At 38.1% G+C, this 72,089-nt stretch overlaps 1 protein-coding gene across 2 annotated transcripts; it reads right to left on the bottom strand.

The window, feature by feature from the left end:
- Nucleotides 1-23,633: 23,633 nt before the first annotated feature.
- ngfrb (nerve growth factor receptor b) lies at nucleotides 23,634-69,674 on the bottom strand. 2 transcript variants are annotated; one of them, XM_079852283.1, is made up of 6 exons: nucleotides 69,293-69,674; nucleotides 56,940-57,081; nucleotides 47,100-47,459; nucleotides 30,296-30,566; nucleotides 28,998-29,158; nucleotides 23,634-28,008 (listed from the first exon to the last, which is right to left on the bottom strand). In XM_079852283.1, exons 1-6 carry the CDS (start codon nucleotides 69,323-69,325, stop codon nucleotides 27,680-27,682), a joined length of 1,296 nt encoding a protein of 431 aa, XP_079708409.1. In that variant the 5' UTR covers nucleotides 69,326-69,674; the 3' UTR covers nucleotides 23,634-27,679. The 2 variants fall into 2 exon arrangements, with proteins under 2 accessions (XP_079708409.1, XP_079708410.1); XM_079852284.1 differs by having other exon boundaries at nucleotides 23,646-28,008; nucleotides 30,296-30,464.
- Between the last annotated feature and the right edge of the window lie 2,415 nt (nucleotides 69,675-72,089).

Below are 72,089 nucleotides of genomic sequence, written 5' to 3'. Positions count from 1 at the left end.
TATATATATATATATATATATATATACACACTATACACACAACAACAAAAAAAAAAAAAAAAAAAAAAAAAAACAGCCAAATGATATGTAGACAAAATATATAAAAGTTGAAATTTGGTGTAAGCTACCAGTACCTACTGTTTTCGACTAGTGTGAATGTTTGTTATGTCATGGTAGAATGAGCTGTTGTATAAAGTATAATGTATGATATCTATGAAGTGTGTTAATTATCTTTAGGTATCATTATGCACATTTTCACAATTCTGCAAATTTATAAACAGAATACTCCATGAACCAGAGTGTGTTCCATGAACACACACACACACACAATGCACCCAAGATCAGCAGTAACAATTTATCACAAATTTACACCTTTGAAAAAGCAACAGTCTCCAAACATTGGACAATGGCAGGCATTCATCTTAGAAACCCACAGGCATGAAACACAAAAATGACAGAGAATAAGATTTATGCACCTTTAAGGGTGATCAGTTCCAAAGCCAGCTGGATTATTTTAAATAGAACATTGTGACTGCCTGAAGACTTGAGATGAGCCGTATTATTTAAAGGCGCAGTATGTGATTTCTGTGCCACTAGCAGCATTTACTGTATGTCCCTTCCCAAACTCGCGTCATTGGCACTTTTTTTTTTTTTAAATAGAAAGAACATAATATGAACATAATAGTCGTATGCTCTCCCACTGACATCCACATGGTCCATTTTTAACAGTAAACTAAAATTGCTGTCGCCTGAGCTTGTATTGAACACATGAATATTCTTTTTAATGCAGTCTAGTAAAAAAGACTTGCGTCAGCTAGTTAAATGCTGTGTGACTTCTCAAGACAACTATTTAATGCAGAAAAACCATCGTTGTTGTTGATTTTTCATGTACTCAGCAATATTTAGTTTTCTGACCCTCCATTAAACCTTGCAACCAAAAATAAAAAAGTATCAATGTACTTACATAGAGCGCTCGTGTCTCTTCCGAAGACAGAATTAAACCACTCGATTCATATGGAGTATGGAATATTAAAAATATCTTAATTTGTGTTTTTCGAAGATTAACAAAAGTCTTATGGTTTGGAACAATATGAGTGTGAGTAATTAAATACAGGATTATCCCTTTAAGTGTACAAATAGTTTTTGGGGTCACTGTAGTGTTTCTCTTAAGGAAATACTGTATGAGTTTCTTGTCATATGGATTCACTCTGCCCCTTGCTGTTTCCCTATCTATATAGTCACAGAGAAAGTAAAGTATTCAAAGGAAAAAGTAGAACATGAAGAGGTCACCTGATGAACTAGGAGACATGAAAAGAATAATGCACAGTACACACACGCTTTACATGCACTTACTGTCTGACCCCTGATTTGTTCTGCCTTCCTGAAGAAATACTATAATAAATCACACAGTGTGCACACTCCTAAACTTTCTCTTAACCACTTACACATGCACACACTCACACCATGAAAACTGGCAAATAATTACAGAATTATCACTCAAGAGGTTCAAAAGCACCTCAGATTCCAAAAGACCTCATACCTAGGGACTTTTTGTCCTGACTTATGCCCTTTCTTTAAAGAATATCTTTAGATAACTACCATTTAGGAAAAATAATTTCATTAGCCCTACGCAGTTACGGGATATCGTCAGGGGTGGACCCCTCATCGCTGTCAATACTTTTTAATCGGTCGGCCTGGTATGCCTGCATAACCGCCATAGTATGCAGGCAAGCACCATAGACAGTAAAATAAATGGACACAGCGACCCCATAGACTTCGACGGAGACCAGTGAAGACAATTAGAAGCACTCTCTTCCTGATGGCTGAGCGTACTGCGCAGCCTCAAACTGAGCTTGACGACGTAGATGTGACGTGAGCAACCCGTCTGTCTTCTAGTAGCTGTGCCAAGAGAAATCTGAATCATTCCCTTCCGAAACTTGCAGAGACGGAGAGTGTGAGTAGGAGCTGTCCATGAGCTAGGAGCAGGAGAAACTTTTGGTAAGTATTCTGATTAATTATTTTGTCATTTTGCCTTCACGTCCCCCCGATTGCCTGCGAGCTTCTCTTCCTGTCTATACGGTAATCTCTTTACTGTGCGACAGAGAGTCGCGTGGTTATGACGCAATCGTTAGCATATTTTTACAAAAACGGCTTCTACAGGGCCATAACGTAAGATACAAGGTAATGGAGCCTTTTATACATTGTCGTGTTTCTTTAGAAATAAACAATGGACAAATAGAGTCTTTAAATGCCTCAGATGTAAAGTTATTCGTTGTCAAAGTGACGCCAAAATGAATGGGAGTCAATGGAATGCTAACAGCAGGTGATGGCTTGTTAGCCAATGGATGCCCCCATAGAAGGTATGCTTTCCGGATGCTGGATTACCCCCTTGGCAAGCACCAGCCCGACCCACCTCCATATAAGCCCTGCCCACCAAAGAAGTAGTAGTTCGGCAGGGTTTGGTGGACAGTGCCGGGGCTTTCAGGGATGACGCAGTGTCAGGGGAGAGGTAGCTGCCTCTTCCACCCAATATATTGTAGTGATCTAATACTGGGGGGGTTGGACATCCAAAGGGAATAAGGTCTGTTCCATGACTTACACAACTCATTGTGTAAGTCAGGAAAAAACGGCAAACCCCGGTGTTGAGGCTGTGACCTGTGCTGAAGAAAGCGCTCGTCCAACTTGCTTTTCTCGTGGCCAGCTGATGTTAAGTTTGGCCACAGCACGAGTCACAACCTCTACAAACTCCTTGAATGCGGGGGCATGAAGTGGCGAGCTTTCTTCAACCTCCCCCACGCCGATGCTGAGAACATCCACATCCTCAGAAGCAGACAGCTCAAGCAACGGGCTCTCACCCCGAGCGGAAGAAGCCGCTGGGTGGGCATCTGCACAGGGAGTGAGAGCATCAGAGCTGCGATTGAAGACTGAGAAGATGCCGAAGCAGTCTCATGTCCCACCACCAGCTCCATCTGCGAGCCCCACGATCTGAGTCGCTGCGCCACCTCAGCGGACGCGGGACCCGAGCTGCGGGGAACGCGAGCCTGACAGGCCTCATTGTACACGGCCAGGCGGGAGCACAGCACTCTGCACTCCCAAGCAGTACACACAAAGCTCATGTGTGTCCCCACCCGTGATGAATCTCGGTTCCCCAAAGCGTTGTTACAGATGCAGCCTCAAAAGAAGGTTGAAAAGTTAAAAAAAATGTAAAATCTACATAACCCATTTCAAAAATAGAATTGAATGTAGGAGAGACCGTTGTTCATTTATGTATTTACTTCTGCATCGTTTAATTTTCGTTAAAGTCCTCTAGTGTCAATTTTAGACTGCTATAACAAATCAACTTAAGCATGCTGGACTGGATAAATGTATTTTTACCCATTCTTACTGACCTACAAAAACACAATATTCATAAGTGACACCACAAACTTTCACTGGAGATATTCCATGGAGGTTGTCTTGTACCTTTTCTTTTTCTGATTAATTGTTGAACCTTATACTCCTGAGAAAGGCCTGATGACAGACACCTAATTCTTTAACTCTAAATAGGAGCAAAGGAAATTACCATGCCACTGAACAAAGACTGGCTTGTATTTGACATACAAGTATCATCTAAATAGAAGCAGCATCCTCTTTTATTAAAAATGTATTCTGTCATTAGATACTAATGGACTACAGTGGGTGTTTGTGCTTCATTTGATAAGGGGAAAGAGCATATCAGTTAAGACCTCAGAGACAAATTGAGTTCCGCATGTATCTATTTCCAGACTGCACACTGTCAAAATGAATTTTATGAGTCTGACTATGGCTTTAATATATCTTATATAGTTTGTCTTTTTTGAAAACAAAAGACAATGAATATTACGTAGGTGGTACATTTCTTCCTATTGTAATAGGGTCAAATAAAGTTCCCTAGCAGCTCTCTGGCCTCCACCCTCCTTCCCTCTTTCTGAATAAGGATTGAAATTAGATCTGATTCGCAGAGATTTATGGAGGAAAAGATCAGCTACTCGTTACTAATCTGATTTTGTTTCTCAGTCAGAATTACTCTTGAAAGCAACATTCTCATTTCTGAGACAGTCATAATGCTCTTTTAATACTCGCTTACATCACTAATAGAGTGCAACTGTGCCCGCCTACTTTTTCAGTGGCTTTGGTTCCTGTGTTGTGCCGAATTTCGACTCTTTTTTTACTCTTTTCTCTTTTCTGGCACAAATTTCTGCCAAATTATTACCCCCCCTCGTTGAAGTCAGTACCCGATTGCCTAATCCTTCCCCCATTAGGGCAATCCTAACCCCTCCCCCACAGCTAATCCTAAAGGGGTGTCAATAATGGTGTTAATGCAGGCAGATCAATAATATTGTTAAATATTAAGTGTCCCCAACTAAGCAAGCCAAAAGCCAAAAAGACGACAAAGAAGACATCAGGTGACAAAAGGGAGAAAAAAAAACCTTGAGAGAAACCAGGCTCAGTCGGTGCCAGTTCTCCTCTGGCCAATGAACGAACAGTGTATGATTATGATTCAGGCAGCATTACAGGTCAGAAGTCAGATTGGATCTGAACATTCAGAATACACGATCATGCGCATAAAACATACAATCATTACGATCACCCTTTCTTCTCTATTGTGACGTAACGTATCCGAGTGACATGGCTTCGGATTGTTGGATGGTTATGGTTTGCTAGTGGTCAATGTGAGTGGCAGATTGTCCCAAAACTTTCTCACGAAAGTTTGCATTTACTTTGGAAAGTTAATGTAAACTTTCCCAAAATAGCATATTAAAGTAAATAAGAAAGCTCATCATCTCCAGCCTCTCTTCCATGAATATGTCATGTCCCTTACTGCACTGTGATTGAGAATGGGAGTGGATGGAGGCAAGTTCTTCTTTTCCACTCTTGATTTCAGCTCTGTCTTTTAACAGCACGGCTTTGATGTCGCTCCATCCCTGATAACCGATACCGCCGCTAAACCCGACACCATTGCAGTGCTCCAGTGGGATTCAGCCACAGAGAGGAGAGAGATATAAAGGATAGCGGAGTACAGTAAGGGAAGACTGTAGCCTGTTGGTCTTGTTTTGGCGTGAAGATATTTGTACCATGTTAATAATATTAGAGGAGGGTGGGTGAAATCATTGTGCTCAGTTTTTCTGTTATGTGCCCCATGAGCGGATGTCAGATACGTGATACCCTTCAATGTGTGCGACTTTTGTAGTATCTTGTGAGATGTACTGTATATCATGTCTGGTGTCTGGTGAGACTGGTGATCTTGTTTAAGCAATTACAAAAGGATAGATGCCAGTGTGGATGAGAGTAAGCTTTTGCTTTATGTCCATATACTTAATTTTATTTTCTAACTGAATGACTTTTTTTGAATGTATGACTGGGTGCATCCGATTAACTGTAACAGCAGGTGGAAAGACAGAGAAATGTATAAGGACAAGCTAAGGAATGAAGAGGAGATGTTCAGGATTTAAACAAGATACAACCAAATTGCTTAACTCTTTACAACTTAGATGCATATTAAAATAATCGTTTGAATCTGGGTTCAATTCAAGTTAAGTGTAATCAACAGCATAGAAAAAGAAGCAAACATTTAAATTACATTTAAAGTTAAAATTCAAGATGCAGGATTTAAAATTTGGAGCTTATAATTTATAAAAGCACTTACATTATTTGAGCAGTAAAATTTGATGATTTTAGTGTTTTAGGCATTACGTTGTCATGGCAAAAAATGTTGTTAAATTTGAAAACTTCATACAGGTTAATGAGCACTGAGTATTGTTTATGGCTGTTGAAACTGAGTATTTTAAAGAAAATTACTTTTTGTGGTAATCAACATTATATGAAATGCTGTTGATTGAGCCTACCTTGTACTAAACTCTGAATACTAATGAGAAGTATAAATTTTCTTGCGCAATGATTCTTTATTTGACGCCCTCAACTTAAGTCATGACTTAAAGAGTTTCCCGCTGGCAATTATGATATTATGGTGCCATTCACATGCACTCATTTCGTAAATATGATAATTCCTTCATGACTTGAAGGCAGCTTAAAAACCTGTAAAACTACCAAGTCATGTGATTTTAGACTAATATACCTGTCTATGAGCGTTTCTATTCATCTATATGGCAGTTATAGCCCTGGAAGCATGAAAACTGGATGCTACTTTCTTTGACACTCACTCAGAAACAATCTTCTTCCTCATTCTTCTATCTTTTCAGCTCAGAAAATGATGTCTGACATGACATTGACTGAAAAAAAGAACACTTTAAAATACTTTATTTTTTTTACTTATTACGGATATAATCTCCTTTAAATGATATACTAAGTAATACTGTATAACAAACTCCTTTTTTACCTTCTTAAGTATAGTAGGACTTAAGTACATCTTTACATGTATATGCAGTTTTTTATAATTACTTCTAACTTTGAAATATGGTACTGCTGAATGTATTGACTAGCATTTTTGGTATACTAAAATACACTTTGATGTAATTGCTATTGATACTTTATGTCATGTATTTAAATTTATTTGTAATTACACATTTGTAATGATGAAATTGCAATTTTAGTACATTTGAAATGTATTAAAGGGTAACTCTCGCCAAAATGCAACCTAGGCTCTTTTTATTAATCTACCCGAGGCAAACTTTCGTTTAAAAGCATAATTAGAATGGAAACACCACTTAAGTTTGACTGTATTTTCGTTTTAGGTTAAAATGCCTTGTGAATAGGAGTAAATGGGGCACTTTTATGATAGCACCAAAAATCACTATTTTTAAAACACTAAGGAGGCTCGACACAACATGAAACTTTGCTCAAAGTATCACCAGGGGCTCTACACATGAACTCCAGCATTGAGAACATTGTTTGTGTATACAGAGTTTACTAAAAAGAAAGATTTTGAACAACTCACTGTAGCTGTGTCTGCCGGCATTTTGACAGTCAAAAATAGTCGGTCAATAATATAATTTCAAATAACATGGTAGAAAATGTAGCCTACTCTAAAATGTGTGAATGTACTTTTTAAAATGTACTCTAAAGTATTGTCTTTTTAATTGCATGAGTCATTCTCAGCTTCAAGAAAGTCATTAGAAAATCACATTTGTAAGCGTGCGTGTACATGGCCTCATATATTGCTGTTTGGTGGTCTGTTCGGAAATGAAAGCTATGTTTTAAAAGGAAAATGTATGAAATATGAGCTTATAGATCTTTTAGCTGGAGGAAAATTATTGAGTCATTATCTTGAGTGTGATTGGTTTGACATCTATCTGTAGGTGGTTAGCAGCCTTGTGTCCTGTGATTATGAGCTTTATAATGGATTCATAGGAGCCTAAGGGGAGGCCAGGCCTTACATGTGACAGGTGTGCAGATTGGCTGAATGGCTTATGAATCATATTTAACTGTATGGGCTTTGCTTATGTTCTGGTGTGAACTGAGGCTCACACTCCACAAACAAGTGTTTGTTTACTATGTTTTTACATGTTTCAAAGCATGAGGTCAAACTAAACATTAATATTTGTATTTTAGTAGTTTATTGCAATTTTTGTTATTTTTTATTTGCTAGTAAATAAACATCAAAATTAAATTCAATAAAAAAAAAAAACAGCTGGGCAACAACCATGGTTGCAGATTTAGCCTAAATGTATTACTAAATGAGGGCAAGATAGTTTGGGACAAAATATTATTAATAACTGATGAACTTATATTTGAAAAAATATACTGTACATATAATATATTTTGTTTTATATTTTTTATATACTGCTATTTCATGCGAGGAACTTTAGTAACAGAGTTAAATGGTTGATATTGATACACTACTGGAGGAAACTGCAATGGGCTGAATTGGAACATCCTAAGCCCTTGATCACTTGGAATCAGCTATGGAGTTGATTTATTATTTAAAGAAAATAATTTCCCTTTAAGAATTTGTTTAATGCAGCATCCAAATGTATATAAGTGCATTTGGGTTGTTTTCAATTAAAAAAATTATAATTAATATATCATAGAGTTGTGGTGGCGATTAGATCTGTGGTGACAATCGTACTGCATTGTGGGACATATAGGTGCCTGAAGTGTACATATGAAGTAGACTCGCTCCCTCGGTCAAAATCGAGGGAACGAGGGTCTGTCCATATAATCTTCCCTTGTCCACTTCACAAAGTGGAACGCACTTCAAAATGGCAGCAGGGATTCCCACGAGGGGAAGTGCTTAGGGAAGTTCACATGTTCGTGTCTAAAAGTGGGCTGGAATGCAGCCCTAGTCTGTTAATTAGTTCAGTTCTCCTCTGTTCTCTCCCTGTTTGTTTCTGTGGTTACAGATTGATTTGAGTCCTCAGTTCAGGTGCGTTTCTTTAATTATCTTGTCAGCTCCTATATTTTCCCTCCTACTTAAACCCTCGCTTTCTGTTACTGTAAGTTCACACCGCCGCTGACTTGAGCTGCAAAGAAGCTCTGGCCGCCCTGTCAAGGACGCTTGTCAAAAAGTACGGGGAAGCTTGTTGACGCTTTGGCCGCTCTGACGTAGCAGCATTCTATGTTCGATCATGGGAGAAGAGAAGTGTCACACCATGAAATGTAAACAGAAAAAAAAGCAATACATTGACACTAGAAACTTTTTATAAACGTTTTACTTTTTATAACTTATAAATAGAAGAATTTATAATGACACCATTTTTATAACCATTTTGGTCACATTTGGTCGGGAATAAAATAATAATTAGCTATTATTATTATTATTATTATTATTATTATTATTAAGAGTGAGTGAGTGAGTGAGTGAGTGAGTGAGTGAGTGAGTGAGTGCGTGCGTGGCCGGGGCGCTCTCTCTCTCTCTGCTCGTTCTTATTATGCCCTGTCGAGTGTACCCTGTTAAACTGACAGGACTTTAAAACACATGCAAATGATAAACTTTCACTCTATGATGGTTAAACTGTGCAATTAATCCGATAATGATAGGAAACCCAGCAACGGCGATGATCAGCTTCTCCTCCATTTTCTCGGAACTAATGTTTTGGTAGGAACGAAAGTTTACATCGTATGTTTCTCCGGAATCAGCCAGCGTGAAGGACGTCTATATTCAGTCTATATTCCGATCGTTTTGCCACTGCTTGCCGCTGAACCGCGTCATAGCTCATTACCATAACGTTGAGCTACTTTCAACTTTCTGATTGACGCTCTGGTCGCTTAAAATGCGACGCCGATGGATTTGACGCTCCTTGCAGCTGAGAGAAGCCAGCTTCCATTGAAAATGAATGACTTCCGGTAACTTTGGAAGCTCAAGTCGGCAGCGGTGTGAACGTACAGTCAGTCCCTTGTCTTGCATTGATTAACGTCAGGTTCCTTTGAGTTAATCTCCTTGTTTATTGTTTTCATTATTAGATTAAAGATCTGTTTGTGTACCTCCTGAGTCTTGCGCTTCTTCTACAGCAGCCCGTGACCCAAGCAAGTTTTTACATTATGTTGTCACTACAGTGTCAAAAATCAGAGCTGTTTGATCAACAGGGTATATGTTAATTGAGTCAAAATATTTGAGTGAAGACCTTCAGGAATGCCATTAACCCTACACCACACTGGCTATAACCATTAAAACAATGGTTACGGATCTAACCCTCGTTCCCTGAAGGAGGGAACAGAGACGTAGTCGATGTGTTGACTGATTGGGATCACACTAGGGAGCCTGTCATCTTCAAGTATTGTAAAAATGAGCCAATGGACATTGGCATGCGCAGCATCCGCAAGGAGGGGATGGGACAGAGAAAAACCAGGGCTGGGTCTGCCTCCACCTGGTCCCGAAAGGGAGAGGTAGGAACCTTGGGCACATATCCAGGCCGGGGTCTCAGGATAACGTGAGTTAGCCAGCCCGAATTCCAGGCACGATTCGTCAACCGAAAATGCATGCAGGTCCCCTACCCTCTTGATGGAGGCCAATGCAAGCAGGAGAACTGTCTTTAATGACAGAATTTCTAACTCGACTGACTGCAGAGGCTCAAAGGGAGGTCTCTGAAGTGCGGTCAACACCAGAGATAAGTCCCAAGAGGGTATGGAGGGGACGCGAAGCGTATTTAATCTTCTCGCTCTCCTAAGGAATTGTGCTTTCCCACGGATTTCCCATCCACTGCATCAAGATGTGCGGCAATAGAGGCAACAAACACTTTGAGGGTGGAGGGAGACAGCCTTCGCTCCAACCCCTCTTGCAGGAAAGAAAGCACGGTCCTGATCAAGCATCTTCGGGGGTCTTCTCTGCGAGAAGAACACCAATCAACGAACAGGTTCCACTTCAAAGCACAAGCATCCCTTGTAGAGGGTGCACTCGCAGAAGTGATGGTGTTTACGGCTGACTGTGGTAGATCACCTAGAACCTCCGCGTCCCTTCCAGGGACCAGACATGAAGTTTCCAGAGGTCTGGGTGCGGGTGCCATATGGTGCCCCGTCCCTAAGAGAGAAGGTCTTCTCTCAGAGGAATGGGCCAGGGAGGGGCTGAAGAGAGGAGCATGAGTTCGGGGAACCAGGTCCGGTTGGGCCAATGAGGGGCAACTAGCAAGACCTGCTCCTCTTCCTCCCTGACCTTGCACAGTGTCTGTGCAAAAAGGCTCACTGGGGAAACGCATATTTGCGAAGGCCCCGGGGCCAGTTGTGTGCCAGTGCATCCGTGCCGAGAGTGCCCTTGGTCAGGGAGTAAAACAACTGGCAATGGGAGAGGCAAACAGATCGATCTGTGCGGCTCCGAAGTGGACCCAGATCAGCTGAACCACCTGGGGATGAAGTCTCCACTCTCCGGGGGCCACATGCTGTCGTGAGAGCTCGTCGGCAGCATGATTGAGCAGGCCGGGGATATGAGTGGCACGAAGTGACCTCAGATGCTTCTGACTCCATAAAAGGAGGTGGCGGGCGAGTTGTGACATGCGACAGGAGTGTAGACCACCTTGATGATTGATGCACGCAACGGTCGCAATGTTGTCCGTACGGACTTGATGATTGATGCTTGATTAATGCTTGCCGAGCAGCGGTGTTTTGAGGCGTCTCAAAGCAAGGTGTACTGCCAACAACTCGAGGCAATTGATATGCCAATGCAGATGGTGGTCTGTCCAGAACCCTTCTACTTCGTCCCGTTGTATGTGGCACCCCAGCCAGTGTTGGAGGCATCTGTGAAGACCACAGCATACCTGGACACTTGTTCTAGGGGCACTTTCCGGCCCGGAGAAACGAAGGGTCTCTGAAGGGTGAGTTCCTCTGGAACAGAAAGATCCTCTGGGGGTGAGTTTGCTCTTTTCCCAGTTGACCCGAAGACCCAACTGACTGATATGTTGGAGCAACAGTCCCTGTGTTCGCACAACTGTTCCAGAGACTGAGCTAGTATCAGCCAGTCATCGAGATGATTGAGGACACGAACACCATGCTCTCTCATGGGAGCAATTGCCGTCTCCGCGATCTTTGTAAAGATGCAGGGCGACAGGGCCAGCCCGAAGGGTAGGAATTTTTACTGATACACTCGACCCTCGAACGCAAAACGCAGGAAGGGCCTGTGTCGCGGCAGGATGGAGACATGAAAGAAAAACAGTTAAATCACCATTTCCCATTAGCACTAGGACAGCACGACAATCCTATCCTCCTGGGGAACCTCAAATGGACCCTCTGGCCCATCCATTACAGACAGGCCAACAAAGGAATCCATCGGTATCGATGTGATGGAATCGTGAAGAGTCCACGGGGAATGGTTACCAGGCGGAAACTCCATCACTATCCTACGATCACCCAACTCACACGGCACCCGAGGGTGGGGTGTGGAAATGGGGACTCCACCTTCGTGGATGAAGGAGAGTCTTGATCTCGACACCGAGACAGTCATGTTCCCGCAATGAGAACACAAACTACACTAACACTAACACAAAAGCTGCTTCAGCGTGCTGTGAGCCCAAACACGTGATGCAACAATTGTGACCGTCACAGGGGGACAGGGAACGACCGCATAAAGAAATGCACGGGCGGAATGACATCTTAAAAAAGACGCAAACGCACCCGTGTTGCTCTTTCAGGAAATAAACGTTCTCACCAGTGCCAGAGCACACAGGGGAATGATCGCGGCAACACTGACAGGGATAGTGCAGCCTGTACCAATGAAGCACTCACTCTCTTCGCCCTCAACCACCCATCAGACAAACAAACAGAAATTTGTTTTGCTGTTAAAACAGCAGTTGAGAGCTTAGAAAGCTCACGACCACCACTGACACGCGCTGTAAACCACCAGCACCGGGAGAGACTTCCTGAAGAAGCACAGATACACTCGCTCGTTGTAATACAACACACTCTTCAGAGACATCAACATGAAAACCGATCGGCTCCGAAACGAAAGACAACTGGTGCGTGGGGGCGGGGTGTGTGATGCAATTCATGCACGCCAATGTCCATTGGCTCGTTCTTACAATACTTGAAGATGACAGGTCAGTCAACACAATCAGACAATCAGTCGACTATGTTGAACGTGCCCGACTGAAAGGGAACAGATTGTAACCTCCTCCACTCTATATGTAAAGGGCTACACAAAAGAAAGGGGTTCTACCTATTGAAAATTGTCAGTTACAAATCACACCAGAATCTTCAGTATGAGGGAACCATCTGACTTATTTTATAGTGCTTAATTACACAGTGAAAATGAAAAACCCCATCAAAAATAGTCATATGAATTAACAAAACGTTGAAAACCAAAAGTACAAAATAAACAAAAACTATACTTTGACAATCATAAGCAGCTTGTTTCAATCTCAGATGGACACAATAGCAGTATTAAAATATTACCCATTCGTTTAAATACCACTTAATTCCATAGACAACATTCCTTAGACAAACACATTAAAGTATGACTTATCTGAGTCCAAATGTGCATGAAAGACATAGACCAAGTCTCTGATGGAAATCGTGAGAGAAGTCTGAGTCCAAGCAACAGCACCAGGATAAATCCAATCCAAAATGGTGCATGGAAAAAAAAAATCATCCATAGACCTTTCAGTCATTTTTCATGTATCCACCTTTCTCATTCCTGCAAGCGTTTTCTACAGATTGCAAACAATATATTAACACTCATTCAATGTTTAGCAATATGTCAAAACACCACAAGTCAACCATAAAATAAATTCACTTAACATTGTATACAGGTCAGCAGTGGAGGCCCAAAAACAGTTAAATCACCATTTCCCATTAGCACCTGCCAATGGTGCTTACAATTTACCTCAACAAGGCGACATAATGAACAACACTTGTCTTATTCGTGGAGGTGGAAAAACAAGTTCTTTGTGACATGCAAGATTTATTGTATTAAAATTTAAATGCAAAAGAAAAGGCATGAGAGTCGGCTGTTTTTGTCAATTTTAAGTTTTAATTTAAAATGTGATTTTAATATAAGTACATGGTTAGATATTTTACCACTTGCTTCAGCAACTTAAAATATAAATCTATATATAAGTAATCCATTGAATAATACATTGTTTAAATTGTGTTTAAACGTGAATACGTCTATTAAAGAGTATATATGTGTACAAAGAGAATCGCAATGCTGACAAAACTTTTTTTTTTTTTTATAAAAGTTGCTGATAACTTCTGGATTTGAAATAAAAATGCTGAGTATGTGCTTGTGGTACAGCCGCGGATCAGTTACGCACTGCAAATGCAGCATATGTGAAAGCACTATAGCGTGTGCTGCTCCTGCACCGCACTGCACACGGAGTAGGCCTATGTGTGAAACAGGCGTTAACCTCTGCTTTCTCATCTTACACATCACACTCCACTGTTATGGTGGCCATTTCAGTAGATTTACTCACTAACATTGTTGTGGAAACACAATAAGCATGGAAACTAAAATATGGTAGTATCGTGCTACGGCGCACAATACCGTAAAACTCGACGTACATTCACATCACATGTTAATGCAGCGGTAGAGTTACACTCATCACTTATTCGAAATCACAAAAGTTGCATTATTTGCTCGTGCTTTAAAGCTTTGCCGGATAAACATTTCATTTGGCATTCTGTTCTGACATGATGCACTTTTTCTGAGCGCATACGCCCGAAGCTCGCGCGCACTGTCAAACAGCGCCAAACTGGATTTTTGTTGGGTCAGACCCATCTGCTAGCGATGGAAAAATATGCACAAAACAAGCCACTTTGAAATTTTGCTGTTTTCATGAATACAAAAGTTGGGTGACCCTCCCCCTAGTCTAAAAAAAGTTGGATGACTTTCCCCTCAACAAAAAATAAAAAGACATGACCCTCCCCATTTTCCTCCGGTGGTCCATTCCATAAATATCAAACGGTCCCTTATGAACCTTGATCTGAAGGAGAACACAAGACATCACCTTAGGTCAGAATTAGCTAAAAAATAGCGAACATTTTTCTTTTCTAATTTATCATCAGATCATTTCTCGGGGAGGCAGGGCTTATCCTAGGGTAGGCACTACCTCCCCCAGCCTCCCCTAGACACGCCCCTGCATCAGTGGTGGATCAGTCACACTGGAAATCAGTCTTGAATGCCTTGGGCCTGCCATTGTAGCTTCGGGGAAGGGATGTGATCACTAGAAACTCAGGTGTGGCGGCCATGTTGGCTGAGGACACTAGCGTGGCAACTATGACAGCTGGGGTCCGCAGTGGGCCAAACTCCGTGGCTGTCGGAGCTTGAGTTGAATAGCCCCCCTAAAAAATGTTAGGTGACGGCTTCTCTTCCACTTCACCCACAGTGAGCATAGTCCAAAAACTCACAAAAGTTACCTCAAGGACCATCACTGAGAAGTTGAGATTTTAATGGTTCATTGAGTCCCGTACAGAAAAATTAAATGAGTAAACTGTCAGGAAAATGAGTCAGGTAAGCCAAGTTCAAAAACTCATGGTCCTCAAGTAGCACTCACCCTGGCAAAGAAGAAGAAGCCGTACTCCTGCTAGATCCATAAATGGTCAGTCGATCTGTAATGTTGGGTCCAAAGAATGCAGGAGATGAGGCAGATCTAAGTGCAACAGTTTAATAAAAAGGCAAACATAACAACAACCAGGAAACAAAGGGATCATAGAAAACGTACACGTAGGCAGGGGTTAAAGTGGGCCACAACAGTCCGGTACAGTTTTGGACTTCCCATTTTTATGTTTAAATTTACATTGTGAAAAACAAGGTTGTGTTCCATATTGTGGTGTTCAGCAATTTTAACATAGTATCGTCATCATATCAGTGTAGATGTAGATGGGCTAAAATAAAACCATTAAAATATCAAGTAAATAAGTATTGTGATACTTGGTGCCACAGTGACACTCTTAAAAAAAGTATTGCTATACCACAATACTCAAAATGTCCCACGGTGAGTCATTTTTCCCTGTTGCACCTACACAAAATTTGAGGGTTCCCCCACCCGCCAAATCCCACTTTAACCACTGCACGTAGGGAACATTAAACATTGGCCGTATCTCAAAATGCGTTCTTGTCTGTACTTGTCTTCTTCTAGACTTGCAAAACATCATCAGTTGCTGCCCAAGTACTGTTCCAATTCAAAGTTCACATCTAGCCAAGTACAGTTAAAATCCCCAGATGTGTTCTTAATCCGCCCCTTTTATTGAGGATGCATCAAGAGGTGACTTGTGCGGACTTGAGACAGCCAGGTATCCCAGAATGCATCTCGCACCAACCAGCAAGCGTCAATAGCGGAAGAGAAAAAAATACTACTGTTATTGTATCACGAAATGTAGTTTTAAGAGTTTTTCAGGTGATAATGTAGTTGTTTATAGCTCAAATTTGTGGTTTCTTTATAAAGTTAGCTCCTATATGATCTGACGTTTTCGGAGTTGTGAAATCCAGACAATCAGTGGGCGCTCAGCGCTTATGTACCCTGCCGAGAACAGCCTTACCTCAGCTAGTCCTTATGACGTTCGCCGCTGGCTCTGATGTCCCTGTAGTGGTTAAACATGAGATATAATTTGTCTTGTGTATATCTAATGGGAGGTCTTTGGTCTCATGAATCTATCATTTGTTCCCTGGCTAATCATTTTGGCTGAGGGCAAAGTGAAGTTTCTTTATAGCCTATATTTAGACTATTTAACTTTACCGTTGTAGAGCATTGACTTTGTATGTTTGACTGAATTGTTTGCTTTATTTCCTATTGTATAGCTTCATATACCTTTCACTTATACTTTTATAATGGCTATTATTGATCATTAAACTGAAAATTAATTTAACAAAAAGAGACAGGGTTGTTTTTTATGTCATATTTAATTTTATTACAGTGAAGATAATCAGAGTACATAATATTGCCTGAACCACATATTAATATGTTTATTTTTTAAATGTAAATGAAAAGAGGTAGGGTTGTGTTTTATGTTTTGTTTTGCTATAAATACATGCTGTGAACATAAACAATGTACAAGTTTTTGCCTGAACCACATTTGGGTGTCTATTATGCTCAAGAATGTAATTTTTATTTTAAGACTTGGTATTGAGAAACGCCTATTGACTGACAAAGCACAAGAGAAACACTATATATACACAGTGGCAAACAAGCTTAAGATAACAAATTAACAAGACACACCTGGGGAGACTAATCAATAGGGAACCACTACAAAGGACTACAACATGGCACACAGAACAGGAAGTAACATAAAAGTCCAACCAAGACTAAGGGAACATAATGGCATTCAGACAGCCCACACAACGCCTCTACACCTTACTTCTGATTTCTCTCAACATGGGGACAGGAGTACTGTCAATAAATGGGAAAACAAATTAACTTGTGTTACTTATGTGAAAAATAACTCAGATTTGTTATTTTTTGTACATTTAAAAGAAATGGACTACATTAGTTACTTAGTAGAAAAGGTAATCTGATGTAACTAACACTAATACTGTAGATGGCATGGACATTATGTTTTGTACATGGATTTATTTTGTTACCCAAATTTACTGAAATGTTCTGACTCCCTATAACATGGATTGAAAAAAATGTGAGATAATGTGAAGATTATATTTGAGTTCACTCACAAAAACACTGAAATATATATTTTTTCTCTCACCTCATATTATTTCCAACACAAATTTTTGGCAAACAAACAGAAAGTTTCTAGAGGGAACGTAAAAGTTTTGTAATAGCCCATATATTTTACTCCCATCTCATCTCATCTCATCTCATCTTTTTCATTTTTTTACCATCAATATGTCCCTTTAAGGGGCTCCTGAGTATGGTATGATTCCCAACAACACCTGACCCCATCCCAACTGCATTTTTATGCATTTAGGCAAAGGCACTTATATAACGACTCCAACAAAAGCCTTCTGAATTTCACTGACTAAACAAAAATATTTCATTAGGTTCCTATCAAATGTGCCCTGATGCTGATTATATCTAACAAAGTCTTTTTTTAAAGATTTTTATTTGTTTTTACAAACTGATGCGAGAGGCAGGTGTTCAAAAACAGGACGTTCACTCCTCACAAACGCTGATAAAAGTGCACAGGTCCAGTCCTGCACGCTCTTTCTCTATCCTGCCTCTGTTCTGAGCTCATGTGAAGCAGAGAGCTGTCACAGAGACACACATAGCCAGAGACTTCTTCTAATTCAGTTATCTAAAACGCAACTTGAATGAGTGTTTGTGAATGCTTTCTGCTGTTGTCAGGAGTGGCATGACAGGACAAGCAAACTGAATGTTTCTATGACTAATTCCTGACAGCTTCAGTGCCTCAGTACATAAGAGTGAAAATAAACTAAAACAGACTGAGCAACAATATGAAAGTGCAGCATTCCATTGAACTATATAACTTCCATCAAACTGTACAAACTATAATTGACTAATTCTATTAAAGTGCCTTTGATAATACTAATGATAGTGATGCCAAAAGAAAAGAGCTATTTAAGCCCTGTCACACTTTTCTGTTGTTGTTGAAAGGTTATGGGTGTCAATCAACTGGTTGAGTGAGTTTCTTGTGAGGGTGGAGTATAGTGAATACCAGAGGAAGGGGTTATGACAGATGTTTTAGGCCTGCTAAACGAAAGAGTTTTCACATCTTTCCATAGGGATCTAGGGATAACTCTATTACATTCATAAACTCTAGAAATAACTATGGGGTATTTAGAAGTTTATTACTGTTGAGTAGAATTCTTTGACTCAAATGTAATTTTGGCCTGTTGATATGTTACATTACTGAAATACTATGTGATATGATGTGATATGATATATCTCACAATTCTTACTTTTCTTGCAATTGTGAGTTATAAACTCGGAACTGCAAGAAATAAAGTCAGAATTGTGAGATAAAAATTCTCAGTTAGCTTTTTTATATTTTTATTTTTTGTTGCAGAAACTATTTTCTATAGATGTGATAAACATGATATTGAATTTCAGTCATTTTGTTGAGTAATTGTGTAATGAAAAATACATTTTTAATTTTTTTGATCTTTTTAAATGGTATCAGTCAAACTCCAATCAAACTCCATGTCCCCAAAATTATCCACAATTATTAGCACATTTGCTTTTATTGAAAAATATCATGTTTTCACATCCTAAAGGTTTTTTTTTTTTTTCTAAAATGGTTTAAGCAGTTTCTGAGAAATTGCAGCATTTTATATTGTTCCTGCAGTTACCAAAAACCATGCTGAAAATCAAATGACCATGAATCACATTTAAGGGATTGACATCATTTTCTACATGATTCAAACAGAAGTACTCTTAAAATCTTCACAAGAGAAGAAAAAAAAAACTTTTTCATAGGAAAATATCAATATGAATTTTTTTTTTTTTTTTACAGAATAGATAGTTCTTTATACAAAGCACAGGCATAATGTTGTGGTACAGTGGTATCTGCTGGTTGCCGAATGTTGCACTGACCTTCAACCCCAAAACAGTTTTTGAAAGGTATGGAGAAATGTGACTTAAATAAATAAAAAGATGGTAACACTATTCTGCAGTGTTTTTTTTTTTACACATTAAATAAAATAATTAAATTAAATCATTTTGAAAATAAACACACACGCACACACGCACACACACACACACACACACACACACACACACACACACACACACACACACACACACACACACACACACACACACTCACAAACAAAACCTCACTGTCTCTTTAGACCTTAACTCTTTTGAGGATCAGAAATCGAAGAAAAATGTAATCTTTAAATCAGGAAGGCTATAAAAAGAAATCTAAGTGCTTCCTGCACGCAGTTTCCAGACTAAAATTACATTTTGAAATGGAAGTCAAATGGAACTTAAAGTGAAAGACTATAAAAATTATATTAAACGCTTCCTGATTGCAGCTTCCATTTTCTGAAATGTCACTGGTGCCAGAATATATGAAACACACATTTGACAAAGATTTCTGCACACACATCTATATTATTTCCATTACAGCATTATTTTAAATGACAGACAAGAAAAGTTCAGCATGATTAGAATATTCCTCCCACTTATTATTGAATCAAGAAACATTTATGAGGCCAGAATTGTAGCAAACACTGGTTGGAAGAGCAGGAAATCCAGAGGATTAATGCACAATTAACCATTTTATTGTTTGGTCTGTAACCACATTCATTTAATTGCACTTCAGAAAGATTTGACAGTGCACATGCTGCGTCAGGAGCCAAGAGATCCTGATTATTTTGCTCTGCAAAGAGAAGTATGAGCAGAAACACACACCAAGATAAACATACACTCCTCTCCCATAAATGCAATTAACCATAAACCAAACCCTAATCTTAAACATATAGTACATGCACAGCAGTTCATTAATATTACTTAGTCCTTAAATGTATAATTACAATGTAATAAGGACATCTTAAAATAAACACCTTAATGTAACCAAACACACACACACACACACACACAAACAAAACCTCACTGTCTCATTAGACCTTAACTCTTTTGAGGATCAGAAATTGAAGAAAAATGTAATCTTTAAATCAGGAAGGATATAAAAAGAATTCTAAGTGCTTCCTGCACGCATTTTCCAGACTAAAATTAAATTTTGAAATGGAAGTCAAATGGAACTTAAAGTGAAAGACTATAAAAAATATGTTAAACACTTCCTGATTGCAGCTTCCATTTTCAGAAATGTCATTAAGAACTGTAAGACAAGAGGAACTTGAAGATGAGAAAAATCTCCAGCAGCTGCTAGTAAACAGGTCATAGATGCGATTTATAATCAATGTAGTCGGCACTGGTGCCAGAATATATGAAACACACAAACTATCATTTGCCAAAGATTTCTGCTCACATCTATATTGTTTCCATTACAGCTTTAAAGGGATACTTCACCTCTGGGAAGATGAATGTGTATTTAAAATAGGTCATTTAAGTAGAAGAAATGTGAAGAAATTTTTGAATTTGGAGCTTTCTAGACCTACCGGTAAAAGTGAGCAGTTGAAAACAACAAGGCTAGCCTACGTGATGAGTTTGCCAGGGATTTACAGATCGCCCAAAATGTGCGGGATTCGGCTTTTGCATTCTACAGTCGCCATTCATTCATCATGTTTACTGTGGCGAGCAGGACGAGGCTGACGGCCGCGGGAGAACGGCGCGAGGCCGGTGGCGTCATTACTGAGACGCGCCGGTCTCGCATCTCTCACGGAGGAGCGGGAATTTTCTTAGCAATAGTAAAACGCACATCAACCGATCACTTGTTTAGCGTTGTAAACACTACATTCAGATTCACCAATCGGAATGAATTCAGTCAGTTAGATTGAAACAAAAGGTGTGCATGTAAACAATGAATGGCGACCGCAAAAAGCAAAAGCCGAATCCCGGACATTTTGAACGATCTCGCCCGCTGGACAAGTCCGGGAAAAGGAGGATGTAACCCCTACTTACTCAGCTTTCTCCTACTATTCAGCTTTCTCCACAGAACAAGAGCCTGCTAGCTTAGCTTCCAAAGAAAGACGGCTGACACTGTGTACATTCTGTGAGTGAGATCCAACCCTCTATGGGCGGGCTGAAAACATGCGGAACAACGCCATCTACTGACTGTAGTCTTTAGCCTCTGGCCAGAAAATCCTCCGATGACTCAAAATGACGATTTTTGCGTCATCGGAGGATTTTTTCCAGACAAAAAATACATAAATCTCTTGTCTCAGGGGGATGTGAGGGTGGAAAGCATGGTAATTCGAAAATACTACAGGTTTTCTACTAATACAAAGCTTAATGCTAAATCCTGAAGTATCCCTTTAATTGAAATGACAGACAAGAAAAGTTGAGAATGAAGAAACATTTTATGAGGCCAGAATTGTAGTAAACACTGTTTGAAAGAGCAGGAAATCCAGAGGGTTAATGCACAATTAACCATTTTATTGTTTGGTCTGTAACCACATTCATTTAATTGCACTTTAGAAAGATTTGACTGTGCAGATGCTGCGTGAGGAGCCAAGAGATCCTGATTATTTTGCTCAGCAAAGAGAAGTATGAGCAGAAACACACAAAAAAATACAAACACACATTCCTCTCCCATTCAGTAAATGCCTTCCAGAGCACTTCATGGCATGGGCACCACATGTTTATTTGTCTGTTTTTGTCTACGCAGGAAAAAATAAGAAAGTGATATGGAGCTTGGAAATTGTCTCACGTATCCAGGCTTTTGACTATCAGCATAGAGTCTGGTCCACACTGGAGGTCATTCTAGCCTGCACAATACATTTAAACTAAATTACTAATAGTAATTTGTTTTTATTAACATGTTTAGATTTGATAAAATTACTGTGCAGATTTTTTCAAGAATTACTTTTTGCTGCTGATTTATACACTCACTAAGTTTAATAAAAATACATAATAATACATTTATGTAATATTTAAAGGTGTTAACTATAATCTTACACTGCAAAACGATCACTTACAAAGGATTAAATTCATCACAATTATGTAAGTATCTGGATATTTGCCGCGGGGCGAGGGCTTCGATAACCTCTCTCTTTTTTGACCATACTTGTGTTTGCATCCCTGCATTAAAAAATAGGTTTCTGTATTAGGATATAGCACAATAACAGCACAGTATTATTATAAACCGTTGTTTGCAATATCTTTCTGTTCAAAATTTTTGAATTGTACTGATTATTTTATTTTAAATTTAGAAAACAGCACAGAAAAGTGGAATAGATCCACATAAAAAAAAAATAAGAAAAAAAAAGAAAGAAATGCAAGTAAGCTTTCAATCTCTTACAATGGCCCATTTATAGTTTTTTGAGAGTGACCATTGTATGTGGTCATTTGGAGCTGTGTGAAGTTTCTTCAGTAATTCTACTTAATTAGTCATTTTACTTCTACTTCCACTAAAAAACAACATAGGTTTGGAGTAACACTTGTGAAAAAGAAGTGTGCTTAATTGTATTGAATGTGCACTTGTGGTGGTCTTCAAATCTTAAAAGTATATGTTTTTAAAAATGCATTTGCAGACAATATAATACTATTTGAGTATGTCAAATTACATTTTAAAGTACATTTTAAATATGTTTTAATTATCCTTTCCTTTATCATGCTTTAAAGAAGACACTTATTTATATGTGTTGACTAACATTCTAGAGCACATGTAAAGTACAGTACTTGATTATAATTTTAACTGTATGGGTGTTATTCGATATTACATTTAAAGTATATATATCTTAAATGTACTCAATTTACATAATTTACAATTACAAATATATTTAAATGACATACAAGTTTCATTAAAAAATTATATTAATGCTTGTCAGTGCACTTTAGAACACTTTAACCATATTTCAAAGACAATAGAAGTAACTAAGAAATTACATATAAAGATCAAGTCCTACTTAAGCGAGTCAATTTAAAAAAGCTTAACAACTTGCATTTAATGTAATTTAAACTATAAAACATTTTCATGTAATTGCAAATAACGGAATTAGTCCAAAACATAACATTCAGTTCATACTTCAGCATATTCGTTTGAAGTATATATTTCTGTAATAAGTACATATCTTAAAGTAGGCTAAAGTATATTTCTTTTTCACAAGGGGTGGGTGAGTAAACAATGACAGAATTTGCATTTTTTTTTGGTGAAACACACACATGTCTGGTTCGTTATCTTTGTGGGAACTCTCCATAGACGTAATGGTTTTTATACAGTACAAACTGTATATTCTATCCCTTTACACTAACCCTACCCCTGACCCTACCCATCACAGAAAACATTCAGAATTTTTACATTTTCAAAAAAACTGAAATGAAAACTTATATGATTTATAAGCTTGTTTCCTCACTGAGACCTCAATTCCTCAATCCCCACGGTGTCACACACACACACACACACACACACACACACACACACACACACAGAGGAATGCTTGCTCCAATGACAGTCTGTTTATTGGCCCAGAACTGAACATCACAGGGGGGATAAGACATCTGTTGTGTCAACAGTTTCCCTAATACCCAAAATCCTCAGAGACATTTGTGCAGATGTGAGAACTCAATAGTGTATGGAGACCTGAAACCCCAGTGAAATCAGAATAAATCAGAATAAATCCCTGTGATCCAGTGACCTGATATGTGAAAACTTACAGCATGATCAGGTAATTTAAACACTTTTAACATTTTAAGAAAACGTGTATTTAAATTGGTAGCATATTTGTGTTTTTTTGTGGGGGGAAAAATCAGACAAATGTACAGTTGCAATCTTATTTAGTTTATTATTTCTTGTTTGTAATAGTAACTGCATTAAACCTACTTTATGAATTCTAGTAAATTCACATTTATATGATACAGTATACATAACAGTAAATACAAGTAACATTCAATATGGTTTCTTCTTACAGAACCTGTGTCCAAATAAGCCCAACAAAACCTCTGCTCACCCTCTCATGCTCCTCACACTCATCTCACAAAGCTCCTCCACCAAGTGCAAGATTCAGTCTCTGGGTATTAATGGTTTCTGATCAACTCCATATTCCAGCAACTATACAAGTATGTTTTTAGTTGATTGTCAGAGAGCAATGTGCCACATTAGAACATCCATCTCAGAGATACAGTATGCACTCTGATATTGTGTCAAAAATAATCTGCAAATCAATTTAAACCAAAACTTTTTGGTTTTGTTTGTCAAATAATAAAGATGATGTTGTACAAGACAAAATGGGCAAAACAGTATAAAGGAAAATGTTCAGTAAGTAAACCATGGCAAATCGTGTAACTTTCTTTGAGCTTGTTGGGTTTGTGGTTTCAGGATTGGCTTATATTTAACATAAAAAATAACCAATAACAAGCCTCTGAGGCTATGGATAAAGACAAAAATAAAGCAGTTATCATACACAAAGCAAAATTATGTACATACTAAACAGAACAAAAACAACACTGACCTGATATTAATCTCAGGTATTTGTTATACAAAATGTATATTATACTTTGTAAGTGCTACAAAAAAAGAGAGATTTAAAATGAATTAAAAAGAGAAAAAATTCACATCCAGAAATGGAGAATGCCTTCATTTTAAGATACAAATTACAATATGTTTGAAGTTTTCCAAAAATGTATAGAAAACAAAACCTGTTAATCAGTATTTAATATTCAAAAATATTAATAATGTACAGTACGCAGCTGCATTGCTTTTCAAACTGAATGGACATCACAAGAATCTATGAATACTGACAATCATGCAGCTACAGAATTTTAATGTTTCATATATTCTGCATAACAAATCCAACACTTCTCCCCTCTCAAACTGACCTTCTTCCATACTTGTAAAAAAGCTCTTTGAGTCCAAATGTCTGTGCTGAAGTTAACTTCAGCTAGTGCTTCCATAACACTCCATCATAAGGCCACTGATACTGACGACATAACAACATGGAACATTGACAGATGGGCAAATCTCCACACAAACCCTGAGAAATTATAAATCCCTGGAGATTTCTTTTGAATTGATTTACTTGTCATCGAAAACAGCACTGTATCACCAACTTCAGTATTTGAACCAAATATATCAGTTGCAAACCCAAAAAGTTACATTAGATCACTTCAATTCTTGGTACAGTATCCATTAACATGTTGCTGAATCTTAAGAGTCCAACATTACAATAAACACAAAAGATATGAGTTGTTGAGTTGACCAATCAATGACCAATCCACTTTTTAAAATTCCCTGATACAGCCAGGTTTTCCATGACCGTGGGAACCCTGTATTATGCCTTCAAAAGAGCCTCGTTTAATCACCCTTGACGGTCATATCAGTCAGTGGTTAATTTTACAGGGAAGCTTGTTTCTTTGTTCTGTGTTTATGGGTGTATTTGTGTCTTGTATCTTTAACATTTTTCTATCTGGGTCACAGACTGCATGGCCAAGTGCTTTTGTCATGGTGATAACCTGAGCCAGGTAGTGACCAGTGTCTGGTTACCGCTGTAATAAAGAAAAAAGTAAAAAAGTAAAGAAGAAAAAGAAACCGCTATCATCTTTCAGCCGGACCACCAGGACGACAAAACCTCCTGCTTCTTAATTCTAGAATGTTCTCAGTCACCTGCCCAAAAAGATGCAGACATCATACAATGAACATCCTTAAGTGGTGTCTGTTTATGTCGCCATCACTTATATTATTGCTCATACTTTGAGTAAGATGTCTGACCAAACTTTGGCATAAATTATACATCAATCAAGATTTTAGACTTAGAATTTGGACTTACAGTTTTCAATTGGAGGACCCAAGCCATATCAAGACCTAGCAATCACCCACGGGCAAATAAATCTTCAGAAACTGTAAAGATCTAGTTTAGATTTGGAATAAGATTATTTATTACCAATGTTTTTAACGAAATTCAACATCCTGTCATCTGGCATCAGAAAGCATCTGATAAAGAGACAGTGTCTTCCTGTAGTTTGACCTCTCTCTGATGTTTTCTCTCTTTTTTTCCCTACCATTTCATATCTCTGCGTCACATCTGACTTAACATCTTTATGATGGTTTAACTCTTACCAAAATGGTTCCTCTCTGTTACCAAGTGGGTTGACCAAGAAATGGCCAGAGTTGCTTCAAAGACCCATAAATGTACACAATAAATGCTAGAGAATGTCACAACTCCCTACTGTCTAATCTAATTTTGTTAATGTTTGTTCAAGAACTTAGTTTGATTTTCATTTCACTCCACGGTTCCAGTAGTTCCTATGTTTAGTTCCTTTTTTCTTGGTTGTGATGAATTCCAATTAGGTTCTCATTTGTTTCTATATAGTTTCTGATTATGTTCACCTGTGTCTTGTTTAGTTGCTTTTTTATTCTATTTATATCCACCTTTTTCCTAATCAGCCTACTGCGTTTTAGATTATGGGAGGCACTTCTGTTTTGGGGAAGTTCCACTCAAAAAGACTGAAACAAATAATTTCAAATCATAAAGTTGCGCTACAAATAATCTTTATCTGTCAGTTTGACTGAACAAGCTGTGAAATTTCCTTCATGTTCTATTTTCAGATGTCAGGAGAATAACCTAACGCTTGGTATTTTAATGTGACATGGTATATCAAGAATATCTATGGCAAGAGCTCTTTTCAGTCTCTGAATTATTTTCCTTTATTTCTTTTTCTTTTATACCTTTGTATTCCTTTATAAAAAAAAAACTTTATTTATAATTCATCCCATGAATAAGTCACTGGAATGCACAAAGAATCTTTTGTTTTTCTCGCCAAATCCTTACGATTCATTCCAGGTTTGTTTTCACACGAATGCTTTAAAATAGGTTCTCCCATAATTCGTGCAAAACGTCATGGGGCGTAAGAAAAAGGTGGATAGACCTGTGTTTTCAATGTATTAGTTTGCTCCTGTGGGTTTCCAGTGTTCCTGTTCTCCTGTGTTCAAGAGTGTTTTTTGTTCTCATTTAATAAATATATAGCTAGCGTTTAGATCCTCACCTCAACTCTTCTTGCCTTCCAACCAAACCGCGACACCTAATACTACCTGGCACTAACAATAGCAAGTAGTAAATCGTGGTTTAGTTTACAATCAAATCAGCAATAAACTGACAACAATGGCATCATAAATCTAGCTTTCTTTAGCTCACATAACAGAAAAACTCTTCTAGATAAACATTTCCACAGCCTCCAAATTGAGCATTGAGATTTATCTTTTTCATTTTTCTATGACTGGTCCTTCTCCTCATACTCTCACTGGTAGTATTTAAAGCACAACTGTGTACATGAGGGGTCAAGCTCTGATGCGATATAATCAGTGGATATGGTACACTTAGCAAATGACTGAACTGGCCACATTTGACATATCATTAGCATATGCGTTATGGATGTTACATAGCAGTTTCTATACTGTATAGAGGCAGACAAATGAAATTGTAGAATGATAAAAAAAAAACTTATTAAGAGTAATTATTGGTAGGATAAAGTTGGATGTGGCGTGTAGTTTGTATATTTGCTGTATTGAAATGTGTTAATGATTTTGAATCATTTATCCTGAATATCTTCAGGAAACACATGAATATCCATGTTCAAGTCCATATGGCTTTCCTCAAATTAAAGGAACATGCAAAGAATATTTAGAGAACATTGCATTATTTGCACATAGTTTGGTCATAATCAAGGGTTTAAAGGGAAACGGCACTTGAGTTTACAGCATAAAGTTAAAGATATAGTGATACAACTTCACCAGTGATACATCAACATCGAAGTATGCTGAAGGCAATGTAAGGTGTGTATTTGGGATTTTGTGAGCGTGCGTGTTTGTTCTCTCATACGGTGGATGTAGCAGTTGGTTTGACAGTGATGCTCTGCGCAATATCCTCCCTATTGATCTTCTTCAGTGCTGTACAAAGCGTATCAATATTAGCCGAATCCTGGCTCGCCCAATGAGACAGAAGGGCCTGGATGGGCCTCTCTTCTTGCTTGAAATTAGCAATGTGTTCTTCTTTGTATCCAAGTAGCCCTGCCAGACTGCACCAATCGGTTTCCTCGTTGGCCCCTGACTCCTCCCCTTCACAGGTACAATTTAGCAGTTTCTCAACCTCCTCCCGTGTGTGTAAGGGCAAGGACAGGGCTGAACTTCCATCTATCTTGACCACTAAAACAAAGAGAATACATTTAGCCATCTGGATTAATATAGTTAAAACAAGACTACAAAGAAGCATTTCACCGTACTTGCTCTGCAACAGCAGCAGTAACATCAGCAGCATGCGTAGCAAAACTAGTCCGTCAAGGCCAAATACATAAACATTGTAATATCTATTACCATACCAAACTATCCAGCAGGGGTGTGGTGTGCAGTCCATATAAGCTATGAATGCTCTGTATTCATAAGTAATTTGAGAGAAAGAGTTCAGGGACTGGCTAATTAAAATTAACATAAGAGTCCCTTGTCATTTCAGGTGTAACATAAAGCTTACATAATAAAATGTTGGGGATACACGTGTAACTGTCCGTAAATTATTTATTTGCCAAGCGACGGTAATTTTCTGTGCCAGTTACAGAGGGATTCGGGTGAGCGGATCCACAAGAGCTTATAATATTGTTATGAATCGTCATTATTGTTTTGTGTTTTAATTGGTTTGTTGGCATGTGGGTGGTTTCAGGAGAAATAATCTGTCTATATAGACTATATATAAATATATATATATTTCCAATGTGACCCTACTGAACCCCACTACACATGAACGGGGAAACATCATGTTTGAGAGGACTATATTTGAGCATGCCCGAAATTTATAGCATCAACTTCTTTTTTCTCAAAGCTACAATAAGCACTCAAACGGACTTAACTTGTTGATACATCTATTGTTAGCATCTGCGTCGTGCTTTCAGCGGTTTGTGATGTGCAGTGGTCGCACTAATGGTTTTTCAGAGCGGTCCGGACTTGTGCAGTTTAATTCTCACACTTTAATAGTAGTTCCTAACTTAATAAAACAAGCTGTGTTACTATGAGGAATTATTACCTCAAAATGTAAATCTGTATGCAGGAGCCAGGTACTTTATCTAAATGAAAAGCATACACCTCTCTCGCTCACTTACCAGCGATTACTGTAGGTTGATGAACCCTGACCTAAAAGTTTGTACCTGTATGTGGAGGCCCCTGGCCCTCCTGCAGGCTCTGACTGTCCACTGAGATGCCGCTGTCACTGTGGAGTTTCTCTCCCTCAGGAGAAGGAGTCTGACTGGGGTTTGCACTGCACGCTCTGTTATTGGCTCCTTGCTTATTCTGCTTACAACTGTTCCACCTGAAAGACATCAAGGCAAACATCAGAAGCTTTTATTATCAAATGGCGTGTTTCCACTGAAATTACCCGGAACAATTTGTCCCAGGAACTTTTTTTTCTCATTTTCCCCCCAGACCTGTTGCTGTCTGCATTTCCATCGTGTTCTAAAGTACCGTGAACATAAGGCAAATTAGTCCGGTGACGTAGGACTGCTCACGACTGTCCAGTTCCCGCTAGTTTTCGCCCTCCGCATATAAGCTTAATAAAGCCTGAACCTCGTCGTCTGTCTATCGTCGTATTTTTTAAACTCCATTGTTGATTCGAATAGCAAACAACTTACTGCACGCACCGCAACAGACTTTTAAAAATGGTGGTTGAAATAAAATGCTGCGCGAGTCCCTCCCCGGAAAGTTCCTGGTCTTTGAAAAAGTACTACCTCGTGAGCAGGCCTTTCTGAGGGGGAAATATTTACCCAGAACTTCATTTAGACACTGGTCCCTGCGGTCGAAACACACCGAGTACCACCCCAAAGTTCCTAGTTCCTGGGGAAAGTTCCTGCGGTAGAAACGTGGCTAAAATCAGTATTCATTTCTAACCTAAAATCTGACATTTCTGCACCACTCTTCCACGTTCTGCTATTGTTCAGACAATCTAGTCCCGCCCGAACACACCCCATAGGTTGAGCCAGAAATTGAGATGTAGGACCACCCAAACAAGCAATGATTTGAAAGCACCAGGACGTTCACACCCTAAAGGAACCAAAGCGGGTCAATGTTACCCTCCAGCAGTGATTTTAGTATTTTATGACCCCTTCCTCCACAACCTCCATCTGTGTCTGCTCAGAAAACGTCCTTCTTTTAATTTTCAGTCTGGGAAAACATATAGTTGTTATTCTGCATATTTGAATATGCAGTCTTGATTATTATATTGCCATTTTCACTTAAGGTTTTGAATGTGCTTCATCCAATCAGAAATTAAATCTGACTTTGTTTTACCCCAAATAATAAACAATGCGCTCGTGATGGATCAGATGGAAAAACAGCCTAGAAGCGTTTTTTTCCTTTATAAAAATAGCTGAACTAAAGCCTACATAGCCCTGTGCTTTGTGAGTGGAGATAAAAAACATCACAGGGAGAGAATAATTCCGATCCTCCTCACCGTTTAAAGATGATGAAGGCCACCAGGCCCAACAGCACTGCAGCCAGTATGGAGGTGTAGATGGGAATGAGGTTGTCGCTCAGCCCATGGAGTCTCTTCAGCCCAGGGTCAGCCGTGGTCACGCTCTCCGTAGGACTGTTGGGTGGAGACTCGTCTGTATACGAGACAACTGATGGAGCAGGAGAACAAAAAGTAGAAAGGGAAGGAACAGGTGTAACATATGGAGTAGGAGGAAGAGAAGGAGAGGTTGAGCTGTTAGGAGTATCTAGCTCTGTTGGAGGAAAGGGACAAAGACAAATAAAAAGAAAAAGAAAAAGAAAAAGACATTTACAAAATCTGTTAGTTGCTAAAAAGCTGTTTAAGTATGTGAAATGGCATAAGAGGTTTCTAAAGCAAGTTAAAAGTGCATATAAGATCATGTAGTTGTTATTCCAAATGAGCCACAATAAGCTAGGGAAGGATTGAGTTAACAGCGATACTAGGGGCGCATTCATGCAATTCAATACCGCAGTTTACATAAAAGATGAAATACTGAACATACTGTGTATATATATATAAAATTTTGCTTGAATAAGTTTTGTTGTGTTTAAGTTAGTAATTTAAAGGGATAATTCATGTCTTTCACTGTTTCCTCACCCTCATGTTGTTCTAAAATGTGTGCACCAAAGAAGACATTTTGAAAAATGTTGGACCCCATTGACTTTCATTGTATGGATAAAAACAGTTCATTCTTCAAAATATCATCTTATGTGTTCCACAAAACTATTTCTTTTAGGGTCAAGTTAGTTACAGCATTAGCTGGGATATACATGACATCTGTGCCCACTGCTCATTTCCACAGAATTGGAAAACTTTCCACTGAAAGTTCTACACATTCCCTGCATGCTTTATTACTTAATATTATGGCTAATTTGTTTGTCTGATAAAAGTTCTATTAAAATGTGTAGTAATACATTTGTGGAAAAAGTTTACTGATTCCATCTAGGATGTCATTCGTTACTAAAACTAATCCAAAATAAAAGACACAAAAACAGCCCAGAGAATATTGTAAAATTGAGTAAAAGCACATTAGAACTAAGACTGCTTTGTCTTGGCCCTGTCAGCTCTGTTCGCCGGCAAGCTAAAAAAATTATTCTTTTGATTGGATTATCTTTGATTCAATCGGGGGCCGTAATAAACAGGCATTGTCCTGAGTCCAACCTAATGGACACTCAGATAGAGCAGGAGACTATGATTAGATTGGAGAGGTATAAGTTCAGCCCAAGTAGGACAGGCCTCGCCCAAGGCTACTCTGTGTGTGTGTGTGTGTGTGTGTGTGTGTGTGTGTGTGTGTGTGTGTGTGTGTGTGTGTGTTGAAAGTTATACCATAGACAGATGGACAGACACATTGGAGATCATTAGATATTCTGGCTGTAGGGGGATGGGGGGTGGGGTCATTTGGGGTTTGGTTTGGGGGAAGGGCCATGCTCTAGGGAATGTTGGGTATGGATTTATTGATCAAAGTACTGCAGAATGAAACATTTTGGAGGGAATTTTGGGCATGTGAGCTTGTTTTGTGGCCAGCATTGTAACTGACCTCATTCATGAAACACAAGTAGAACAAAATTCTGTAGAAATAGTTTTGTAACGATATTGTTGTATGGAATTGAATGTAACAATTTACATAAGAATATTTTTTTCTAATTGTATTGTTTCAAGTTAGAAACATAGCATACTGCTATGTGGTTGCTAGGGTGTTCTAGTTCTAATATATAATGCATATATCTAATATATAATGCAACCCACTTTTTGAGTGGCCTTGGCTCTGGAAGTTTCCATAGGAATCTTTAAAAAGTATTTGTTAAAGAGTTATAAGCCATGAATCAAATCAACCAGATACGAGGTGAAAGACAGCATTACAAATTTTGCTTTGAAGCAAATAAGTTAGGGATGCTCTCAGATTGATCGGCCACATCGGCCAATAATCACATTCTGTGACTCAGGAGTAAATTGGTAGAACCGTAAGAAGTTGCCACCAACGCACATGCAAACAGTATACAGATAAGGCTTTTGTGCCACTTTCTGCTTTGTAACTTCACGAAACATTAGTAAACCAGAGTAAATCACACAACTTTATTTAGAGCGGGCTGTCTCAATTTAAACAAGCTCAGACACAAAATAACACAACAAGCGTAGATCTTGAGAAAATCCTCACGGAGTGACACGACATGCTGCTTGGCTAAAGCTATAAGGTGTGGAGAACAATCGGACACTGTTTTACAGTGATGACAAGAAATCGGTAGTCCGTTTCGGCTGCAAAAATCATTATCTGAGAATCCCTAAAAAAAGTATTTAAAAATCAGACAAACAGACAAAGGTATAAGTCTGTGTATTTAATGGCTATAAGGATGAGGGAAAGAACTACAACCCTATGAAGTGAATGACAATCTAATCTCGACCTTAACAGATGCCACTAGTGTATTGTCTGAAAACAATATTTGAGTATCTTATGAGGCTTTGAATTGTGTTTGCAGGTAAACAGGCCCGAAATTCAATTTCTCAATTCATATCCGCTTCCTTTTCCTCCTGAAATCTCTGGATAATATGCCAGTCCATAAGCACATACTCACTCACACATATTGAATCACTGGAGAAGGGACACCAGACACCAACATGGACAGAGATGTTCTTTGTCAAGAAACAATCCCCCTCCATACCCATGTCTCTGGAACTCCTCTGACTCTCCGTATTGCTTTCTTTCTCTTCCATTATCTCTCCATCACATCTCTCTCATGCATGGTTGACCTTTAGTCGGCCGGTTATCCTCAGCTTCATAAAGACGTGACTCTCTCATCTACACAGTTCTGCTTTGTCCCTCTTAGCAGTTTATTATACTTTTGTTGTTTCTATGAAGCACATTTACATATTGTTCTTATACACACAAATACCGTATCAGCGGATGTTCAGAGGCATAAATACTGGCTACCTGACAATGTGACAATGCCTGGCTTTCATGATTGTAAACGGTCCACAAATCAACCTGAATGGATCAAACTGGCAGACAAAGATGGACTAGTTACAGAGAAAACAACTTCCCATTCAAACATCTGATCTGTGAATCATCACTTTGTGTCAAGTCTGAATCAAAATAAACTTGAAAAGACTTATTAATTATCAGTCAATGAAACATAACGGTTCAGTATATCTTTACCCACCACTGATAGTAACAGATAAGGTCTGTAAATATCATGAAACTTTGCATTGTCTCTTCATGGATTTAATACTAATTTGAAACTGTTTGGTATTCCGGGACATCCCCGCTGCTTTCATCCTCTCAGATATGTGGTTAAAAATGTTCTGTTTCTTTCCTTGCATGCCCTCCTACGCTCTTGACAAGAGTTTAATTTCACTCGACATCTAAAACCACATAATTCCCCAATTATCTGCCATTGTTCATAACTTGAGAGAGAGGACGATAGTTCTAACATTAGTAACTGTCAGAAAAAAGTGTAATGCTTGCACCTCACACCATATGTTTGTCTGTCAATGACATGAAAAACTAGATATCGACTGTTGATCTAAAAAAACAAAGACATTGATTCTCATCCAGGGGGCCAGGGCCCACTAGGGGCCCTCCATAAACTTCCAAGGGGGTTTCAAGATAAATTAAAATAAGACAAAACAAGCTTTAAATAAGCTAAAACAACTAAAAATAAAGATATTTCTTATTTTAATTCACCTCCCCAAGAACACTTTGTTTCCTTTGAAGAAGCAGGGTTCCCAGAGTCTCGAAAAACCTGTATTTATGAGGTGGCCTAATTTTCAAAGTGTGATTTCTAGACCTGGAAAAGTCATAAATTAATGAAACTTTTATAATGAATATACATTTTTAAAGATATGCCCAAGCTCTTTTTTTTTTTTTTTTTTTTGAAAAACAAATGTAAAAAATTTGTGGGGCCTTCAAATATTTTTGTGGACAATGAGGAGCCTTGGAGTGAAAGTAGAGAACCACTGACATACTAAGTGAGTCTCTTCAGTTATTGATTTACATATGCATTAAATGTATTCCAAACAAAACTTCAGCGCATGCCCAGTACACAGTTGACACGATCTGATCCGAAGAAAGTCACTGCAATGATGTCACTGTAGTTATTGCAAAAATAACTTGCCTTAGAATCCTACATTTATGTCAGAAAGAGCTTTTTAGCAAATATTTAGTAAAATTTACAGTCTCATCCACTGACCGTTTCGTAAGGCATGAGATGCAAATAAATATACAGATGTTCATATGACATAAAACATATGTAAGCTCATCACAGCACTGTATGTGCAAAATAGAGAGAATCAAGCGTTTATAGGCTTCATTTGTTTCCCCCGTTATCAGATTATTTCAGGTCTACACCACCACTTTCAATCCGATCTATGTCATTATTGTTATAGTTGTGGTGTGGACTCTGCTATTAGAGTTACAATGATTTTTTTTTAAATTTGTTCATAGTTATAATTACAGTTTTCGTTCTTGGTGTAAGAAACCACCCTAGCATTGGGCTGTGGTCACTTCCAGTGTAGACAGTTGTGTTTGGGATAATGGCACTAACTGTGTGTTCCATTTTCATCGAAGTTGCATTATAATGTTACAGAATATCCCATACATTATGAGCAACAAAAGAGAACAGGCCTGGGCAAAAACAGTCTCCATTCTAACACATTTTATGGCATAATAGTCTGCACGTGTGCATTACTGTAATCATGTATGCCTGTGAAAGCAAAATCAGAAAAAAACCACACACAGACAGATAATTATTTTTTACAATCACAACTGTTTGATTGAGAAAGTCTATAACGAGAAGATGATGGAATGGAAAAAGTATTTCCTGTAAGCGAGATCTGACTGTGTCATTATGTTTATCGGGAATATACGCAGCTACATGCCTTGTCAAGCTGGAGAGGAGAGCAGAATATGTAGTGTGTTGTTCGTGTGCATGCTTGTTCTCTGCAGCAAAATGTGATACCGCTCACAAAAGGTCAGTGTGAGTAACCTGAGAATGCAGCTGAGAAACTCCATCTCTATTATCGACCACAAACGCTTCTGTACATATGCTTTCTCCCCCTCGCCACTAAATCTGTGTCTCCTGATACACATCTGTCTTTTCTTCTGCTTTCCTGTTTTCTGTTCTCTTATGTTTTCATCCTTTTTTTCAGATCTTTTGCTGAAACTTTTTCCTTCCTCTTTCAGATCCTTCTCTCACTATTGTTATAATCGCAAGCCAGAAAATCGTACGATCTGTATCATGTCAACAGAGTCAAATTGTCCCTCTAATCACCAAGTTAACCTAGTCTAGGGTAAGTTAACAATGTCATCCACTGGTCAGAGTCAAAGCTCACTGGCAAGGAAATCTGATCTTCAACCAGTGCTTCCTACTACCTGATTTAATTAAGTGCTAATGCATAAATTCTGTTCACTGCCACTCATGATCTTTAGGGATTCCTGTCAGTTAAAAGTCAAGAATATTTCCTTTTTCTGAGAAAGATTACTTAGTGGTATTTAGACAAATAAATGTATTTTGAAATCTGTTTTGAAATAAATTTGAACTTGAAGGCTTACCAGGCCTAATGTTAACATGGTAAAACTTTATTTTAAGGTGACGTAGTTACATGTTACATGTACTAATTATATACTATAGCATTTCAAAGTAGTGGACATTATTTGTTAGGGATGCACATTTGAGTAATTACACAGTAACAACTTTACTAAAAATGAAGTGTTACTATTAACACTTTTGAAATCACTTAGGGCCCTATCATACACCCGGTGCATTGCTAGTTTCAGCCCGACGCAGTTATCATTTTCACGTCCTGCGCCACGTTGTTTAAATAGCAAATGCATTTGTGCGCCCATGGGTGTGCTGGTCTGAAAACGTGTTCAGGCGCATTGTTGGCGCGTTGCTATTTTGAGGCAACTGAAATAGACTGCGCCATTGATCAGCAAAAACCTGGTCTAAAGTCAATGGCGCAATATTTTTTTGTTGTTGTTATTTAAAGGGCGTGCATTGTGTCGTGGTGCTCTCGTGAACGTGCGTTGGAGGCCGATATGGAAAAGAATAAATTGTTGAATAAAGTGTTTTTTTGTTTTTTTTTGGCACACAAAAAGTATTCTCGTCGCTTCATTAAATTAAGGTTGAACCACTGTAGTCACATGGATTATTTTAACGATGTCTTTCCTACCTTTCTGAGCCTTCAAAGTGTTAATTAAATAGCTGTCAATGGAGCCCTCCCATTGGATTTCATCAAAAATATCTTAATTTGTGTTCCGAAGGTGAACAAAGGTCTTATGGGTTTGGAACGACATGAGGGTGAGTAATTAATGACAGAATTTTTATTTTTGGGTGAACTATCAAGTGAGTGCTAGACGATGGCTAAATAAATCACTATAAAATGAACAAGAAGGCAACATTACAGCGGGCAAATGATTGATTTTTGAGGCTTTTTTATGCTTGTTAAATACATTTCTACTTGTTATTTGAATAATCTTTGAATATCTTCTTGTTTAAAAGTATAAAATAATTGCGCCCCTAAAAGATTCCTGGTTAACCGCCAGTCCGCCACTTCTCATTAACTTCACCAGCCAATGAACTTCTTTGCTTGAATGTCAGTGATGTCATCCGGACACACTCTTGCCACACAATATAGTGGGTGAACCTTGACATTGGGGTTGTGAAGGGGAAGATTGTGAGATAAAAGAATAGATGTAAATTGTTCTCAACTGAAAGGATTCTCTTGGAAACTTTGGCAAAAAAAAAAAAAAAAAATTGTGTAAGAAGCTGAAATTCCACGCTGGGCATAGTGGAATTTCAGTGATGTAATTCCAGCCACAATCACAGCTATATCCCAGAGGAAGAGCAGGACAGAACGACTGGCCCAAAAGCTTCAGAAATTCATAAAGCAGAAAACTTAGCTCAGGCACACGCCAGATCGTCACCCCTGGAACCTCACATCAGGGTAAAGCATTGCGTTACCCCAGAAAACAGCCCATTGCTCTGTCCACTAATGTCATAGGGCACATGCCAGACAAGTGCAGACAGCTGGGGATGAGCAGTTGTCATGAATGGACACACTTCATTGTCATAGGATGAGGAGGGTGTGGAAAACACAGAAAGAGACTTATTATTTCATTTCTGTCCAGTACAGACAGACGTCTCTGTTTCAAGGCATACATTGTACTAGGCAGAAATAGAGGTCAGAGTTAAAGAGTCAATATGGGTGATGATAAATCTTTAGGTTTGGATGGGAGGGAAATTGACCAATAAAGCTCCTCTGTGTGCTCTTCTTGCGCACACACACACACACACACACACACACACACACACACACACACACACACACACTGCAGTGTTTCATGGCCACATCCAAAAATGAATCACTAGAGAAATACATTATGAAAAGTTTCATTTTTAACATTTTATAATATCTCAAAAATCAACAAATACATCTATACAAAACTGATTAAAATTATACAAAAACATTTATATTTCAATTCTGAAGTTGTGAAATTATTTCTTAAAATAAGTAATCCCATTAACATTACATATCATAATAAATGGAAATATTGTCATTACTGTAATGTGAAAAAAATAATCATACTATTTATTCTGTATTATCATGACAGTATTTGTGGTATTGCCTTTTTACTGATTCAAAATAACTGTATTACAGTAATGAGAATCACCTTCAAACGTGTTAGTGATTTTAAAGCTTAAATTTAAGTTTTAATTTAAATGAGCTTTAAATAATAGCAAAAAGAATTCCTGTAAAAAATAAATAAGACAATATTACAGTCTGCATTTTTGTTTATGAAGCTTGTTCAATCAATTTGTACATAGTTTCGTTTTGATAATCTTTGATTATCTTCTTTTTTTAAATATAACATGAAAATTATAACAAATTTATTAAGATTATTCATTATGTAAATACATTTTTATCCTCTTGCTTTAAGTTTAATCAAGTTTCCTTTTAACTTTTAACCTTAAATATAATTTTCAGCTTGTTGTTGTAACAGTAAGTTAATAATATTATCTTTTCACAACAATGAATCCCATTTCCATTCTCATTACCATAATGCAAAAATTGTAATTACTGTAATGTGAAAAAACCCTATACTGTTTATGTATTTGTTGTATTGCGTTTGTATGGGTTCAAAATGATTGTATTACAGTAATGACAATTTAATGAGAATCATCAATGACAACAAAACCTTCAAAGCGAAACTTCCTGATACATTATGGTAAGAAGAACTGTCACGCTGCAAAAAAAAAAAAAAAAAAAAAAAACCTTAATTGCACAAAAAAGCTCTGTTTTCTTTGCCAAATTCTTTATCCTTTTGATTTTGGGGTGAAATGTGACCTTTCTTGAAGGATTCACTCGATTTATGGGGCTCTCTGACACACACCACACACCAAGACAACTTCATGCTTTTTAATGAAATTACACGCCACTTCATTCATGGTGCCTGTTCTCACACATGACTAATCTCCCATTAGAGCAAAGAAAAAATCTGAAGATCTGGGTGCTTTCACACATGGTCCTCTTCAGGAGTCTGAGCGCTCTTGGCTCACTTGATTTTCCCGATTCGCCCGATTCGCAAATTACCATTTTGTTTGGTCATCGGATGCCTCCATACATATCGCACTATTCATCACGGCTAATTCTGTTTGAAGATCTCTCTAAATTATTTGATTAACCTGTAAGTTTACGTTCTTGGAGTTGTCTTTGGCGACAGAACCTGCTGCAAACGACAACAGCAACAGAGTGCCGAGCTAATGCTACAACTACGACTTCCACGTTTTTTCATGAGGCTCACTGTGTTGCCATGGTTTCTATGGCAGGAAAAGCGGAAACCGAGGATAACGCGGACATGGTGCCACTGACAGGTGACGCGATGAGGAGGGAAGTTACACTAGTTAAAATTGTGAAAGCAAGATGGTTTATATTTCTGCAGCATCTTATGCGCAAGAGAAACAAGTATGCAGCCATCTTTAGAATTTTGTCTTTGAATATTAGGTCTATATATTTCTATGGCATCACTTTCGAAGAGTAATTGGCTGATGAAGTGAATTTACTTATTATAGAGTAAACGAAGCATTGTAATGTTTGAAGCGGATATCACAACATATGTCAGTAGACCGGGAGGATTTTAAAACGAGCGCTTCATTTATAAATCCGTAAGATCTTACCTTCATGCTGTGGAAATACAAACAGGAAGACAGAACACAACGAGTGCAGCGCTGAAAAGGGGAGGTGCTACATAAGGTCTATGGTCTAGTACATTTTTTAATGTTCCTGATACATATGAACATTCTTTATTTGAGACAGACGCCTCACTTCAATGTAGTGGACAACAAAAACCTGAAATCAGTAGCCACCCGTGACCTATGACCTCTCACCTTCATGTTAAGACCCCGGAAAGAGGTCAGACGGGGTCAGAGAAAATCTCATGTTGATCATTGACAGATAAACATCAGGCATGCATACCTACACACACGCCTCAGCAGACAGGTATAAACTGATCCAAACCACATTATCAGTGTCTAATGTTTGCCGATTAGCTATTGGCAATGGCATTAATAATCTTTATTTAAAACAATTACATGTCAAATAAAATCAAGAAAAATTTAGAAGTTAGAAATTTAGTTAACTGAACCACTTTTCTTTCCCAAGTTTTCCATACTAAGTGGCGGTATAAGATAAGGGCAGCTTTTGTTATTCATATTGTTCATACTTAAGTTTGTGGATATTTTGTACTTAGGTTCATAGATTTGAAGAGAAATCACACTGTACGTATTAAAGTAATAAAATTAAGTGCAGGATGAGAAGGATGATTTTGTGCTGATATGCTAATGCCTCAAATTGTGATTTGTTGAGGAGAAGTGTGCTTAGTTTCCAAAGTGATCGGATTTGCTATTTTTGCGTGGAGGACATATTTACAGAACAGAATATACCATAATCTGTAGGAATGAAACATTACAAAAGATAGGCTATCTTCATTGTTTTTCTTAGACAATTAAAAGGAGAGCAAATGTAAACTTCTAATTGAGTCTTCTGTTTCCCAAATTGTCCTACTGAGAAACAAGATTTGCCAAGATATAAAGAATTTTAGGAGAAACATCTAACAGTTGGTTAAGCTGATAATAAAACACCTTTCTACTGAATCACAGATTGTGTCCATGCACACAGATTGCATAAAATATATATATTGTATTTATGGACCCTACTGCACTTATGTTTTTTTGTAATGGCAGAACTTGGGCTGTGTACAAAGCCTCTTTCTCTGATCCACTTCTGAAAGCGTGTTAGTGGCATGACCCAGAACAAAGCCTGTAATGTTGACTGCAGATCTTTGAATGTGATCCATTGCTCAAGATACTGTTTTACTTTTATTCACAGCTAAGTTCAGCTCAGAAATAAGACGACAATTATTAGGTTTCTGGCTACGCCAAGAGCATCTGACATTAAGCAGAGAGTTCAGTGAGCTGGGCAATCACAAAAGGTAAGTCATATTACTTGTCTACGTGCAAACACAACAGTGAACTGTGAATGATGCGATGATCATGAGAAAATCTCATCTATTCATTTATCCATCACATTCTGTCCTATAGGGAGAACTGTCTTATACAGTATGTTTTCATTTTTACAGTTTTTTTTATTTCGTCATAGTTTTGTCTTTTCACAAAAAAATCCTTTAATTTACGTCAATATATATATATATATATATATATATATATATATATATATATATATTAATTCAAGTCCACCTTACTTAATTTTATTCATTGTAAATAGCCAAACTGCAAAATGACAAAAACATAACAGACCAGCTTTTAACATAATAAAATATGTAGGCCTACACTAACGGTCAAAAGTTTAGAATAACTAAAATCTCAGGGTATCGGATCAATAATTCAAAATCTTCAGTTATGTTGCTGAATGAAGAAGAAAGGAAAAGTCCTATCAGTAAGGTAGATATGTTTAATAATGTGGAAATTTTCAAATATTTGGGAATTAAAATTACTCCAAAACTGGAAGACATAGTAACAAAAAATTATAATTCAATTTTTGAGAATACAGTGACGCTGGTTGAAAGATGGGCTTCTTTACCGTTGTCTTTAATAGGAAGAATTAATATTTTAAAAATGAATATTTTACCTAAATTTTTGTACCTATTTCAGAATATTCCGATCACACCTCCTAGTAATCTGTTTTCTAGACTTAAAAAGTTAATTATTAAATTCATATGGAACAATAGAAGATCCAGAATTAGATTATCTCTTTTATATTTGCCATTTGATAGGGGTGGGCTTCAATGCCCTAATTTTAAAGGGTATTATACTGCTGCCCAGTTAAGATCTATTATGTTTTTCTTCTCAACATCTAATGAACAACCCGTATGGGTAGAAATGGAAAAAAACTCTATTCTGAATAAAATACCCTTGGAATCATATTTATATGATTTAGATCGTAAAATTTTACAGAAAATGAAGGGTAATGTTACGAATCCAATGGTTTTAAATATGGTAAGTGTGATGACCAGGGTCTGTTTTGTCATGTGTTTGTTTGTGTTTGGACTTTGTTTTATTTCTTTCAGTCTTCTTGATTCTGTCGGTGTTGATTGTATTCAATTATCCCTAGTTTGTTTAATCATTAGTTTCCTGGTTTCAGGTGTGTTGTCTTGTTAGTTTGTATGATTCCTTTCGTTGTTCTCATTTCCCCCAGCTGTGTCTCTAGCTGTGGCTCTTGTTCCTGGTCAGTGATTGTTTGTAGTTGCTTTCAGTGGTTGCATGTAGGTTCTGTGTGTACCTGTTGCCCGTTCTGAGATTATCCTGTTCTGAGTCAATTCTGAGTTTATCCTGTTCTGAGTCAATTAAAGTCTACTGCTGCATTTAGATCCGACTACCGTCTCTGCTTCTACGAGAATCATGACAGAATCACTGACCAACTTACAACGGATCTAGCAGGTAGTATCCAGGATCCCGCTATGCATCCTGTAGCAGAGATCATGTGTTTCCGTCAGGGGAATTTACCCATTGAGGACTACGTGACGGACTTTCTGGAACTGGCTTATCAGACTCCCTTAGATGATATCTGTTTGATGCTGTTTTTTCATGGAGGATTGTCTGAGCCCCTCTACTCGTCGATGCCTGAGCCTCAGGGAACTCTGGTTCAGTATATTGAGTGGGCTCTTTCGATGAGCGGTTCGCCGTTTACAGTGGACTTCGTTGAACCAGCGCTTCTCACGGGCTCTGCTGAGTTGGCGCATCACGTGAGTCCCGTAGAGCCAACGTTTCAGGAGGGTCCCGCTGAGCCTGCACTTCACGCCAGTCCAGCCAAGCCTGAGACTGAAAGCGACATGCCCGCCAGGCCGGAGCCCTCTTCACCGCTGGCCCCGTCCAGCATAGAGTCTTCTTCACCGCTGGTTCCGTCCAGCTCAGAGCCCCCTTCGCCGCTGGTCCTGCCCAGCTCAGAGCCCTCTTCACCGCTGGTTCCGTCCAGCTCAGAGCCCCCTTCGCCGCTGGTCCTGCCCAGCTCAGAGCCCTCTTCGCCGCTGGTTCCGTCCAGCTCAGAGCCCCCTTCACCGCTGGTCCTGCCCAGCTCAGAGCCCTCTTCGCCGCTGGTTCCGTCCAGCTCAGAGCCCTCTTCACCGCTGGTCCTGCCCAGCTCAGAGCCCTCTTCACCGCTGGTTCCGTCCAGCTCAGAGCCCCCTTCGCCGCTGGTCCTGCCCAGCTCAGAGCCCTCTTCGCCGCTGGTTCCGTCCAGCTCAGAGCCCTCTTCACCGCTGGTCCTGCCCAGCTCAGAGCCCTCTTCACCGCTGGTTCCGTCCAGCTCAGAGCCCCCTTCACCGCTGGTTCCGTCCAGCTCAGAGCCCCCTTCGCCGCTGGTCCTGCCCAGCTCAGAGCCCTCTTCGCCGCTGGTTCCGTCCAGCTCAGAGCCCCCTTCGCCGCTGGTCCTGCCCAGCTCAGAGCCCTCTTCACCGCTGGTTCCGTCCAGCTCAGAGCCCCCTTCGCCGCTGGTCCTGCCCAGCTCAGAGCCCTCTTCGCCGCTGGTTCCGTCCAGCTCAGAGCCCTCTTCGCCGCTGGTTCCGTCCAGCTCAGAGCCCTCTTCATCGCTGGTCCTGTCCAGCTCAAAGCCCTCTTCATCGCTGGTCCTAACCAGCTCAGTGTCCTCTTCGTCGCTGGTCCTACCCAGCTTAAAGCCCTCGCCGCCGCTGGTTCCGTCAAGCTCAGAGCGTGCTGATCCTGATCCAGAGACTAAGTATCTTGTCACTTCTGCCGATCTAGAGTCTGAGTCCAGTCCTGTTCAGTTGTCTGAGTCCAGTCCTGTCCAGTTGTCTGAGTCCAGTCCTGTCCAGTTGTCTGAGTCCAGTCCTGTCCAGTTGTCTGAGTCCAGTCCTGTCCAGTTGTCTGAGTCCAGTCCTGTCCAGTTGTCTGAGTCCAGTCCTGTCCAGTCGTCGGAATCCAGTCCTGCCCAGTTGTCTGAGTCCCCATTCCCGACGGCGTGTCTTCACCGTCGTAGGAGGAAGAGGAGGAGGACACGCTTGGCTCGATTGATTCCGGAGGGTGTTCCCCAGTTTCTCGCCCTGCCGGCCCCGCCTCTGCGCCTCGCCCTGCCGGCCCCGCCTCTGAGCCTCGCCCTGCCGGTCCCACCTCTGCAGCTCCGGGAGTTTTCTCTTGAACCTGCTTACAGCCCGGAGGCTTCTTCCATGGATTTCCCCAAGTATTTTTTTGGGGGGGGGGCAGTGGGCACCCTGAGAGGGCCATGGAGGTGGCGCTTACATGGACCTTTGTATGGCTTCATATGTTTGAACTTCCTGTTCGGCCTGAAGTTCTTATGCTGGTGATCCCGTCCAGTTTTGTGCTTCATACGCCTTGGTCCCCGTCTGAGTCTGCTCCACCCTGGTTCCCGTCTGAGTTTGTGCTGACAGGGCTTCTGTCAAAATCTGCTTCGCTCTGGTCCCCCTTCAAGGATGCTCCGCCCTGGCCGCCTGCACAGCCTGCTCCGCCTTGGCCGCCTGCTCCGCCCTGGTTGCCTGCTCCGCCCTGGCCGCCCGCACAGCCTGCTCCGCCGTGGCCGCCCGCACGACCTGCTCCGCCGTGGCCGTCTGTTCCGATGCCGTCCTGGAATCCATGGTCTCTAGCTATCTTGTCTGGGACTCTAGGACGCCCGCCCCCCCTTCCCAGGTCATCGCCTTGGTCTTGAACGGCGTGAGGTCACGCCTTCCAGAAGGGGGGAATTATGTGATGACCAGGGTCTGTTTTGTCATGTGTTTGTTTGTGTTTGGACTTTGTTTTATTTCTTTCAGTCTTCTTGATTCTGTCGGTGTTGATTGTATTCAATTATCCCTAGTTTGTTTAATCATTAGTTTCCTGGTTTCAGGTGTGTTGTCTTGTTAGTTTGTATGATTCCTTTCGTTGTTCTCATTTGCCCCAGCTGTGTCTCGTTTCCCTGATTCCCTCTGTGTATTTAAACCCTGTGTTTGCTCTTGTTCCTGGTCAGTGATTGTTTGTAGTTGCTTTCAGTGGTTGCATGTAGGTTCTGTGTGTACCTGTTGCCCGTTCTGAGATTATCCTGTTCTGAGTCAATTCTGAGTTTATCCTGTTCTGAGTCAATTAAAGTCTACTGCTGCATTTAGATCCGACTACCATCTCTGCTTCTACGAGAATCATGACAGTAAGGGTATGGCATGAGACGCAGAGATATTTGAATATCTCCTATATAAGTGAGATATCTCGCTACTGTCCAATATGGGGAAATCCTAAATTTAGTCCCGGAAAAGTAGATGTAGGTTTTAAGACGTGGGCAGAAAAAGGTATTAAAAGTATAAAAGATTTATATAAGGAAGACAATCTTATGTCATTTCAAGAATTGAGTAATACATTTGATATACCTAAAAGACATTTTTTTAGGTACTTACAGATAAGAAGTTTCATTTTATCATTTCAAAAAAGTACTGGAAATATACCACCACTATCAGTTTTGGAAAGAGTAGTCACCAAAGATTGTTATCATAAAGGTCGGATTTCACTTCTGTATAATATGTTGGTAGAGGGCTCCCCGGAGTCTTCTAGCTCTCGTTTAGGAGCATGGAGTAAGGATATTAACGAGGAGATCACACCAGATGAATGGAGTGAGATTTGTCAAGATGCTCAAGTACAAACAGTTAATACAAGATTAAAGTTGTTGCAATATAATTGGCTTATGCGAGTATACATAACTCCAGTATTATCAAACAAATTTAATGAAAATATACCAGATACATGTCCCAAGTGTAATGTTTGTAAAGGTACCTATTTCCATTGTATATGGGAATGTGAAGAAATATCGAAATTCTGGAAAGAAGTGCATAATATGATTGGTAAAATAATAAATGTGAGTCTTCCTTTTGGACCAAGGATTTTTCTACTGCATTTGTATCCTAAGCTTAAGTCAAAGGAATGTATCTTTATTTCTATGTGTATCTTACAAGCTAAACGCCTCATTGCATTACAATGGAAGAATCTAGAACCACCCAGCATAAAAAGGTGGCTCAGGGAGATGGTACTGAATATGTCAATGGAGAAAATAACATATATTATTAAAGGAAAGGGTAAGACTTTTGAAGATGTTCGGAATCCCTTTAGATCTTTCATAGAGAAGGAGGATAGTGACATGTTTAAGGAGACAATTGAAGATATGTGAGATTATAGGATGTATTTGTATTAGGAGGCCTTAATAGTTTGTATGTGTTTTTGTTGTTGTTTTTTTTTGTGTTTTAATTCATTAGTCTTGAGGATGTGAGTCCTGTACAAATTGAGATATGCTAAGTTGTAATTATGCGAAGACATCAATATGTGTCTATACTGCATTTTGTATTTTTGTTCCTGGTGTGTGTGTCATATATGTTGTTAAAAAGTTAATAAATATATAAAAAAAAAAAAATAAAAAAAAAGGTTGGAATAACTACAATTTGTTTTTGAAAGAAGTCTCTTAAGCTCACCAAGGCTGCATTTATTTGATGAAAAATTCATTCATAATAATACTATAAAAAATTATTAAAATACCTTTTAGAATGTAATTTATTCCTGTATCCCATTATAAGTGTATCATAGGTTCCACACAAAAATAATAAGCATATTAGAATGATTTCTGAAGGATCATGTGACACTGAAGACTGGAGTAATGATGCTGAAAATTCAGCTGTGCATCAAAGGAATAAATTACATTTGAAAATATATTCAAACGGAAACCAGCTACTTTAAATTGAAACAACACTTCACAACGTTTCACTGTATTTTTCTTCAAATAAATGCAGACTTGGTGAGAATAAGAAACATCTTTCAAACACATTTTAAAATATCGTAATATTCCAAAAGTTTTAGCACGTATTAAACATATAAAATATTTGTTTAAACAAATATTGTATAATACAGATTTTTGGATGTACTGTGTTGTGAAATCTTCATGCTTCGCTGATTGTTAATAATTTCTGTGTTTTGGAGACAGATTATGATATTCCATTATGTGAAAGAAGTGAAAGATCAAATTTCATCAATATCATCAACAGCAAGTAAAACAGTGGTAGTACAATATTACGCCTTAGCAACCACATAGGCAGCAACACAAAAAATGTCATCTCCAGAGAACAGAGCTGTTGTGGGCCAACACTTGGGGTCATTTTTTGACCACTGATTTTAAAAACAAGCAAGAGAGTGAGTAACAGAAAACGATTTGTCACATTGTGTCATGATAACCCATCTATTTATAGTTTTTATTTGATTCTGATTCTCGATTGTCTTACCTTGGCAGACAGCGTCTCTGAGAGGAGTGCAGCTTTCCAACTCCATGTCAGGCTGTTCGCACTGTGTGCAGGGCAGGCAGGGGTCGAAAGATGTCTCCTGGTCTGAAAACGTGTCATCCACACACTCCTCGCACACCGTGTCACGGTCAAAACCACAGCGCATCAACACACCCTGGCCCATAGGACACACTGTGCAGGCCTCGCAGCGCCCTGTCACGTCGCTGAGGAAAAACCCATAGTCGCAGACACACACTGCGTCGTTGGCATCAGTGCAGGGCTCCAGCATGCGCATGAGTTCAGAACATGGTGTGCAAGACTGGCACTTCTCCGTGTGGCTGAAGTTCTCAGAGAACGTTTCACCTGAAGACAAAAGAAGAAAAGGTTAAAAGACAATCTCTCGGAACATACAAAAAACGTCTGTAGTTGTGCATTTCAGGGTTATTTCGTTGACTTAAAGTAAATCCATAGATCTGACATCTGACTTTCTGACATCATATTTGGGGAGTCTTTTGACCTCATAGTTCAAAATGTTTTTACATTTTTTGCATACACTTATATACTGCCACTGGATTTAAATATGCAAATGCTTAAGAGTGATGGATCATTATTGCAGTGATTATTATGTTTCTAGCATGTTATAAGTTTGCAACGCCAAGGTCATGGGTTCATTTCCCAGGGAAAGCAAGAACTGATAAGAGTGTAAATGTGTACCTTTAAATGCAATGTAAGTCGCTTTGGATAAAAGCGTCTGCCAAATGCATAAATGTAAATGTAAGTGTTAGCAGATATTAAGCAGACAGTCTACTAATACTCTAATGACTGGTAGTTGACAGTTGCAAAGTTACTTAGTGGAATGTCAAAAGTGGACTAGCGAATTAAATTGTTACTCCAGAATTTACACAGCAATCTATTCAAATTATAATTATCTAAAATTTAAAACTACTGTGCATGGTTAAAATAATGTATCACTTAATACATTACACGGATTTGGCTTAGGATTGGTAACAATGAATAACTATTGGTACTTTGCAATAATGCAACCACAAATTTAGTATTGAGGTAATAGTTAAATAATCTCACCTGAAAAAAAAAAGTATGTATATATATATATATTTGTTGACCAATAATCTGAATATTGGTGGACCTTAAATGTCTATGTCTTATGGGTCCAGTTTGTGGCTGTGGTAGAAAAATATGATTTCTAAAATACTAAATGGCACCATTCTATAGAATGACATATATTATAATATAGACATTTTCTTGAAGAAAAAGTCTGAAAGGAGGCGTCAGTAATTCCAGTCTTACTTCCTGCTCGAACCTATGTAGGTTTGTGACAAATTTGCATATTGCTAACCTATGGTCTTCATTGGCTGTCCATTTTAGAGTTTTAGATTTTAGAGTTTTAGAAAAAAGGATGAAAGAAAGTAATGCATCGTATTTTGACCTCATGTGCTCTCGTAGATATCTAGAATCTAAATTATGATGTCAATATTGCAAAGAGTGGAGAGCAAATATCTAAATGCTGCATGCTTATGGTACTGTATTCCTTTCATCCATCCTATTCAGTTATATTAGAGGATAGAGGTCTAGCTATCACTAAATTATTCAGGACGCTATTTTGTGTGTGTGTGTGTGTGTGTGTGTGTGTGTGACTGCACAACCCTTGAGACACATTTAAGGCACATTGCCCCGTGTATCCCATACCTTACCAAGTGTTTCAGTAAATGCCACTGGCAGGATAACCAAGGAAACAGTGAACAGACAGTGGCAGAGAGAAAGATAACACGCTAATGCCATAGTTATCCTTAGATCTATCCATCAATGTGGATGAAATGTTATTGTGTTTTTGTGCTGGACAAATAGAGTTGCACATTATGGGTTCCCCTGTGTGCTGGAGCTGCTAATGGCCCTAATAATAAGGGGGTAATGTTCTGGCTTCTGGGGGCCAGTTATTGGGGGTTTATTTAGGAGACTATGATGGGTAATCTGTGCATTTCCAGCAGATGAAATCCCGTCCACTCAGCCTTTCTCCCTCTGAGTCTACTATTCTCCTGATCCCTGCCCTCTGAGATCCATTAGCATAATGCTAGCCATCAATAATGAATGTCTATGCATTATGACAGACAACAGATGTGTGTGTGTGTGGGGGGGGTGTGGGGTGTGGGGGTGGGGGGAGGGGTCTTATCAGTATAGTCATGAGTGTCAATCAACATTAGTACTAAAGAAATGCTGAGGTAACATCCTGTCAATATCTTTATTTATTCATTTCCAAAAAAGGAAATCTATTCTGACCGCACATATTCACTATTTTGGTATACAATTCTATGGAACTATGGTCTCAAATAATTACAATTGATAATACACACGTCTTCAGCAGATATGAGACTGAAGACATGTTTGAAGTAGTGGTCAACCGACAGGTTATTAATGGCTGATGCGATACAGATATTTAAAGAGCAGGGTGGCGAACTGAGCCAAAATATAAAAAATTTAATGACAGAAATCATGAAATTGCTTTTTCTACCTGATCAAACCCTTAAAAGAGTTTTGTTAGCATAATACAGTAATATATTCAGTGTGATTAAGTGATGTTAAATACTATTTTTAATTATACCACTTTGTAATACCACAATTTTTCTCTGCAAAACTGCAGATTTTTTACACTTTGTAAACAATATTTGATGAAAATTCAATATAAACATTTGAAAAACTGAAAAGGTGTAATATTCATGAACAAAGTTGGTGGTTTTTGGAAAATGGGGTCTCACTTGGGAGTTGTAGAAAAACGGGCAATGGAGTTGGCGAGTGGAAATTACATGCCAAGCCACTCCCCCGCATATACGGGTATATTTAAGATGGCGGCAACCATCCACTCATTCCGATTTTTGCTTAGGAGACGAGTGGTTGCGTACAGTGATCACTCTCTTCCAATTGCCTCACAAAGAGTGTTTCCTGATCTAAAAGAAAGCATTTCCTGCTGGAGAGAAAGCACATTCAGCGGTGTTGCGCCTTCGAGCCAGTGCACAGTTAAAGGGTTAGTTCCCCCAAAAATGAAAATTACCCCATAATTTACTCACCCTCAAGCCATCCTAGGTGATTATGACTTACTTCTTTCAGCCATACACAATTGGAGTTATATTAAAAAATATCCTGGCTCTTCTAAGCTTTATAATAGGAGTGAATAGTAACTTAGATTTTGAAGCCCAAAAAAGCACATTCATCCATCATAAAAGTAATCCGTACGGCTCCAGTGGGTAAATAAAGGCATCTTAAGCAATGTGTTTTTGTAAGAAAAATATCCATATTTTAACTTTATAACCTTTTGGTCCAATGTATTTGGCGCACTGGGAAAACCACTTAATGTTGAACTCAGTCCCAAGGCTTTTTTTTTGGTACTCTACTATACACTGGTTCCTCTCTAGCTCCATTGATCAAGTGGTCGCTTTTACTTGTCTATTAGCCAGAAGGTATATTCTCCTTAAATAGAGGTGTGCTGCTTACCCTACTCACAATAGATGGATACAAAGCATATTTTTCTACATTAAATTATAGAAATTAAGGTTCATGCTTTGGGGTTCCCTTAAACCCTTCAGTAACACCTAGGGTCCGTTCTTGAATTTTATTAAAGGCTTGCTCTGCCCCCTGATCCGGACTCGGATAATATTTAACACTGAATGTCTCTTTCATGTCTCTTTACCTTCAAGAACCTTTTAACCAGTCCCGTCAATGTGTGGGCTGGGACTTTTCCTACATTATTTCTAGGGATGTTGATATTTAGAAGGCAGCTGTGTGACTCTGAGATGGTGAATGGGAACATGGTGTGTGTAACATTAGAAACACATTATTAGCTGTTTGATAACGTAGTCAAGCCAAAGGCTAATCATATCAATACAAAGTTCTCTCATGAAACTCTAGATGGTGCAGACTCATAGGTCCTTAACCCAATCTGCATGCAATTACATCATTCTCTATAGGGCACAGCTAAATGGTTCCCACTGTATTAGTGCCCAAGGAGCTTGCTGCTCAACATTCAGATTCTTGCCTATTTTTTGCTTTATCAGTTTGCAGCTCACTTTCAGAAACCCTCCACCTTCCCCAGCTCCACCTGTATAGATCTGCTACAGGGGTGATTCATGTATGCTTGTACAGCAGCAGCATGTCTTGCTTGCTCATGCATGTCGTGAGTATGTCGTGTGTATTGGCAGTGACAAGTTCAATATGGATTATATATAGCCAAAAAAACACAGAAAGATCTCTCCCTTTACAATCACTCATCTCAGTTTGCGATCTCACAAAGTTCCGTTATAATCAATAAAGTTGTCTACACTGCACAATGAATCTCTTATTTACTTCGTGTCTATACTTTGTTAATGAGAGTATTCACGGGCGTGCAGAACTCAGCACTGAACAAAAACTACTGCGTTTTGAGCGGTGAGTGGATTCTGACTAAATTAAACGCCCCTGATTGGCCACTGCGTTCAAGAGATCAACAAACATGTCTGTGATTGGCTACATTTCTCATCGCTGCAAAAACACACTGTAAATTGAAACATTTTGACATTGAACACAAATACGTACTGGAGTGTTTACCAAATCGATATATATATTCAGTTGCAGAACCGCAGCGCCAGCAGTTTCAAATCAGCAGTCACAGGACGGAAGTGAGGGGCAGAGTCTATAGGCTACATGTAAATATGAGCTATTTTTACATGGATTTTAATCAGATCAATATCTACAATATTTAACAGCAATGCTTAATAAAATACTAAATAAATTCCCTTTCTGTTCATACATGTATAAGATGATGTAGCCTACAATGAACAGTATTTTTTTTTCAAGAATCTTATTTAATGAATAATACAAACAATATTTTGGTGTTAGTTCATACTGCTAAAACTAATGAAACCAATGAGAATAAATACTTTTAACTTTTTTTAATCTTGAAAAAATATGAATCAATGTGTATTGTATTGTAAAATGTTTCCCATTTGACTGTATTACTATTTCTTTCATGTTCATGTTGTTACAAATAGCACTTAAATAGCACTTATTTTTCCAGTGGAAGTGGAACGAAGGGGTTTTGTCACCACATCCACAACCAGTCTACTGAGGGAAATGGGGTTTAGGAGTCATTCTCTCCAACAAGCAATCAAGTCCGTGTCGAATGCAGTGGAAAGAAGCAGCAATTGACTGTGGATTAAAATGAATGACATCAACTTGGCGGCAAGATCAGACAAGAGGATATAGAGTTGAGGGGGGTGTATCTGGGAAGCCAGGTGTCACCATCAAGCCCTCTGGAGATGTTGTGGGTCAACGAAACATCCATGGACGAGGGTGCTCACCTGATGACCCCAATGATATTCCTACCCTCCCTTGTACCACTCAAATCTCACTGCTTACATCAAGTATGCCAACTTTCCACAGGGAAGTCCTATTAGCTCTAAAGAAACAGAGGCATGGGCATTTAATGTCAAATTTACTGTGTTTATCCATTTAAATTCAAAATAAACATTTAATGCAAAGCCTTGAACAAGTGAAATGTTAATTTCTCTATGAAAAAGAATAAGAAATTTGACAACAGAACAAGCATGACAGAGAATGCAGTGAGTAGTTGCCTGTAATATTATGGCGGGCCGGAAGGTCCAAAAATAGGACTAATGATTTGTCGTGGGAAGTCACTATACTATAGCCCCTAGCTACTCACTTTCCCACTGATATGCCAGCGGTGGATCTGTATACGTACTCTCCTCACACAGCGAGCAACTCACTCTCCTCACACAGCGAGCGACTCACTCTCCTCACACACACTCTCCTCACACAGCGAGCGACTCACTCTCCTCACACAGCGAGCGACTCATTCTCCTCAGCGAGCGACTCATGCTGCCTTCATGTGCTATGGAAAAGATGATATTTTCCACTTGTGAACTGGTATTTACCAGTGTGTTGTGTTCAAGTGCTTTTGTTGTCGTAATGTAGTACCCGCAAGGTCTGTGTCAGTAGAGTATCTTTTTTATCTTTACAAAAAAACAAAACAAAACAAAAAAAAACGTAAATGTGGTGCTTTCTGATGATTAAAACATAATTAATAATTAAAAAAAAAATAAAACGACATAAAATGATGAAATATGAACCAAGGAAATTGCGGCGAAGTTGAAAATTGAGTGTTAACGCATTATATTACAATTGTTAATGACACAACATTGTATAGGCTACAAAAACGATCTGCTAACAGTATTCACGACTCTTGCGTTGCTCCCCACCATTTTGAAAAGGTCAAAGGTTATCTCATCTCGGCAACTCGTGCATCAAAATATTCTACGAGCTGCCCAGTGGAAAATACCACATGAGGGGATGTTCATGTGCATTTTCCACGTCGGCTTTTGGTATTTACCATAATTACCATAGCACGTGAAGGCACCATCACTCTCCTCGGAATTACAGGGTCCGAAAGTTGGTTGTTTTGTCGCTATGGTTACACCACACACACACACACACACACACGCACACACACCGTTGGCGGTGCGCTCAAAGTCATCTGTCAATTGTGCCGTTACCCAAAATCTCCTGAATGAAGATAAAACCCATCATGTCACTAGATGAAATAAAATCGACTAGCAAAAATACAGGAGGCCGCCTTATTCTTGTTCAGCTGCTTAATCTTGTCAGTCGACCATGATCGCGCACCGCTCGTGCATGCCATGCGCATCTAGGTAGGCTACTCAGAACTCCGACACGGATAAATGTACGCAGCAGGTGCGGATTTATGGGTGGGCCTGGGTGGGGAAAAATGTAGCCTACTTCAGTAAAGTAACGAAGTAGGCTATTTGTACTTCGTTACATTTCACCACTGCTGATTAACAGTAATGTAAATGCTAAATGTCCTAATACCTGTTGATACTACAACAATGCAAAGTAGGCTATAGGCTATGCTCTTAACCTTGCAGTTTTTCACATATCATGTAAGACTGAATTTCTCAATTTCTTTGCACAAAACTCTCCAGAAAATGCCATTTAATGGTTTATTTTTTAAAAAAAAAATCACGGGGGGGCATTCCCCCAACCCCCCTAGGGAGAGCCCCCCCATATAATAAATCACAATTGAACCCCTGGTTGTAGTTAGCCTATATTAGATTGCTTCTCTCTATTTTTATAATCTACCCAGTCTGTCAGTGCATATACCCTCTTACAACCAAACTAAGTAGCTAGTACTGTCTGTTCCCAAAAGTCATTAGAAATGAGCATTTAAGTGTTTTATATATAAAAACAAATTGCTCCTACGCCCCTGAATATATGTCACCTAGAAGGCGTAGGACCATAAAATATTCGTTCAATCGTTGCGTTCGGTCCGAACGGTCCTATAGCATGTGTTCCCTGTCGGTCAATGTGCGTTTGCATACCACTGCGCAGGCTCTTCACGCAGACATAATAAGTCATCAGTGCGTTCACGTACGCTGTGCACTTGTGCAGACAGAGCGATAATGGCAGGCAAGCAGCAACAACCTAACTTGCCTTCTGAACCGACAACAAGTGGCACTGGCAAAGGATCTACAATCTATATATCTTCATCGGAGCCAAGCAGACTTTGCAGGGAGGATGGGACGTACGCTTTTACTGCTATCAGGCTAAAGTTAGCATTTTCCCAGATGTCCTACAGCACCTTTAAGGCTTCAAGTGTACATTCAATACAATTAAGCACACATCTTTTTCTCAAGAGAACCCAAACTATACTTCAATCATAATGACTTTTTCTTATTTAACTTAGCCACGACGCTGTTTTAGAGTAACCTATCAGCATTAAGCACTGAATGAAGAACACAAGTCTGCTAAATACTGAAGCAAAAGAGTCTTCTGAATTCTTCTACAGTCCAGTAATGGGAGATGTAGTGACAACTGCAAGTAAACAGAAGGCAGATGAAGGTAAAAAAAAAAATCTCCCTGCGGGCTACAGTCAGTAATGTTAAGTGGACGTTAAGTGGGTGGGGCATATCTACTTTAAAAAGCCACCTATAAATATATTGTTATTGCACTGTAGTGCAACGGGCCAAACTCACGCCATTGGTTAAGCCAATGTCGCTGTGTTGGGTTGGACAGGATGCTCATTGTATTTTTTTTTTCTTTTCTTTTTATAAACTATGAGAACGTCAAATGGTGAACAAACACACCTGGTTCTTTCACATTACACAGCACTTATGTGTTAGGAATTAATATGAGCCGGTTAACAAAAATTATCATATCTTAAACATCTGTTTTCATTCCAGTACCATCCCAAATGCTACTTTTACATGTCAACACTTTATTGCTGATGTGCTGTCAAGTAGCATTAGATGACTTATGAGGCTGTGAAAAGAACAGTTTGGAGTTTTCAACAAGTAACAGTTAAAGTTGATGGATGAGGAACGCAGGTCCCAGCACAGGCCCTTAGGGAAGGCCTGACAAAGAGATGGAAATTACTGATGGAAGAATGTTTAGGGTTGTAGTGAATGACAGGAGGATGGTGGGTCTAATGTCGAGGGGTCTTGGTGGACATGCCTTTCCCTGACCTTCACCCAAGGCTACTAATTATTAACAAGTAAAGAAAGCACAGAACTCAAAAGTAGGTTCGTTTAGATTATCTGTCAATGTGATAATACAGTATGTTGAACAAACCATTTATATGCTAATATCCCATAGGTAAGAATATCACAAATTAAATCTATTTAATGTCTCCTGGAAGTCTCTGACTTCTCTGATTTTCTCCCAAGAAAAAGAACCCAGTAATATCAATCATGTGTCTCTGTTTCAGAAGGGATCTCAGAAGGGTCTTAATGTAGGTCAACAATTGTCTCATTTGTGTCTACTATTATTTCTCCAAAAGCACTTTTAAAAAAAGCACAACATTTTCATCCTTTACAAATTATTGATTAGCATAACACTTTCAGAAAAAAAAACACCATGAATTTCGTAATGTCCAGAGATCCACATGATCAATGTCCCAAATTAGATACGCGATCTACAAATCAATACCTCTTATTGTGACAACTTTAAAATGTTTCAAAACAAAAAATTTCTGTTTATTGTGAGAGATATTGTTCTGTTTATGTAAAAGACATTACACTTTTGGACCTCACTGAAGTTATCAATGCATGAATTAAACATAAATGAGAACTCCAGAGAGGGCAGAGAGAATGTTTCTTAACATACTTAAATACACTTATAATAATGTCAAATTAAAAGTTTTACCTTAAAGTATTTATATGTATATACATATTTATATATATATATATATATATATATATATATAATTATGATTTTTTTAAGGGGCTATGAATCTCTACAAAAATACATACTAAAGGATGACTATTTTTGGTCACATTTCTGGCTAATCGTTCTTTATTTCCATATCTTGTCTTGTTCAGCTGGGTCATGCAAGCAGACGTGTGGGAGATCATTTTGGAAGTGGTGGGATTCTGGCAAGCTCTGGACCAGGACTTTGGCTCAGGACCAGCCTACAGTATGTAGATAAAAAAAACTCCAACTCCCAAACCTCGTACAAACACTCTGTAACGTGACCCTGCCAGTGCAACAAACACAATGAATGTACCACAGGATTTTGCCTTAATTACTCTCACTTACAGCCGTGAGTGGCTGAAAACACCCAGATTGGTCTCTAAGCACTCCAGACAATGTTTTGTCAAGTCTCATTTCCTAAAAGCATTTCCCCTTTAACTACTAATTACCATTCACAGCTCAAAAGCCCTCTGCCTCCCCTCAAGTGAGAGTTCATCACAGGAAATGGCATTTTAAATAAGGCAGCTGCTTCATTTTAGCAACACTGCGGCCAACATCTCTGTGGATACTCACTGTCAAGACACGGTTCACACTCTGTCTGTGTCGCTCCGCAGGGCTTCTTCATTCCCTCCCCGGGTTGGCATTGTTTGCAGCACTCTCCACTGGCCGTGAACGCCCCTGAAGGACACGAGTCCTGTGAAGAAAAGACATTCCCCTATAGAGAGAAAGAGGACAAGATTAAAGTCGAAATTAAATTAAAATATATATTTTCTAAATGCATCGTATTGATCTTATTGTGAATAATTCATCTATGTATGTGTTTCATTTTCAAAAAATTACATTTGTATGTATGTCACAATATGGAAGAAAATTAGAAAAAGATATTTTGTGTAAATACAGAAATAAAAATAAATATTTCATCTGATGAACGCATTTAAAATGTACCGCGAACACTGACTTCAGTTGCACTTATTGCGTGTACAAATTTGTGTCCAATTAAATGCTCTAGAATGAGGATGTCCCTCTCTCTAAAGGTGAGGTCGCATTTTGTGAGGTATGTCAAAATTTTGCGGGCGAAATTAAGTCATATCAATAGGAACCCACACGATCGAGAATTCTGCATGAGGAACACGTGACGCAAACATTTCTCCACGCAGATTACACAACGGATGCCTGTTTGTTGAACTTTTAACATGCAAATTCGCAAACATACAGCTGCTTGGTTCAGAAGTGACCACTAATTGCTACACAACTGACAATGAACCTACTTAGTGAAGTTTTGTGTGACTGCGCCATAATACTGTATACCAACTAGCAAGTAGCAAAAGCATATTACATGGCTGCAACATTATCTAAAGTTTATTGGCTATTCTTTAAAAAAGGGACAATCACTTTGATGTGGTGAAATTCAAGCTTTTAATGTTGTTTATAGGTCTATATGTGGTGTTTTTAATACACTTTAAGACAAATCATGTGCAAATTCAAAAGTTAACACTATTGCTGAGTATTTTCTCCTTAAAACAGCATTGAAGCAACTAGTCTCATCTGTCAAATCACTGGTGTTTTTCTGACGTCACAAACTACCTTGTAACCAATCACGTCAACATGTGATCGTCAACGAGTGGATCTCTGAGCTGGTGTGAGTGAGTGGAGGCTGGGCTCATTTGCATATTCATAGAACTGTGTATATTAAATGAGGCAAGGGTGAAGAGTTACATTCAAGCTATTTTAAGGCATGGCTGATTTATTTTTAATTTTTTTTCCAAGGAAAAAACTTTAAATATGTAATTTTGGTGATTAAATGTGAGTTTTAAGGGATACAATGAATGACTACAGGGGGACTTTAAGCCATTTCATTAAGTCGTAAAGAATCTAACACTATAGTACTGTTACTTTGAGTGGCCCGACATGTCAGCTTTTGGATCAACCAATGGAATATGTTTAGGGAGGGACTTCCTGTTTGTTTTAGCTAACAAACAATATTACAGCTATACAACTTGAGAGAAATAAAGCAATATAGGGAAACATTTTGAAAAAGCCTGCAGATGTACAACCCCAAATCAGAAAAAGTTGGGACACTGTACAAATTGCGAATAAAAACAGATTGCAATGATGTGGAAGTTTCAAATTTCAATATTTTATTCAAAATACAACATAGATGACATATCAAATGTTTAAACTGAGAAAATGTATCATTTTAAGGGAAAAATAAGTTGATTTTAAATTTCATGGCATCAACACATCTCAAAAAAGTTGGGACAAGGCCATGTTTACCACTGTGTGGCATCCCCTCTTCTTTTTATAACAGTCTGCAAACGTCTGGGGACTGAGGAGACAAGTTGCTCAAGTTTAGGAATAGGAATGTTGTCCCATTCTTGTCTAATACAGGCTTCTAGTTGCTCAACTGTCTTAGGTCTTCTTTGTTGCATCTTCCTCTTTATGATGCACCAAATGTTTTCTATGGGTGAAAGATCTGGACTGCAGGCTGGCCATTTCAGTACCCGGATCCTTCTTCTACGCAGCCATGATATTGTAATTGATGCAGTATATGGTCTGGCATTGTCATGTTGGAAAATGCAAGGTCTTCCCTGAAAGAGACGACGTCTGGATGGGAGCATATGTTGTTCTAGAACTTGGATATACCTTTCAGCATTGATGGTGCCTTTCCAGATGTGTAAGCTGCCCATGCCACACGCACTCATGCAACCCCATACCATCAGAGATGCAGGCTTCTGAACTGAGCGCTGATAACAACTTGGGTTGTCCTTGTCCTCTTTAGTCCGGATGACATGGTGTCCCAGTTTTCCTAAAAGAAATTTTGATTCGTCTGACCACAGAACAGTTTTCCACTTTGCCACAGTCCATTTTTAATGAGCCTTGGCCCAGAGAAAATGCCTGCGCTTCTGGATCCTGTTTAGATATGGCTTCTTTTTTGACCCATAGAGTTTTAGCTGGCAACGGCGAATGGCACGGTGGATTGTGTTCACTGACAATGATTTCTGGAAGTATTCCTGAGCCCATGTTGTGATTTCCATTACAGTAGCATTCCTGTATGTGATGCAGTGCCGTCTAAGGGCCCGAAGATCACGGGCATCTAGTATGGTTTTCCGGCCTTGACCCTTACGCACAGAGATTGTTCCAGATTCTCTGAATCTTTGGATGATATTATGCACTGTAGATGATGATAACTTCAAACTCTTTGCAATTTTTCTCTGAGAAACTCCTTTCTGATATTGCTATTTTTCACCGCAGCATTGGGGGAATTGGTGATCCTCTGCCCATCTTGACTTCTGAGAGACACTGCCACTCTGAGAGGCTCTTTTTATACCCAATCATGTTGCCAATTGACCTAATAAGTTGCAAATTGGTCCTCCAGCTGTTCCTTATATGTACATTTAACTTTTCCGGCCTCTTATTGCTACTTGTCCCAACTTTTTTTGAATGTGTAGCTCTCATGAAATCCAAAATGAGGCAATATTTGGCATGACATTTCAAAATGTCTCACTTTCAACATTTGATATGTTATCTATATTCTATTGTGAATAAAATATAAGTTTATGAGATTTGTAAATTATTCCATTCCTTTTTTACTCACAATTTGTACAGTGTCCCAACCTTTTCTGATTTGGGGTTGTAGATACAGACATGAACCGTACAGAATTTTCCCACTCCTATGTAGTGTCTATCTCCAGGGGATGCAATCCCAGAAGCTGACAACTTTTCCCACACAGACTCCGAGCCAAAAATACTATTTATATAACAATGTAGCAAAACTTATTTAGTCTTGGTAATATCTGATGATGCCTATCAACAGCATTACTTTGGAGAAATCAGAGAGCTTCAAAAGGGAATACATGCATTTTACTTGAAAATCTTCATGGTACATTTAACCTTAATTAAATTCTCTGAAAACAGCCTTTCGTTTGAACATCTAACTGAATGATTGACAGGTACAGCCAAAGAATGGCAGCTGATCAGGGCATTCTGTCTTTCAAAGCATGTCTTCCGTCTAAAGATTTGTATTTATGTTCACAAGATAAAATAAGAGCTAGAAAAGATTAAAAAGATTCTTTGAAATCTCAATTACAACGTGATGTGCATTTGATTTTAGCTGAAATTAAATTGATGTGAAAAACTGCTTTTTTTCTTACTGATGAATATAGGCTTTGGCACTAGTGCAGCAAAATGAAAAGCAATGGATGCACATCAGGGGCCTCATTCGTGAAACGTAAGCAGAATACATTTCTGTGGTAATCGTTCATAATATTAGTGCTTTGTGGAAGCTAACTCTCAGAGTAAAAAAAAAAAAGAAGGTAATTATGACTTTATATCTTATAAATTTATATCTAAATTGTAACTTTAAATCTCATAATTGCAATTTCATATCTCCCAAATGTAATTTTTGTTTCTCATAATTGTGACTTAATATCTCACAAATGTAACTTAATATATCACAATGTAATTTTGTATCTCACAATTGCAACTTTTTCATCTGTAAGTCATTCTTGGTACACAAATCCATACTTTGTTCTCAAAATTACCTACTACGTTGTGATTTTGGCTAAAATACTGTAATCATTCATACAATTTGTGCTTTCAATTCTATGTAAGCTTGTTTCTGCCTCAGAGTAAAAACAAAATTGTGACTTTAAACTTTAGTTTGCCTGGCAATATTTTAATGATGGTTTTACATCGGTTATTAATAGGCATGCACCATTTAAGAAATTTAGAGTTAAAGGCAGGGATAACCCTTGTTTTTCCGCTGCATTGTCTGTTCTCATACGCGAGCGGGATGCTGCTTGGGCAAAAGCTAGTTCTGACTGGATTTGTTTTAGACAGCTTCAAAATAGATGTACAGTCGCCATTAGGAAAACTAAAGCTGATTATTTTATTGCAAAAACTACTACAAATTTAAATAATCTCAAGACATTTTGGCAGAATATAAAGTATATACCGGGTAACAAAAATTCCTCTAATTTTCCTTCATGTATAAATACGGATTCTACTAGTATATCTGATACCTGAGTTAAGCAAATGCTTAATTATTTTAACAAGTATTTTATTGCCTCTGGGTCATCATTTGAGTCACAAAATCTTATGTAAAATCATACGGTCAGAAATGGAGGAGTTCACTTTTGAACATATCAAGAGTTCCGATGTCCATAAAGCACTTAAATCACTTGATATAAATAAATCCCCAAGCCCTGATTGTGCAAACCTATGTATTTGAAATTAACAGCTGATATTATTTCAACCCCTTTAATTTATCTAATCTTTTTAATCTTTCACTAGATATTGGTGTTATCCCGGAAATTTGGAAATCAGCTTTTGTTGTTCCATTATTAAAAGGGGGAGATCCCACTATATTAGATAATTATAGGCCAATCTCAAAGCTTTGTGTCCTATCAAAACATTTTGAAAGTCTTATTAGTGACCAGTTGACCTGTTATTTGAATGTAAACAAAGTAATCAATAATAATCAATCAATCAGGGTTTCGTAAAACATAGTACCACAACAGCCGTTCTGAAAGTTTTAAATGATATTGTGGAATCAGTGGATGAAGGTGATTATTGCGCTTCCCTTTTTATTGATTTATCTAAGGCTTTCGACACAGTGGATCATGAAATATTGTTGCAAAGACTAGAGAGTGTTGGTTTAGCAAATCATGTTATTTTATGGTTTAAATATTATTTAAGTGAAAGAACTCAGTGTGTTCAGGCTGAAGGTAAACATTCAGGACTATTGGAGATTGTTAAAAGTGTTCCCCAAGGATCTGTGTTGGGGCCTCTTTTATTTACTATCTACATAAATAGTCTTGATTGTGATATTCAGGATGCAAATTTTCACTTTTATGCAGATGAGACTGTCATGTATTGTGGTGCACCTTCTAAACAGCAAGCCTTGCTTAAGCTTCAAATGGCTTTTGATGCCATTCAGTCACGGCTTCATACACTAAAACTAGTTTTAAATGCTGATAAAACCAAGCTTTTTTTTTCAAGCTCGAAAAAGGTAGTAGACAATCTTACTCCTCTCTAGACTTTACAAGGTAATGTGATTGAGTTAGTAAAAGAGTATAAATATCTTGGCATCATTGTTGATGGTACATTATCTTTTAGCTCTCACATAACTCAATTAAAGAAAAAAAGAAAAAAGAAAAGCTTGGGGTTTATTTTAGAAACACGTTTTGTTTTACATTTAATGTAAGAAAGAGGTTAGTTTCTGCTACTTTTTTTGCCTGTACTTGATTATACGGTGATGTGGTGTATCAATTTGCTCCTTCTTATCTTCTCTCTTCTTTGGATGCCATTTATCATAGTGCTTTAAGATTTATATCAGATTGTAAACCTTTAACTCATCATTGCACTTTGTATAACAGAGTAGCCTGGCCCTCTCTGTCCATTAGAAGGAAAATGAACTGTTACCTAATTATTTATAAAACTATTCTGGGGCTGTTGCCTTCGTATCTTCTAGGTTGTCTTATTCAACAGAAAAGTGTTGGGAAATATTCCCTCCGGTCTCAAAATTATACTCTTTCTGTTCCATTTGTCAGAACTAAACTGGGGAAAATGGCTTTTATGTATGCAGCTCCGTTTGAATGGAATCTACTCAAAATGAAATTGAAATTACAAACTCTGGTGTCTATGGAACATTTTAAATCTATTATTCGGTCACTTGAAGAAGACTCATTGATGTCCAATTGTTTTTAAGTGTTGATCTGTAAGTTTGTGATTGTAACTGCTGCCCATTCTTGGCCAGGACACTCCTGTGAAAGAGATTTTTAAACTCAGAGAGATTATCCAGGTTGAATAAAGGTCAAATAAAAAATAAATCTTATAAATCATATAAATCTTGCAACTGTAACTTTAATTCTTATAATTGTGACATATGTCCCAATTGCAATTTTTGTATCTCATAATTGCTTATCTTGCAAAATGTGAGTTTATATCTTGCAGTTGCAATGTTTTGTCTTGTAATGGCAACTTTATATCTCAAAGTGTAACTTTATTTTTTATTTACTTTTCATTTCTTCATTTATTTTACTTTTTGAGACAGTTTAATGCTTATTATGTAAAAAAAAAAATTAGGAATGCTTTATGTATTTTATTATTCTCTTGATGAGAAATGGTATTTTCCCACTTCCAAATCTCGCATTGTCATGCCAGTCATGTGCGCATCACATAAATACGATATTTCCAACATAACTTGAAGGCAACATAAGCCTCATACTGATGCAGCTGTTGCATGGTTGATGGGTGTAACATGAATGTCAAGAGGTGATTGGCTGGCTGTCAGAGTAACGACGTTAAACACAGGTGTGTGGAATGACGTTTAAAAGAGTGAGAAGAAAGACAGAGATAAAAGAATGAAAGAGAGATTAGATGAGTCCCTCAAGGCGTTTGTGAGTCAGCTGGAGAAGTGACAGAGATGAGTGAAAAAAAAGAGGAGGTTGGGTAAGCACAAATTAACATTCCCTTCCTTTCTACCTGTCCCTCACATTACCCCCTGGCATGGGTAACCTCCTCCACACACACATAAAAACACAAACACACCCCTACAGGAGCATTCCAACTCAGGTAAAGGTCAACAACCCCCAAAATTTCAGCAGCCCATGACTCAAATTGGTAACTTTAGAGATTTGGCCGCAAAGTTTTTAGAAATGTGTGAAGGGTCAAAAACAACGACGCATGTCATAGAACCTGTTTGCACTCACATTCAGCATTACTGGAGGCCAAGCTGCTGTATCTTGTGCAGTTTTGTTTAGGCAGATACAATCAGTAGTGTAACGTTTCATTTATTTTCATTACTCATTCAACTAAGAATAGTTCTAACGAAATGCTTTCATCAGCATTTGGCTGGTAATTTGTCAAATCATTGGTGTCAAATCTTCATGATTGTGAAATTGTCTAATTTCAGTGAACTTTAACCACATTTTTACATTTTCTATAGAAAATGGGAATGGTGCTTGTCCTGCAAGCATATTGAAATTGAAAAGCGTGCTGCTATGTCATTTCTAAGGTGTTCCGAGTGAGTCAAATTTATTTGTATAGTGCTTTTCACAATACACATTGTTTCAAAGCTTTACAAAAAAACACGATGTATAATATCTTAAAGGTGCTATATGTAGAATTGAGAAATACTCACAGCATATATTCACAGCAAAGTTATTTTATGTTTTTTGTAGGGATGACCGATGTGAATATTTTGGCGGATACCGATAACCAATAATTCTTTTATATTTGAAAGCCGATAACCGATATATTTGGCAATAAATCTAAATTCAAATTTGTATATAATTTTTGAGAGCCTGATTACAAAAACAAAAGTCTCACAATTAAAACCCATTATTCTCATTATAATTTTATGGGCCCCAGGAATTGTCTAATGTAGTGGACATTATTTTTTAGTGAATTTCTCTGACATCATACATGTCACATGTCACGTGTCCTGTAAAGGCCAATCAGGGCTTTTCAGAGATACCAAATGTTTGGAGGTTTCACCATGAAAACAACTTCTCCTTGGTCTTTAAAAATGTCTGACATTTATTTAGTGATCAAATGTAGCACATGTATGGAAATATGATAATATATTGTAATTATAATTTAATTCAGACTACTTTTCAAATTGTATTTCATAAACCAACATCTCAGGAAAACATTATGGGGTTTCAAATAAAAAAATGACTTTCTGTTACAGAACAGGGCATTGATTTAATACATGTCCACTGTAGAGGACATCAGGACTTAAATCATGTTTATCAGGCATTTTGTGAGACACAACAAGTGAATATGAAAATGAATTATACATCAATATTCCTATGAAATATTAGATATTATTATTAAAATGTTGCTAATTATTACTCCAATTATTACACTTCTTTTTTCATTAAATGTTGCTCCAAGAACACATTAATGTGCAAATTAGATACAGTGTAAAGATACATTGCATTGAATGGGAATATTAATTTCTGGCCATTTTACCCACATATTGCATAAAGTAAAATGGTGTATCAATTCATTCCGTTATATTCCGTTATATTATACCTGAATCCCCAAAATGTATTGGTGACTGAAAAAAAAAATCCCTAAAGTCCTGTCCACTACAGAGGACATACCATAACATATGAATAAAATATCATTTTTCAAAAATGTTTTTTTACCATTTGTTTCTTAAGCTCTAAACAATGTGATGACATGAAAAAAAACTTTTTTTTTCTGGGTCTCAGGAGGATATGGCAGCCTATATTTTGCACTTAAATATATTTTCCTTTTTTGAAGTGATTCAGATCATATTTCAAGCAATTCAAAACAATCATGGCGAACATTGCGCATCTGAAGTGTCTCAGCTGAAGGAAATAATCCATTAATTATCAGCTTAAATATATTGGCCAAATTTTCTTATTGGGCCGATAACGATAACATTAAAACTGAACATATATCAGCCGATACCGATACCAATATGGATATATATATATATGTGTGTGAATTGAATCAATTTTTTTTATGGTAAGTGGTTGCACACAATTGATTTTAGCTACAAATGTATTAAGTTGAACTTATTAAACTTTAGTTCATGTAATGTAGCTTATGTAGCTTAAATCAATTGTGTGCAACCACTTACCATAAAAAATTTATTCAATTCAATGAATCATTTTTTTCAGTGTGTATATATATGTATATAGAATGTACTGTATGCAGGTAAAGTACTATATGCCCAACTTTTAATATATTGCTACACGATAATAAAGGGTATTTTCTTTTAGATATAACATTTAAGCAGTTGAGATTTGCTATATACACAACGTACCGTATGTATCCGTGAAAGGTTGGTATACTTATAGAAGTTTTATAATTCATTATTTATTATTAGCGTTAATTCATTTAGTGGTGAAATTGAGAATTATGAAGACTGAGGTTTTGTTTATTGTTCACACCCTCTAAACAGCTCTAGTATTGTTACGATCTCAGCCTGTGTTCATGTCTTGTGTGAGGACTTTTGTGTTATTTCCTGTCTTGTGCCATGTTTTGTAGTTTTTCATGTTGATTAGTCTCTCCAGGTGTGTCTTGTTAGTCCCTGGGTTACCCTCGTGTGTTCCCATGACAATCAACCACACCCCTTTTGTTACCTTGTTAGCCTGTGTATAAATTGCCCTTGTGTTTCTCTTGTGGTTTGTCAGTCGTTGTTTGCGGTACCATGTTCCTGTCCTGAGTGTCTTTGTTTGCCCTGTATTACCTGTTTGTATTGTTATTAAAGTAGTGCTCGCATGTGGATTCTCTCTCCGCTTCATCCCTGCCTCTCTTTATTTCTTATATTTTATTACATTTTTTTATTATAAAATTGTATTTATTATAGGCATCAGCACATGATTATTTAATAAATGCACTAAATATCATAAACTATTTTTTTATAAATGCCAAAGTTTTCCTTTATAATACTGAGAACCTGCTGTCCAAACTAACATCATTTTTATTTAGTGAGTTGTCATGACAGATATGGTACATATAACCACAGAATGATTGGCAAAAAATGTAAGCGCATATCATGTGGAGGAATTTGTCAGATCTGCAGAATGTTTCTCCCTCCCATTAGGTCTGTCACATAGGCTATGATGTTTGAGAGCTGTTGTTTGTATGCTTGAATGCACTTAACTCTTAACCCTTATAGCCTGTTGGCACTTGTCAACATTTCAAAGTCGTCTACTGTTCTGGCAAAGCTGACTCACTAATGGTCATATTGGAGCTAATGAAGCTCTTTCATTCTCTCTCGCTTGCTTTAGTTTCTACTTTAAATCTATATGATTTTCTAAGTTTTCCAGAAGCCTTGAGTCTATTTGGAGAATATTCAAGTGCAAAGGCACCTATTTTATCTTATGTTTTAATTTGACTTTACTTTTCCACATCCTCAGCCTGTAAAGCCTCTAGAATTGTATCATAAACAGTTGGCAATTTGGCATAATGATACATGGGAAGCTCTAAAAAGTCATCAAACCACATTTAGGGTCAGTTTCTCAAACCTCTAGCAGCCCTAGATGAAATTTTCTGATTTTTGCCTGGTAGATAAAAAAAATAATAATAAAAAAAAATAAAAAAATCACATACTTATAAAAAATTATTATTATTTTTTTTTTTTTATAAAAATTTCATAGAGTAGGGCCAGTAAGCAACCACTTTATAGTAACCACCACCCAGTACACATTTGCACTGCGTATATAACTTTTGCATGGGGAAAGAACTACTCATATATTCTTCATAAAATGTGAATTCTGTGCATGTGTCTAAGACGGACATGTTTCATGTCATATACAACTTGCATGATATATTGAGTTTGTGACACAGATCTCGGTGGGTCTTGAGATCTGGTGAGTGTGCCAACTGCCAGAACATTTTAATTTGTTTTCTCCTAAAATGGAACATGTCTACACGTACTTGGTACTTTTTTTTCTAAGCAAGTAAAAACATCCGTAAAACATGTTATACTGCTTAAGTGTTTGTATGCTTATATTATGGAAAAAAAAATGTACAGTAATTCAGCTACCAGAAAAATGACACTAATATGAATGACACGGGCTGACATCCTCTTGACTGAGAGTCTGCGACATACAGTAGTTATTGCCCACACGCCCATCATGCTGTTCAGATGGGTGTGGTTTTGAAACGAGACAAGACATGTGACCACAACACAGGAAATTGGTACAAACATTGAGAATTAAGCGTTAGGCTCACAAATGTGCCTGCAGTTATGTAGTGTACTTGATGAATCATCAGTAGCACACACATACCCCTCATTCAACCCACACACACAAACTAAATAACAATTAGCCTGAAAAATAACATTTCAGCAAGTGAGACAAGTGCAAGAACACAATGTGCTGTCTGTCAAAGTGGGCGTGACAATTTAATCTGAAGTTTGTATGAAGCCTCATTGTATGATGCATTATAATTCTATAATAAAGGTCTTCATAATGCCTTATAATACACTTCATAATTTAGGCTATTAAATGTTTTCATAAACAATTATAAAGCATTACGACACGTGTCTACATTGTTAAACATTTAAAGGATTGAATGCATTATAAAACATGACCGTGTGTTTTGATCATTTTGTAATGCATTAAAAGATGCATGAATAGATAAGTACTATATTTATATAATAATTATATAATAAAGGTCTTCATAATTCCTTATAATACACTTCATAATTTAGACTATTAAATGTTTACATAAACAATTATAAAGCATTATGACACGTGTCTACATTGTTAAACATTTAAAGGATTTAATGCATTATAAAACATGACAGTGTGTTTTGATCATTTTGTAATGCATTAAAAGATGCATGAATAGATAAGTACTATATTTTATAACGTTTTAAATTATTCATGAGAATATGCATCTGATTAAAAAGTGTAGTTATTATAAACAACAGTGCACTATGCATTAAATAGGGTGAATTGAGGTTAATTGAAACTTTGCCACTGATATATATATATATATATATATATTAGTGCTGTCAAATATATTGATCACGACCAATCACATCTAACATAAAAGTATGTATGTATGTATGTATGTATATGTCTCTTTTATATATATATATATATATATATATATATATATATATATATATATATATATACACACACACACACACGCACGCACACACATACTATATGTTAGATATATATATATATATTTATTTATAAAATAAATCAATATCGTTAAAAAATTATTTTGTGTAAATTCAATAATTTCAAACTCCACAATCAAAAGGCACAAAATCATTTCACGATTTCTTTACGTCTTTAAACTGATTTTTAATAGTCTCCATTTACTCATAGTCTGCTATATAAATGATGTTCCACTTTCTCAAGTGTGACAAGAAAAAGTAGGCTACTAGAGGTGCATATTGAGTTGGAGACTGTACTCACCACGAGCAGAAATACTACTGTCACAGTGAACATGCTGGATGAAGGGCGTCCTGATGAAGTACACTGCGGATAGATTGTTCACTCTTTACATGGGCTCTGAAATAATACATTCAGCGTCATACTTCCTTCATAGACTCAAATCGCTCTGATCATTCCTCATGTGTGTCCGCTTAAGTTTTACAAATAAGTGAATAGCATTATTGAGCAATCGTAGTCTTGAGTGCGGGTTTTTCCAGATGAATTCTTCTGATGTTTGCGGTGAGGAGTCTCTTCATAAATTATGAGAAGCAACTGCAATCAGTGCGCGAGTCCACTGATACAGCTCTGAACAGAGTGAAAGATTTACATCCCCTCTCTCTCTCTCTCTCTCTCTCTCTCTCTCTCTCTCTCTGACACACACACACACATGTCAGTTCAGAGTTTCCCCCCTCCCAACCGCATCCACATCCCATCGACACAATAACTCAGTTGGATTGCATTAAAACAAAACAAATAAACAAGAATTAGGGTATTGTGGGGAAACGCGTCAAGTCACGATTTAGTTTGGTTTTGGAGTGAGATTAAGAAAATCTTTATTTCTATAATATTTGAATCATTTAATTGAATTATTTAAATTAATTTGGTAAGAGTGTGGCTTTTGTGGGGTTGCCTAGATTATGCACTCAGTAGCCTATAAGATATAAGTTATAATTGCAGCAGAAAGTATCTTAAGAGGTTATAAATCATGCGAGCTGACAATTTACGACGCATTAGGCTTTCATGAAACATTAAACTAACAAAGTAACAAGAAACCTCTTCCTCTCTGCGGCGGGGAGCGCGTGAGTTCACACACACACACACACACACACACACACACACACACACACACACACACACACACACACACACACACACACACACACACACACAATATACAGATACACACAGAGCTGAATAACTAAAATCCTCCGCTAGAGGGCTCGCGCGCACACTAGACCTGCCAGAGTTCAGATAGATCTCCCTTCTTCTTCACAATATAGACACATGGCGCCCATAAAGTAGTTTGGACACTTGACTTAAAGTGCTCCTATTATGGTTTTTCGTATATTACCTTAAACGTAAACGTTCTGCAAAGTTGTAAAGTCGAAAGTGCACAATAAATAAAGTTATAGTCTCCCAACTCTGGACCGCCTTTACGAGCCGTTTTTAATTAGAATCCAACAACCCGCGAACAACTTGACCTGCTCTCGACTGCTTCTCAAATCAGAAGTTCATAGTTCAACGCGGGAATCGCCAAATGGTCTCTCTAGAATAAAGATGGGTCAACCCAGTATTTGGACCAGCTTGCTCCTCAGAATCACGACCTGTAGGCTAAGTAGGCTATGAATAATTATTGATGTAGCCTATATATGTTCTACCGGGTATTCAAAATAGTTTTGTGTTTTATATTTTATACTAACTCTATTATCACTGTCTTACTGAAATCATTTTGCTAATCAGCTGAGGTGGGCCACTACCTAAACTGATAGGGGTGTAACAATATATCGTGTCACAATATCGCAATACAAAAATGCAACAATATGTCGTGGATGGTGACAGTGTCGTGTATCGTTCACCCAAAATAAAAATTACTGTGTGAGGCAAAATTAAAATTTTCGGAATTTTAGTGTCAGTAGCCTACATTAAAGTGGGCTAGTACTAGCCTATAGTTGTAGGCTATATAATGTATAATAATACAATGGGGCAGGGCCGTAGTGTATAAGGAACGTTGTGGAATAATTGCCTAATATTAACTTAATAATCTTGCCTAATAAAATGTGGTGCTGCCTGCAAGGATTCCTACATCGCGACGATAACGACCTTCTCTTCTGAGCTGCTTCAGCACTCAAACACCGCTCGACCTCAATGTTTGAGATGACCAATCAAAGCAAGCGGGATTTAACGGTCAGTTAACGGTCATACAGTGCGAGATAAGGTGCAAGTAGCTAAACTAAACAGCTGTTTTACGATAGAAGTTTTAAACGACCGACCGAAATAGCCTATCAATCAAAGCTCAGCTTTGGGAAGGGGAGATTTACAGGTCAAGAAAGAAAGCGAGAAGGAGATGAGAGAGGAAGAGCAGGTATTGCATACTGTGCCCAGAATGCAGGGGTTAAATCAAAAAAAAAAAAAATCTTTTGACTGAGAAATTATCCTCTGCCAAATCCCATTCCACAGCGTGTCACACACCCAGTTCAAGCGCTTTTTTTTCTTCTTCTATAGGCTACATGCTTTACCTTCACAAATGAAATACTAAAGAAATACAAAGTGCATTTAAAGAAAGGCCATTTTGAATTGCGTTTCTATTATTTACACACTTTATGAAATTTCAATATTTTCAATCTAATGCTTTTACAAGACTTAACTCTTTGTGATGTAGTCATACAAATAATTAACCATTTCTCAAATAATAAAAGCCAACTGAGCTTTTGCAAAAAGTGAGCTAATATCACAAACTATACATAATATAATATCTGTTTTTAACCTAGCAATTAGGCTATAAATAAATAATATAATGTTATTTTTTTATTTTATCTGTGTTGATCATATGAAAAGTGAACAGCATGAGCAGGGCCGTACGCAGGATTTTAAATAGGCACAGAGGTCCTTGCTATAGTGATCTTGTTATGGGGGTTTGTGGGCATGCCCCCCGACATTTTTATTTTCTCATCTACACGTGCATTTTAAGGTGTTTGAAGGTTAAAAAAAGAAAATAGTAGCAGTGGGCAGTGGCATAAATTATTTGTCAAGGAGATAACAGATTCTTAAACATGAGAAT

The sequence above is a fragment of the Squalius cephalus genome, assembly GCF_949319135.1.
Source record: "Squalius cephalus genome assembly, chromosome: 19".
NCBI lineage: Eukaryota > Metazoa > Chordata > Actinopteri > Cypriniformes > Leuciscidae > Squalius > Squalius cephalus.
The sequence above is the reverse complement of the archived record's forward strand: the minus strand, read 5'-3'. Positions and strand labels throughout refer to the sequence as shown.

Coding starts and splice junctions, on each gene's coding strand:
- ngfrb (XM_079852283.1), bottom strand. CDS start 69,325: ATGTTCACTGTGACAGTAGTATTTCTGCTCGTG. Junction 29,159..30,295: donor GCCTTCATCATCTTTAAACG/GTGAGGAGGATC, acceptor GATGTCTTTCAG/GTGGAACAGTTGTAAGCAGA. Junction 28,009..28,997: donor CCAGGGGCCTCCACATACAG/GTACAAACTTTT, acceptor TCTTTGTTTTAG/TGGTCAAGATAGATGGAAGT.